A 71,764-nucleotide genomic window follows, 5' to 3' on the forward strand; every position below is an offset into this window, starting at 1 on the left:
GCTCTGTCCTTCTGTCCTGCGCTCTGTCCTTCTATCCTGCTCTGTCCTTCTGTCCTGCGCTCTGTCCTGCACTCTGTCCTTCTGTCCTGCGCTCTGTCCTGCACTCTCTCCTTCTGTCCTGCGCTGTCCTGCACTCTGTCCTGCGCTCTGTCCTGCGCTTTGTCCTTCTGTCCTGCGCTCTGTCCTTCTGTCCTGCGCTCTGTCCTTCTGTCCTGCATTCTGTCCTGCGCTCTGTCCTTCTGTCCTGCGCTCTGTCCTGCACTCTCTCCTTCTGTCCTGCACTCTGTCCTGCACTCTGTCCTTCTGTCCTGCGCTCTCTCCTTCTGTCCTGCGCTCTCTCCTTCTGTCCTGCGCTCTGTCCTTCTGTCCTGCGCTGTCCTTCTGTCCTGCACTCTGTCCTTCTGTCCTGCACTCTGTCCTGCACTCTCTCCTTCTGTCCTGCGCTCTGTCCTGCGCTCTGTCCTTCTGTCCTGCGCTCTGTCCTTCTGTCCTGCGCTCTGTCCTTCTGTCCTGCACTCTGTCCTGTGCTCTCTCCTTCTGTCCTGCGCTCTCTCCTTCTGTCCTGCGCTCTGTCCTTCTGTCCTGCGCTCTGTCCTTCTATCCTACTCTGTCCTTCTGTCCTGCGCTCTGTCCTGCACTCTCTCCTTCTGTCCTGCGCTGTCCTGCACTCTGTCCTGCGCTCTGTCCTGCGCTCTGTCCTGTGCTCTGTCCTTCTGTCCTGCGCTCTGTCCTTCTGTCCTGCATTCTGTCCTGCGCTCTGTCCTTCTGTCCTGCGCTCTGTCCTGCACTCTCTCCTTCTGTCCTGCACTCTGTCCTGCACTCTGTCCTTCTGTCCTGCGCTCTCTCCTTCTGTCCTGCGCTCTGTCCTTCTGTCCTGCGCTGTCCTTCTATCCTGCTCTCTGTCCTTCTGTCCTGCGCTCTGTCCTTCTGTCATGCGCTGTCCTTCTGTCCTGCACTCTGTCCTTCTGTCCTGCGCTCTGTCCTGCACTCTCTCCTTCTGTCCTGCGCTCTGTCCTGCACTCTGTCCTTCTGTCCTGCGCTCTGTCCTGCACTCCCTCCTTCTGTCCTGCGCTCTGTCCTTCTGTCCTGCGCTCTGTCCTTCTGCCCTGCGCTCTATCATGCACTCTGTCCTTCTGTCCTGCGCTCTATCCTGCACTCTGTCCTTCTGCCCTGCGCTGTCCTTCTGCCCTGCGCTCTGTCCTTCTGCCCTGCGCTCTATCCTGCACTCTGTCCTTCTGTCCTGCGCTCTATCCTGCACTCTGTCCTTCTGCCCTGCGCTGTCCTTCTGCCCTGTGCTCTGTCCTTCTGCCCTGCGCTCTGTCCTTCTGTCCTGCACTCTCTCCTTCTGTCCTGCGCTCTGTCCTTCTATCCTGCTCTGTCCTTCTGTCCTGCACTCTGTCCTGCACTCTCTCCTTCTGTCCTGCGCTCTGTCCTGCACTCTGTCCTTCGCTCTGTCCTTCTGTCCTGCGCTCTGTCCTTCTGTCCTGCGCTCTGTCCTTCTGTCCTGCACTCTGTCCTGTGCTCTCTCCTTCTGTCCTGTGCTCTCTCCTTCTGTCCTGCGCTCTGTCCTTCTGTCCTGCGCTCTGTCCTTCTATCCTGCTCTGTCCTTCTGTCCTGCGCTCTGTCCTGCACTCTGTCCTTCTGTCCTGCGCTCTGTCCTGCACTCTCTCCTTCTGTCCTGCGCTGTCCTGCACTCTGTCCTGCGCTCTGTCCTGCGCTTTGTCCTTCTGTCCTGCGCTCTGTCCTTCTGTCCTGCGCTCTGTCCTTCTGTCCTGCATTCTGTCCTGCGCTCTGTCCTTCTGTCCTGCGCTCTGTCCTGCACTCTCTCCTTCTGTCCTGCACTCTGTCCTGCACTCTGTCCTTCTGTCCTGCGCTCTCTCCTTCTGTCCTGCGCTCTCTCCTTCTGTCCTGCGCTCTGTCCTTCTGTCCTGCGCTGTCCTTCTGTCCTGCACTCTGTCCTTCTGTCCTGCACTCTGTCCTGCACTCTCTCCTTCTGTCCTGCGCTCTGTCCTGCGCTCTGTCCTTCTGTCCTGCGCTCTGTCCTTCTGTCCTGCGCTCTGTCCTTCTGTCCTGCACTCTGTCCTGTGCTCTCTCCTTCTGTCCTGCGCTCTCTCCTTCTGTCCTGCGCTCTGTCCTTCTGTCCTGCGCTCTGTCCTTCTATCCTACTCTGTCCTTCTGTCCTGCGCTCTGTCCTGCACTCTCTCCTTCTGTCCTGCGCTGTCCTGCACTCTGTCCTGCGCTCTGTCCTGCGCTCTGTCCTGTGCTCTGTCCTTCTGTCCTGCGCTCTGTCCTTCTGTCCTGCATTCTGTCCTGCGCTCTGTCCTTCTGTCCTGCGCTCTGTCCTGCACTCTCTCCTTCTGTCCTGCACTCTGTCCTGCACTCTGTCCTTCTGTCCTGCGCTGTCCTTCTATCCTGCTCTCTGTCCTTCTGTCCTGCGCTCTGTCCTTCTGTCATGCGCTGTCCTTCTGTCCTGCACTCTGTCCTTCTGTCCTGCGCTCTGTCCTGCACTCTCTCCTTCTGTCCTGCGCTCTGTCCTGCACTCTCTCCTTCTGTCCTGCGCTCTGTCCTTCTGTCCTGCGCTCTGTCCTTCTGCCCTGCGCTCTATCCTGCACTCTGTCCTTCTGCCCTGCGCTGTCCTTCTGCCCTGCGCTGTCCTTCTGTCCTTCTGCCCTGCGCTGTCCTTCTGCCCTGCGCTCTGTCCTTCTGCCCTGCGCTCTGTCCTGCACTCTGTCCTTCTGCCCTGCACTCTCTCCTTCTGTCCTGCGCTCTGTCCTGCACTCTGTCCTTCTGTCCTGCATTCTGTCCTGCACTCTGTCCTGCACTCTGTCCTTCTGTCCTGCACTCTGTCCTGCACTCTCTCCTTCTGTCCTGCGCTCTGTCCTGCACTTTGTCCTTCTGTCCTGCGCTCTGTCCTGCACTCTGTCCTTCTGTCCTGCGCTCTGTCCTTCTGCCCTGCGCTCTATCCTGCACTCTGTCCTTCTGCCCTGCGCTGTCCTTCTGCCCTGCGCTGTCCTTCTGTCCTTCTGCCCTGCGCTGTCCTTCTGCCCTGCGCTCTGTCCTTCTGCCCTGCGCTCTGTCCTGCACTCTGTCCTTCTGCCCTGCACTCTCTCCTTCTGTCCTGCGCTCTGTCCTGCACTCTGTCCTTCTGTCCTGCATTCTGTCCTGCACTCTGTCCTGCACTCTGTCCTTCTGTCCTGCACTCTGTCCTGCACTCTCTCCTTCTGTCCTGCGCTCTGTCCTGCACTTTGTCCTTCTGTCCTGCGCTCTGTCCTGCACTCTGTCCTTCTGTCCTGCGCTCTGTCCTTCTGTCCTGCACTCTGTCCTGCGCTCTCTCCTTCTGTCCTGCGCTCTGTCCTTCTGTCCTGCGCTCTGTCCTTCTGTCCTGCTCTGTCCTTCTGTCCTGCGCTCTGTCCTGCATTCTGTCCTTCTGTCCTGCGCTTTATCCTGCGCTCTGTCCTGCACTCTGTCCTTCTGTCCTGCGCTCTGTCCTTCTGTCCTGCGCTCTGTCCTGCACTCTCTCCTTCTGTCCTGCGCTGTCCTGCACTCTGTCCTGCTCTCTGTCCTGCGCTCTGTCCTTCTGTCCTGCGCTGTCCTTCTATCCTGCTCTCTGTCCTTCTGTCCTGCGCTGTCCTTCTATCCTGCTCTGTCCTTCTGTCCTGCGCTCTGTCCTTCTGTCATGCGCTCTGTCCTGTGCTAAGTCCTTCTGTCCTGCGCTCTGTCCTTCTGTCCTGCACTCTGTCCTTCTGTCCTGCGCTCTGTCCTGCGCTCTGTCCTTCTGTCCTGCACTCCGTCCTTCTGTCCTGCGCTCTGTCCTTCTGTCCTGCGCTCTGTGCTTCTGTCCACCCGTTAAGTGCAGCGGCTTGATCCGGGATGCCACGATGGAGCCACCCGGTCCTACTATGTTCCTGCGAGCGGACATCAGCCAGGTGCAGGCTGGGTAGTGGAGTAGTCTTAGGTCCTAGCTGGTTAGCTTAGCTTCCCTCTCGGCTCTCCTCCCTCTCCTCCTGGGGGTCACTCTGCCCTCGGTGGTGTTTGGTCTGGCTGGGTGGACGGAAGATGCCGCGGGCGGCGATCGTCTCACGGTCCGCTGCACTTCATCTAAACACCACGCTTCCTTCTCGGATGTTGATGAGTGTAACTCTGTCATACAGCATACAGGCTCCAGTACAGAAGGCAAAATGCAACGAAAAGACAACAGTTAAAACAAAAATGTAGTGAAGTTCACGAGCTACCGGCAACGCATGTAGAAGCAGCGGCCGAGCTCTTGTGAACTCCACAGAATATCTGCATATGGATGATGTGGGCGCATGTACAAATACAAATAGTGGTCCCAGGTTTAACCTGTGTACAATCCTAATAAGGATGTATTTTCAATAGATCTGAAACTACTGATGGAAACATAAGCTCCCTTACATCATCAGAGGCAGCTGTGAAGTCAAGCTGAACTAAAATACATAATGAGTCACTGCTGATCATTACTTTAATAAAGGAATGTTTCTGAGATCACAAACCTGATGCGAACACATAACTGTAGATGGAAACTAATGGTCCAATTGTTTAAATACAACTTTTTTCTTGCAAATTGAAAAATAAAGTTTAGATTAATCTGTACTAATTATTCATTAAAAGCAGATCTAGGCTTTATCTTCAGTAACTGAGATTTGTTTTCAAACTCATTTTCTTTTCTGTATATATAAATGAAAAAAGATTTAGATGACTCGGTTACATAGTATCCAATCAAGTGTTATTTGGCTAGCTAACAACACCCATTTTTAAAACCACACTTTACCACTAGTGGCTAGTGAGCAAAGAGATATATAGGTGTGTGTTTCTATTTGAGCTAAAAACAGACTCTTACCAAATTCTGTACACTGATTTTCTTGATACATAGTTTGTTCAGTCTCTTTATTGTCCAATTAAAGTGTTAGGGGAAAACACACTTCTAAGCAGAAACATTGGCATCATGGCTGGGCTCCATTCAATCCCACCAAATTGTAGATTTTTTATTAAGACTCACTGTAAAACATAACACCACAGAGGAGTGTTGAATCCAACGGATTATATAATGCGTCAACAGAATATGGAATATCAGTAAATCAGCTGTCGTATTGTGGTGACCTTCTCATACAGTCTTAAGAATCTAAATTGTGACGAACGTCCACTTCCTACACTGAGTAGAACAGAAGTGAAGGCAGAGCAAAGTCTGTTTGGACACACTGTATGGATCGATTAGCCCATGTTGTGGCGGTTTCCATAACCTCTGCGGTGAGTTTCTTTCCAGTCATCCCAGTTTCTGGCTTTCAGCAGTGACTCTTCATCATCATTTTCAGCCTTTTTCTCTTTATCTTCTTCTTCCCTCTCCTTGGCATCAGTGTCCTCCTCCCCATCGACCCTACTGGGTATCCCCTGGTCAGGCAGAGCTCCCTTTTTCCTGTGCTGATCATACCAGTCATCTACCGTCATGGTGGCGAGGCTGGGGTAACCAGCACCGAACACTTTTGCCTGTGAATGAAAACACATTCTATCACACACTGTTGCACAGCATGTTAAGGAAACTACAACAAATACTACTGATTGGTACCGTTTTAATGAACTCCTACCCACAGAGGTCCTGCTGTAGTGCTCTCTGCCCTCACCTGTTCACCACCTTGCCTGCTTCACCTTTCATTGGTGTTCAACTGTGATGCTGAGGAGTTCCTATCACTTGTTTTACTCTACACTATCAGTTCTGCCATTCTTTTAATGTGCACCAAGTGACAAGTTAGTTGCTCTTTGAGCAAAATTAACATTGCTGATTGTCAGTGACTCTTCTTTTACGTCAATAGCAACAGAGATGTCAAGCTTTCTAAAAGGCGTGTCAGCCTGAATCTGTGTGTTGCCTCTGAACTACCCATCGGCTGCTTTGCTCTTGGTTTAGAACCTGAATGATCTTTGGGACACTATTTGGACTGTAGACAATGTTGCTACTATCTATGTTGGACAGGTAGCTAATAACTCATTTGAACTAGTTAATCTAGTCAAGCAATGTTGGCTAGATTAATATAAATTAGGTTTACATTTAAATCTAAACATAAGTTTAAGTCAAAACAGTGCCTTCACAGTGGAGTAGTGTACACTCATTTAATTGCTGGGAGATTCTAATATACAGTGCAGATCTGTTCTTGCCTTAGTTTGACTATTTAATACTGAGTGGTGAAAACATTTACTTGTCAGTGCTCTATGGTGGCCAACTATGTAGAGGTGTAACAGGGATCTCTGCCCATCTTCCAGCAGCATGCAGCTGATTCAGGTGCCTCTCTGCTTGAGGACACTAATGTAACGGTTACACCGTTTCCAAATGACTTTAAACCAAGTTTGGCATTTCTGTAAAGCAAATTCTTGTTGCATATCGGCCGGCATGCACACTGATTCATATGAACATCAAGCCTATATCAGTTAACACATATGGCACTGGCCAATTTATGGGGTCTAACTCAGCATTATGCTACTTCTGCCATTGCAGCTCTTCTTGTTAGTTTGGTCAATGAGTCAGTCTCACCTGTACAGCGTCCTTGGTGAGAATGAAAGGTTTCATGGGAGGCCTGGCTGGGTGAGCTGGCTGCTTGGCAGCACCCTGCTTCAGACCATCCATCTTCTTCAGTATCTCCGCCTCCTGGTCAATGCTCTCTATTTCCTCCAGGCACACAGTGACCCATCTCTGAACATTCAGAAGGTAAAAATCTCTGCTGACTTCATCGTCGGCCTTTCCACTGTCCACAGCTCTCCGTACATCTGTCAGTCTGGCTTCCAGCTCCTTCCTCTGACGGTACCGCTGGATCTTAGCTTGTCTCTGTGCTGCCATAGAAACCAGGTCTGACTGGCAGGGGACAGACTGGAACAAGAAACAAACTTCACAATTTCACCAGATTCATTTTGAAACTATACTCCTATGCCTCATTTCCACTGCATGGTTCTGCTCGGCTCGATCACATTTGGCTGCCATTTAAAAATAAACCTGGGTCAAGTGAATTAAAAGTCGCTATTGATTGTTGCTTGGCCAATTACAAATTACGAGTTTCTGCAGGACGTCCTGTACACTTCCAGCAGTCATTCTGTCACTCAAACCATTGTCCTGCCAGGAAATCATTACTTTCTGTTCTGCTCTTCTCATAATCAGCTAGTGTTTGTATGTAAAGCTTATGTTGATGAGTTGAACATTTCCTGCATGTCCTTCACAATAAAATAGTTTTAATATGAAGGCAGTGACAGGCCATTAAGGTGAGTAACAGCAAAGTTAGCTCGTATAATAACAACAACACAACACAACACACAAACACACACACACACACACACACACACACACACACACACACACACACACACACACACCTTTACCTTGGCTGTAGAGTGTCCATTTTCTGATGCTTCGACAACACTTGTGTTTTCATTCGTCAACTTTGGTAGTTCAAACTGTGAAAGATTATACTCTTTGCTTCTCTTCAAGAAGTCCATAAAGTAAGCCCGGGATGTTTGGACTATCTCTAGTCGTTTGTCTCTGCCTGTCTGCTTCATGGTCAGAGCTCCTAGCAGAGCGGGCAGCAGCAGGTATCTCAGGTCTGCCGTGGCGATCTCCTCGAGCTCTTCATTGCGGCTGAACAGGTCGAGCTGAGCCACCATTCCAGACGCTTCTTCCAACATACTGATACCGCGTTTAACTCGGACCTGGATACTATTAGAGCCAAGTGGTTCGTTTGTACTGTCTACCTCATCAAAAATCTTCCACCCACGGTCTAATAGGTCACATAATTTAGAAGGTTCTGCGGCTGAAGCATCGTTGGTGTTTTCACATTCCGCCATCTTGTCATTTTTTCCGGGTTACGTCTTCTTCGTCTGTTTATTGTGACGCAGTGCTTTAAGGAATATTACTGCCCACCACCGGTCAAACATTCAAACAACCTTTTTATTTTATCAATTAACATGTTTAATATACGGTAGGCTATGTAAATGCTAAAATTGACCACAATTATGCGAGATTTCGGCACAATATAAGTGTTGAGCATCTTTCTTGAATGGAAACTAGTGAAAAGTGTTTTGGCTCATTGTGATTGCAGTGCCATTGTTGCATTCAACCACCTTTCTTTTATCAAACTCTTCTAAGCAGTGCTTATAACACTTTTTTTCATATTGTATTAGTATACTATTGTATAGGCGCATAATTGGTGCGGGGTCGGGGGTCACAACGAGATACATCCCATTTTCCTTTGCAAACCAAATGTGTGTCGTTTTAAGATTCTCCAAATAAAAGGTGAAGACATTTGTTAACCAGTAGCCCGTCACAGGTGGTGATGCACTGGTCAAGCAGCATTTCATCAGGATATTCATAACACACCTACAGGAATGTCACACATACACTCACCATACAGCAGGCATTTGGCTATCACCTCAGTGCTAGTAGTCAGACTAAAACACTACATTGAGAGGACGCATCAGATTCATGGAACACAGTCATGTTGAAATATTTATAGCAAATATATTTTATGCCATTGATAATAAATGACATATTATGTCTAGCCAAAAGCCACGCATCCCTTGTGCATCTTGGACAACAAATGAAAGGAAAAGATGAACACAGAGGAAGTTAAGGCACTTTAATATTAGAAGTCATCACCTCAGATCAAATATTCTCTCCTGGTACAACCTCATAAAGCAACCACAAACATTTAAATCACTTAGTTTTACACAACAGAAACAAATGTATACTTCTGATTAAGTATCTGAATGAGTTTGTCTCCATCACAATTCAAAATCTCAAATTTCTTTGGGGTGAAGGCCATTCTTGCTTCTTAATAAGGGACACAAATCATATTTTAACAGCAGGAAGAGTGAAGAGTTCACTTGCCATCTGCTACTACTCCTTTTTAACAAAACAATTCACTGCAGAACTTTAACAGTTGACAATTCATTGTGATTCACATGCATTTATTTTCCAAGTGACTTGATAATTCCGAACATGACTTAAATATAGTAGAGGTGATTTTTTTCCCCACATGTGTATCCACCTCGTGGTGGCCATTCATCTGAATCCTGTAACTTGTTACACCCTACACTGAGTGGACTAGTGATGAATAATTTAACTGGTTCCAGTTCAGACTGCCTTGAGATTTATACAAATCACTTGACGATCAATCACAATCCTCATCTTTCATTGTTCAGTCCATAAGACATGTCACACACCCCAGTGGCTCAGCAGTGTAAGGCACAGGACTTATACAGCAGCAGAGGGGGCAAAGCTGCAGGTTCTGCAAGGATGTTACCCAGTGAAAATCTGCCATGTTTATATTTGAGGCTCATTTATTCAGAGCACAGCAGCACAGCTCAGCTGATCATGAACCATGCTACATTTGGCTTTCCATATGGTTGTATAAATCACAGGCAAGCATATATTTAAACATATATGGAGAATAAAGTTTCCTGTAATGACATTTTTACTTGACTTAAAATGGATCTATGCAATTAACAATTGCGTTTACTTATAGGGGAACTATTTACATGTGTTGATTCTTTCTAAAACAAACTTGAATGAATGAGGCTACTGAGTATGTTTACTATCATGTGGAATTGTCACAATTTCCTCAACATTTAGTACCACAATGTTCTTTCCAGAAAACCTGTGTAGGATGTTACCAAAATGACTTACTTCCAGAAACCCTGGATGCCTGAAATAACGGCTCCAATGGCCGGTTAAAAAAACTAAAAGATACAGACTGAGATTTGTCTCCAGTAGGACAGAAGAAACTTCCCAAATTCTAATCTAGAAAACAGCTTTTGGCACGAGACAGTTTAGAATGCATAGTGGTGATGGCTCTGTGGTTGGCAAATTAATTGCTTTCTGAGTCTTTGTAAAGTCACAGTGTGTATGTATGCGTGTTGACACACACTCGCACACACTTTTGGCTCAACAGATTAGAAGACAAGTCATGGCTTAGCAAACAGAAATGTGGCGTGGCCATGGAGAGCACCATGCTTGTTGACAGCACTTTGGGGAACTTCCTGTTCATACTTGCTGTGAAGTTGGAGGACAATGGTCAGCTCTAAGTCATCAGGAAGCTGCCGCACAGACAAAAGGAAGTTTAGGAAACAGAGGACAAGGCATTACCTCGGCCAATGGAAGCACGACACAAGATTAACAGTTCAAAATGTGTCTCCGTCTCTACCTGTATGGGTATCCATGGTACTTTGCCCTGAATATGGACAACAGCCAGCTGAAGAACAGCATCACCAGACCAATACCTGCTACACACATAACTGACACACACACACAGTCAGTTTTGCTATATAGTACGATTATGTGGTTGTTCATTCTTATTCAGCAATGTCATCATCAGCTACTTTTCATTTCAACATCAGTGATATATGGTCAGAAGTCGCTACACAACTCAAACATTCACAGCTTTAATTCCCAATAAGTGAAATGTTCCATCATTAATGGCTAGATTTATCAAAATGAGCCACATCAATTATATGTGTACATTATTACACTTCATTTAGGCTATTTGATGCATTCACTGGCTGAAATATTCAAAATCAAGACATACAAATCAAATGGAACATTTCTACCAAATCTAGTATCTTTGGAACCTTTGGAGTCGTAGTTATGTGGTTGAACAATGCCACACGAGTTTATACTGATTATTGGAGGATTGACAAGGTCGTGCCCTGAACATCCACACTGAGGTCTACAGTTGGGATGGATGGTTATACTGATTGACAGGTCATTTGAAAGTACTGTAGACCTGTTAAGTAAAGCTATTCATTCGTCTGTTTTAGGTTATCACAGGGGATGTTTTTCTCTGTTCCCACATAAGAAAGGAAGAGAAGCCTTTAGTCTGTACAGCTCCCTAACAACAGGGCTTATTGTGTAGTTAAAGGACAGGTTCACATTTTGAAGTACCAACAATACCGTCGTCCCAGACTACACACAACACACTAGCCGGAGAGAGATCCTCACAACACAATTACAATGTATGTCAAAGCTTATATCAGGCTTCTTCAACCTGACTCCACACTAATGTTTACCCCGACACACTTTCCTTTCTGAGCTGTGCTCAGATAGTTGACCCGTGTGTGTGTGTGTGTGTGTGTGTGTGTGTGTGTGTGTGTGTGTGTGTGTGTGTGTGTGTGTGTGTGTGTGTGTGTGTGTGTCTGCGTGTGTCTGCGTGTGACGTAAAACCACCACACGGCACAAGTAAGTAAATTTGACAGGCAAAAAAAACGGATATGCGAGACACATACTCTTTCTCTTTCCAATGTCTATGTCAGAGGTAGCGGCCTCATGCAGCAGCACCATTCCCATGGTTACAGCAGCATCTGACAGTAAGGTCAAGGTTTAGACATCAAATAACAAAGAGGAGTGAGATGCCACAGGATCAAAGCTGTCGTTCTGTATCTGATTAGTAACGATTAGTTTTGTGTCTGTGCACTCAGAAGAGTTATTACAGATAGGAATGGTTGGTTAGGTGCTAAGTATTCGGTGTGTGCCGACTCTCAAAGTGTGAGTATGCATACAGCTGAAGGATACTGAAGAGGAGGACGATGTGCGTCTCAGCCACAAACTGGGCCTGACTGCTGCCGTGGATGTAACTCTGAAACGACACAGACAGTTAAATACTATTCTGATGGTTAGTTCACATATTAGATTGTGAATGAGGATGTGTTGTAAAGAGTGAGGTTCTGTCTTACAACTTGCCCGGTGCTGGGGTTCTTGTGTGCGTAAGGAGGTCCTCTGATGTGGTTCCACATCTGGCCTGAAGTCATGATCAGGACAAAGCACTGAAATACACAGAAGAACACGGCTTTAAACAATCCATCTTTCTGACAGCAATACAGTTCAAATTACGGGAATAAATGTTTAGGAAAGAGTGCTGACATTTTATATACAATGTAATATAGCAATGTCTCCTCTATTCAAATCCAATCATATGTAGAATGTTCAGCAGCGCAGAGCTGTCCAATTTTATCTTTGTCCTAAAACAATTAAAACATACCTTCTATTTTAAAGCTCAGTGACAGTTCTTACAGTCATGGTGGTGACGCTCATGTATACCTGGAGTTTCTAGTTACCTTGTGCCAAGTTTGACAATTTGATTCATATTTAGACATGAATAAAAATAACCAACATGTGATAATGTTGTGAATAATATACAGTACTGTGTAATGTGAGAATATAAAAGGAACTGGAAAGAACAGTTGGCACAACATGAAGTCTAATAAATCGCTTTTTGTACATGATGAAAAGATGGATGGGAGAAGCAAGATGATCCAACAAGCTGGGACACATTCAGCTGGGAGGCTTGATGGAGTATAACCACCATGTTTTCATCTACGTGTGGTGGTGGTTACCAGTGCAGAGAAGGCCCAGACATTCTTGTTAAAGAGAAACTCCAAATTGTGTCTTCGCAGATATGCCAGTCCTCCAATCACAGCCAAGAGGAAGCCCAGCAGGAGCGGCCCGGCGTAGTTGGGCGGACGAATGACACGGATCTGAAAAACAAACACGACTATAGTCACCAGAGGCTCCATCATCCTATTGTTGTGAGTGCAATTGTTTAATTCAGAGTGGAAGTGTGTTGGTATATTTCAACATAAACACAACGATGAATCACATAATAATATATTTTGCTATTACCTGCACATCAGTCCTGTCTGCCACCCACCTGGCCAGCTGCTCAGCTGCAAAGCCTCTGACCTGCAGCTCATAGGTGTCAGACTTGCGAGGTTTCCCTTTGGATGGGAAGTGGAGAAAGGTCGGCGCAGAATTCATACTAAGCTGCAACACAAACGCACAAATACGGTCAAAACATTCAATATGTGTAGCAGTGAGGTTCCATAAGAAGAAGAGGCATTACTTTAGTAATCTCTAGGGGGAGTAGTTGGGGTTAGGTGCCTTGCTTAAGGGCACCTCGGCAGTGACATGATTTGTAGTAAATAGGCCAAAACATACAAAATCACTTGTATGGGTCTTATACACAACTTAAAAGATAAAACTTCTATGGACCAAGTCTCTGTGACATCCCCCGTATGTTCCTGAAGAGCCTGTCTAACTCCTGGTTCATCCAAACGTGAGCATCGTTTGTGGAGTTGAGACTGGCCCGAGTCACACAGCAGAGCAGACAGCTAGCGGTCTGAGACGCCTCCACCTATCACTCAAAGCCGCCACTCCCCTAATAATGCGTAACTTAAAGCACATTAAAACGGATGAGTAGTATAAAAATTCCCCCCACGTACAGTTATGAAAAGGGAAGTTAGCTATATAAACAAAACAATTTATACCAGGCTGGAAACATGTTTATGTTCTGCTGTAAAGTTGGGCATCTTAACATGGGGGTCTATGGAGATTGCTCCCTTTTAGAGCCTCAAGTGGCCATTTGGCACTTAGGCATAGGCTTCACTGCTCACCTGAAGGAGGTTACCACTTGGTCTTAAACCATGTGCCATGTCTGTAGTTTTTCAGTCCAAATAAACACGTCAGTAGCTCAATTAGCTCCTCTTCTAATGCTGACAGTATGCTGATCAGCAAAATTACAGTCTCTCAGCTCTCACTGACACACTTTTTCAGTGATATTAAATGGATGGTAGACTGTAAGATATCCAGTCTTGGATAACAAGAAGTTGTCTCACCATCTGAAAGACGTCGGATCCTTCATCAAAGTCAACACACGCAAAGAAGACTTTGTTTGTAAAGGCAGAGGAATAACGCCAAGAGTTAGCCAGCACCTGGAACTCCTCATCAGCTTGTCTGAAATGAAAAGATGCATTTCAATTCACAGATAACAATCAAAATAACATCAGTGCCTCTTCCCATTGCTCCTACGTCTTACCTGCAGACCCCACATTGTCTCTGTGGCTGCAGTGCCGTAAACATGATGACCACCGAATAGTTTCTGGGAGGAGCCTTAACAAAGCGACGGAACTTATCTCCATTCATCCTGATCACTGAACGCTTGGAAGACCACTCCATCATCTGAGTCACCTTCTCTGACAGCAGAGTCTACACAGGACACAGACACAATGACACCTGCTAGTGTTAGACAAAACAACAGGAGCACTGAAGAGCAAAGCTAAGAGCCATCCTGATACTACTTAATGCCTGCACAATACATCCAAGACAGAAACAATACAAACTGAGATATGAGATAAAGAAATGTTATGTAAAATATAAACTATTACATTTAATTCAATTTGAAACAGCTAATTCATCCTTCAGGTAGCATTTGGAGGCAAGCTGGTTTGCAAATATGAATATGTATGAAACATAAAATCACAACAATCCACAGCTGATCAAGATGTTCTATCTATCTATATATCTATATATGATTTAGATAAATAAATAAAAAGAGATTCTATCAGTGTAAATGCATTTATTAATCTTGGCTACACATCTAGAACATGCGTCTCCCATTTGTGTCCCGGTCTAAGAGCCAGTTAATTGTCACACTGCATATGACAATTAAGAACTCTTGATGTCTTTACCTCAGATGTTCATTAAAACGTCTATTTGTTTTACATTCAGGACGTTGAAAATCTATTCCTGATGGCATTAGCTTAAAAAAAAGTTATTAAAGGACACGAGTAGAGTCAGTGATAATCATGTCTGGCAACTTGTGTATAAAATAATGTCAGGCCTGATTATCTTTTCAACAAAACATCCTTATTAACGAGTACCAATGAGAGAGAAGTGTTCCAGCTGTTGTAAATGTGTTTGTTATAGTAAAATAAACGTTTGGTAGACTAGTTAGTATGTCTGAATCATGTGATGATCCTCACGATTTGTTAAGTAAGAATAATTTCTGTAAGACAGACTGGCCTGACAACATTTCACTCCCTGACAGCTTTCCACAACCATTCACCTCTAAAACAAAGCCTCATAATGTAATGTGCGTGTTGGAATGGCAGTATAATTTAGAGGCTATTCCTATAGTTATATTCCACAGTGGATAACTATATTTTATCAATCTGACTTTTAGTTACTCAACTTAAGCAATAAATACAGCGATGGTTTGATTTCAAAATTGTTGCATAGTTTATTGAGAAAAATAAAAAGGTTAGCAGAGTGAAATTTCATGAAAGCAAGTGTTTACTAAAGCTCGTACTACCTGTAGCAGCGCTTTGCTGTGTTTAGATGGCTAACGCTGACGGAATGTGTCCTGAAAACAAGTGGAAGTAGGTCCACTTCCTGGATGCATGACTTGTGCGTTAATTATAGCCAACACCATGTTTACAACCACTAACGTTACTATAGATCAGTGTCTATGAATGAAGAGTAAATCAATGCAATGTGCTACATAGTTATTAGTTATTTACTTAGTGCCATTCAAAACTACACGTTAACGTTAGCTCATTGCTGGTTGCTGTTAGCTTAGCTTCTAAGATTGGCACGGACGATAGATAACTTTTGAAACGTCGCACAAAAATCACCAAAGTGTATGAACTTTCTTCGCTTTATGTTATTGAATGCATGTTACCTCTTTTTTCTTCTGTGCGTCAGCAGGGTCATGGTAGAAAATAGTGAGGAGGAACAAAGATATGAAAAGTTTTCTAAACATTCTGCTACACAGCTCGCTCTGCTGCCGTCCACACTATCCTGTCAGCTGCCTATTGGTCAGCAGCAGCTTCTTCTTCTTCTTTGGATTCGGCAGACTAGACGCTGCAATGGCGTATCTCTGCCCTCTAACGTCACTGTTTGTTAAATGATTATTTCTTTAAACCCAGGGTGTCACTGAGGGCCACATACAGAAAAATATACGGAGGGCTGGGCCACTCATACTTTTAAGGTATATTCCCTAAAAAGGCAAATGATGTTGTCGGTCATTTTGAGTAAACAGAAAATGTTTGCTCACATATATGAGCCGAACAGACTCATCATTATTTGTGCGTGACATCTCATCAGAGGAAACTTTTCCAAGCTCCGGTAGAACTCGGGGAGGGAGAGAAGCTGATGTTGATTCTTCAGGGAATTATCGTATATAATTATTATTATTATATAAGTTTATATAGTTGCAGACTCTCTTAAACTTCTTCTGCATTAATCAGCTCGATTTCTTTCTCAACGATAGAAAACTCTTGGAAGTGCTGACTGAATTCTGTGATGAGAGACGTGATCACATATTTCCCCTTGTTATCAGAAAGGTTGGCCTTTGGAAAAGTACATTTGATTTCGGACAGCGTGGAAAAGTGCGCAACATTGAAGTTGCTAGTAGTGTCTCAAAGAGACGGAGCTTCACACAGAATGCTTTCATGTGCGCAGTAGGCTCTTGTTCAGTGTTGAGATGACCAGTAAGATCAACTAAACAGGTCCGCCCAACATGGAGGGTCTCTCAGCTCATGAAGAGGTCGGTTCTTCTCTTTCAAAAACAGGTCGGTTTCTGATCTCAGGGAATGAAACCGCTGCAGCACGGAGCCGCGACTCAGCCAGCGCACATCAGAACGGTGGAGTGCGTCCCCGTATTCAGCATCGACATCAGACAGGAAAGCTTGAAATTCTCTGTGGTAAAGTCTTTGTGCTCGAATTATGTTGTTCCCTTTAGACTCGTAAGACCAAGCAGCTCTTCCGTAACGCAAAAGTTATCGTCAACTCCTCTTAAAAACAATGAACAGCTGGTGTCTGTCACATCTGTGCTCTCATCACATGCAATCAGTAAAAATCTAAAGCACAAGCTTTATCTGACACTTGATGTTTTAAGTTAGCTGACAAGTCAAAACTGTGTTTCTGTGTTAGAACTAAGATGTACAAAACATTCAAGCACAAGTTTCTATCTGGGCCATATTCCATTATACTTTTGGAATTTGCTGCAGGCCCATTTTTAATTGGCCTGCAGCAAGTTGCGGCCGCAGTTGGCCGCAGTTGGCCCGCGGCCGTAGTTTGGACACCCCTGCTTTAAACGGTCCAACACTGTGCAGATATTCCATTTATTTCTAAATTTTAGTGCAGTTATCCAGATTAATTCATTTGTGCAGAGTAAAAACAGTTACTCCAGTTGCTCCAGGTCTCTGAACAGCTTCCTCCTTTGAGGAGAGTAATTCTTGCACTGGATGAGACATGTCTTACTGTCTCAATTAGTATTTAGTCTCCACACTCACGATTGCCATCGGGGTGTTCTGTCTATATACGTCCATGGGTGTTTCCCAATCAAAGCCAACCTACTCATAAGCCCACAATGCCCAAGCCTCAACCTAATGACAAGTTTATCAAAGCTTCAAAGGCTTCATTGTCATATGACAATCTGCTGTGCATAGTTAAAATAAAAAAATAATATGTCAGAATTGGTTAGCTACTTTCCCACTATCTGGATCCTTTGACCCATATGTATACATTTGTAGATATGACCTCCATTTTTGTTGCAAATGGATCTTAACTTTCTTGACAACCAATTTCTTTCTCTTGTTGTTATTCAGTAGGAAAATGTCAACTTCAGTTTTTGGCTACCCCTACCTACCAACTCTTCCCCACAATGCCCAATCCTACTGCAATGAGTCCTGATGCCTACAAATCCAAAATCAATGTCCTTAAGTCAATCAGAAAATAAGGCCAAAACAAGTTAAAAAAGAAACAGCATAGCAACATACAATTCAAACTTTCCCTCCTCAGCAAGGTGACAGCCCTGTTTGACAGCTCTGACAACACAGTGGCTCCTCCTCAATATAATATGATGTTCCTATTGGTCACATCTCAGCCAATCATAGTTAACTGTGATTCGATTTTTCTTCTTCTTTTCTTCTTGTTTTACAGCAGTTGGCATCCAGCTAATTGGTGCCTTACCGCCACCTTCTGCTCTGGAGTGAGAATCAATATAAATCCTTTAAACATTTTTAAAAAATGATCTGTGCTCTCACCCATGCTCAGTTATCCTTTTAATGTGAATTCATGCACCCTTGATTCCCTAAGATCATTCCTCATCATGTCTCTATATCCCGTACCCCTACAACTACTACTTGTTCCTGACATTCCTCACACAAGCCCTCCGGTGTTTCCCTATCATTTCCTATTATTGTTTTGTTTAATTCACAGTGCCCCAACCTTAACCTTGTCAACACAGTTTCCTCTCTCCTGTGCCCACTACCTACCCTCGTAGCTTATATAGATATAGATACAGATACCCCCCTTTCCCCTCTCTGTCCCACCTTTCTTTCCATATTTGGTTGTTTTTTCTCAGATTAAACATTTGACTCTGCTCTACTGATATGTAGATTAGTTACATAGAATTTGCTTTTCAATATTTCAAATAACAAATCTAATCAAATGTATCTATATATCACAAAATCACAAATTAAACATTAGTCTCAGTGGGCTTTACAGACTGCACAGCATACAACATCATTTGTTCTCAGACCCTCTCACCGCACAAGGAAAAACTCCCCAAAAGAAATCACAATAGATGTTGTTGAGAATAAACAACTACTAAAAATACAACATAGACAATGTGACAGAAATTATGATCTGATCGTATATGAAAAAGATGGATCCCGGATGATGTCAAAAAAGCTTCCCGGTGGCTCGATTCATGATTCAGACATAACTTTTAACAGTAACAACCTGCCAGATGTGAGACACAGAAACTCCGGGGATGATGCACTGGATGCTGAGTTAGTAACATACAGTTAAGGGACATGAATGCATACAGATAGAGAGGGAGAGGAGAAGAGAGAGATGGGAAAGGAGGAGGAGAGAGGTGTAAGTCCCCCGGCAGTCTAAGCCTATAGCAGCATATCTAGGGGCTTGGTTCAAGGCAAGCCTGAGCCAGCCCTAACTATAAGCTTTATCAATAAGGAAAGTCTTTAACCTGCTCTTAAATGTGGAGAGTGTGTCTGCCTCCCGAACACAAACTGGAAGCTGGTTCCACTGGAGAGGAGCTTGATAGCTGAAGGCTCTGGCTCCCATTGTACTCTTAGAGACTCTAGGAACCACAAATAACTCTGCAGTCTGGGAGCACAATGCTCTAGTTGGTTTATAAGGTACTATGAGATCTTTAAGATATGCTGGAGCCTGACCGTTAATTGCTTTGTAGGTCAGGAGAAGGATTTTGAATCCTATTCTGTATTTTATCGGGAGCCAGTGCAGAGCAGCTAATACAGGAGTAATATGATCCCGTTTCCTTGTTCTTGTCAATACACGTGACGCTGCATTTTGGATCAACTGAAGAGTCTTAAGGGACTTTTTGGGACAACCTGATAACAATGAGTTATGGACTAATTTTTCTGCATCATTTTGAGACAGGATGTGTCTTATTTTGGCAATGTTGCGTAGATGAAATTGTTTTATGTGGAGGTTGAAGGACATATCCTGATCAAAGATGACGCCGAGATTCCTTACAGTAGTACTGTATGCTTGAAGTTTAGCTAATTGATTGGTTTCATCTGGTTTAATTGATAGATATAATTGGGTATCATCCGCATAACAATGAAAGTGAAATAGAGTGGTTCCTTATAATATTGCCCAAAGGAAGCATACAGTGCATCCGGAAAGTATTCCTACCCCTTCACTTTTTCCACCAGGAGGTCAAAGGAAGCCTGTGGAGCTCAGAGACAGGATTGTGTCGAGGCACAGAGCTGGGGAAAGCTACAAAACAATTTCTGCTGCATCAAAGGTTCCCAAGAACACCGTGGCCTCCATCATTCTGACATGGAAGAAGTTTGTAACAACTAAGACTCTTTCTAGAACTGGCTTCCTGTCCAAACTGAGCAATCGGGGAGAAGGGCCTTGGTAAGAGAGGTAACCAAGAACCCGATGGTCACTCTGACCGAGCTCCAGAGATCCTCTGTGGAGATGGGAGAACCTTCCAGAAGGACAACCATCACTACAGCGCTCCATGGATCTGGGCTGTATGGCAGAGTGGCCAGATGGAATCCACTGCTCAGTGTAGAACACATGAAAGCCGCTTGGAAGACTCAGGCTCTGAGAAATAAGATTCTCTGGTCTGATCAAACTAAGATTGAACTGTTTGGCCTCAATTCTAAACGTCACATCTGAAGGAAACCATGCACTGCTCATCACCTGTGCAATACCATCCCAAAGGTGAAGCATGGTGGTGGCAGCATCATGCTGTGTTTTTCTTTTTCAGTGGCAGGGACTGGGAGACTAGTCAGGGTCAATGGAAAGCTGAATGGAGCAAAGTACAGGGAGATCCAACTATTTTTTTATAAGAAATCGTTCAATGTTACGTCTGTAGTAGAAACACGCGCTAACTAGCATGTAATGGTGAAACGAGTCGACCGGAGCCAAGCTAATGCAGGTATGACGTGCCAGGCTGGTCGTAGTATCCTCCAATTTAAATGTTCGAATTTAGCAATATAAATGATTTTTTAGCAAATGTCCATATTCATAAGCATGCTTATGTTAACATATTTTTAATGAGCTTAAGTTTATTTATTTCTATACTAGCCCACCATGTATCTACCCGTCAAAGAGTACATTCACCATTGTAGTGCTGATAGACCGCCAAAACTGGCAACTCCGCAGTGAGTCAGTGTTCCGGCTGAGCAAGTTTAAATATCTTGTTTCCAGTCTATATTTACATCTTTTATCAATTATCTTTATTATTATTTGTAGGCTAATTGAGTAGACACTGTGTTTTAATGTGTTATATGTAATAGCCCTGCTTTTTTTTTTAGTGTTTTTATGAAATATCTGTATTGACTGCATAATCATATCTATCATCTCTTTATTTAGCCCACTGCTATGTGAGCCACCAATTAAAGCTTGGCGAGCCGCAGGAGGCTCGCTAGCCGCGCAATGAGTACCACCGGCATAGACGAAGAAATTGTTGAAGTTAGTTAAGGTCGATGGGAGAAAAGCAGTCTAAATATATATCAAGTGTGCTTTTTCAGGTGCTTTTTTAAAGATTCCGGTGGTTGAACATAAATCGGTATCGGTTGAGGGCAGGAGGTGATTAATTTAGTCTCTAATAATTATAATTTTATCATTAAAGAAGCTCATGGAGTCGTCACTGCTGAGCGTTAAGAAGAATAGAAGGCTCAATAGAGCTGGGGCTCTGTCAGCCTGGCTACAGTGCAGAAAAGAAACCTGGGGTTGTTCTTATTTTCTACTATTAATTATGAGTAATAAGCTGTTCTGGTATATTTAATTTCTTAAAAGCCCTCTTTGCCAAACTCGTCCGCCCTCTCATTCCCCCTCACCCCTGCACACGCTGGAACCCACAGAAATGTTACCTGACCTCCCTGAATTTGCTATTCCTTACAACAGACCAAAGGTTTTCATCTTGACGGCTATCTGAATGGAAATACCTTTAAATTATTCGTGCTGATTATGAGTCTGAGCATATCAATCAGCTAGCTTTAAAAATATTTTTTTAAATGTTTCTTTGCACCATCCATTTAAATCTGTGTAAAATCACAACACTCTTTCATTACATGATAGTCGAATGCACTTATCAAACTACACAAGCATCTATGGAGCCACCACCATATAATCTACTGACGGGCTTATCCAAAGATCAAACACTCCAATGTCATTCCCTCCAAAGTTATCCCTCTGATACCTCCCATTCTCCCAGCCCTCCTGCAACACCCCTTTTGTGGGGTGAGAATCATTGTGTCCCTGCAAATTGTCCCAGTAATTTGCCATCACTTGCATCCTTCTTAAATCCAACAACATTTCTCTCATTTCTACCTGATGGGCAGATAATGGAGGACCCCTGGTTAAGGAACCACTGGGCTACAGGTACAGTTTTGCTGGGTCTCTGCTCACATGGGTGTTAAAGGAAATTAACAAGCAGATGATTTATTAGAGAAGGTCCCAAAAGCACATCATAATGAAGTGATTGAAGTAGCTTCAGGGAGGGGCGATTTAACACTCCGATACAGTAGGAGGCGGCATGCACCTTTTATGTTGGTTTGCGATCCGCCAATTAGCACACAGAAGAAGAACAAGAAGAACAAGAAGTGATAGAGCGCAACTCTTTAGCATCTGCTGTACTCACAGGATGCCTGAAGACCAACATCATAGCGACTTTGATTGAAAAATGCTGGTAGGTTAGAATCATTGCCCTGACCGATGCCTTGTTAAAGGCGAAACAGTTTTAGCCAGTGTGCTTATTGTATTGTTTACTTTTGTGGTTTTGTCTTTGTGTACAATGTTAGCTACGGCTATGCTAACTAGTAAGCTAGCTTTGACAAAGACCAGGTTGAACTTTATAGCATGACAACGTTGAATGAGTGTGACAGGTGTGGGGTAATGGAGCTTCTTCAGTTTTAATGTTAGTTCTCACTTTGTAAGTAAACGTTTAACGGTCACTTACACGTAAACAGAAGTGCTGTCGTTTGTCAGTTAGCTAACACATATCTATACTGCTGTTTAGTGTTTTTGCTCAAAGCTTCATGGCAGAAGTGACATTCATTTACTACATACCTTGTCATTAGTGAGTTGTTAAATTTTACATTTCACCTATTGCCCTAAAACGAAGTAACGTGACTGACACTAGCTAAAAGCACACAACTTCCAAGTACTTGTGTTTACACAACTCTCGTTAATATGTGCAGCTGTTGTGACGTTCAGCCCTGACACTAAGTTACCTCTTGAATAAAAATAAATAAGGTAATCCATAAGAAAAACTTCTCAAATCCCTTCGTGTTTAATGATTTCTTAACACAAACTGCTGCACAATAGATATGACTAAATTTAAACAAGATAAAGTTACTGACTGAGCAGCTGGTAAACACAGTTGTGTGTCAGGCAACTGCTGAGATCTTGAGAGTGATGATAGAGACTGGCAGGCTGCAGCAGACAGTGGTCAGAAACCTGGATAATGTCATCATAATCACATATAAAGGGAGATGAAGACCCTATATTGCATGAACATCTTATCCTGAATATGTTCACAGACTTACGCAGCTTATTAACCGGGATACTAGTAAGTATGTAACCTACTCTGTGTGTGCTTCTCATTTGTCTTAAATGCCTTTGTTTTCTTCACTTGCATCTTTTTGTCACGTCTAAGTCTCTCCCATGTAAGATGTGACGTAGAGATGCAAGGGGAAAAAAAAGATAGAGGAATTGAGGAAACACATTTTTAGTGAAACAATGTCCACTGAAGCGAAGTGAGTTTCTGATTGTAACGGCAGAGCTGGATCAGCTGTCGGTCTGTAGGTGTTGCCAGCTCTCAAGCATATTTTGATGCCTTGCATTTTGTAATTGCACAGATAGTGTGATGTAATATCCAACTATTAATAAGCGTGCACAGTTATCACTGCCATCACTATAGTTATTATTTGATGTCCTTCCACATAAAGCCTCTTTATGTTTCCACCTCCAAAAATGAACTGTTTGAAAAATATCTTCACATGCATTAAAATCTGCATTCTGATCAGTCAGACCAGTTTGACCAGTAGATATCACTGCTCAGACACGGCATGGTGTTTATAATGTATCAAATATTTATAGATATTATGTTTGCAAATATATTTAATAATCCTGGTTATGATGAGTGTCTTATAATGTGTAGAAATCATTTAGTAACCAAAATGTTTTAGGGAAAGTAGAAATGATATAGCTCACATGTACAGTTCTACCCGACACACAGGGATTTTCAGCATCGCATGATGAAATGACTCAACTTTCAGGTCACCTGATGAGACAGGAAATAAGGCAAAATACTGTCTCTGTATCCTCTTCCCTCACTACCAATAACTTGTCTTCCTCTGTGATGTTTGTCCAGAACTAAGGTTCATGCTTAGGAAATAGCGCCTCCTGCAGGAGGGAGGAAGTGTGTGTGTATGTCTATAAGCCTGGGCAGTGACGCACACGTAATGGGTCCGAGGAGGAAGGCCTCTAAACTCCAGCCTGTAGTGGGCAGCGGTGGAGGGGAACTGCTCCTGAGACCTAGTGAGCCCAAAGACTACATCAATGAGCTGTCCCATGAAGTCCTCTGTCATATATTCAGGTACACTGCCCTCCACCTACACCTTTCATTGTCATCTATGACCATTGCCATGAGTAGGATGTCAGCACCATGGGTGAGACTGTGTACAAGTAAGGACACAGGTGATATCACAGTTGAAATTTTCCCCTTATTTAAATATAATTGTCTGATATACTTGAAAATCATATAAAAAAATCCAATCATGCTCTAAAGCAGTCCTGCTTACTGATTTGCAACATTGCCACAGTAGTCGAGTACACCCAGAGATATTAAAGGGACAGCTACTGAAACATTAACATTATTATAAAACATCTGACATAATCTCATGTTCTATATGATCCAACCCTACCATAGTTGACTTTACAGAAATAAGAGTTACACCTATGGTGCGAAAGGTTTTGAAAGTTCAAACATTGATTTGTTTGTAGGTACCTTCCCATGAAGGACATCATGTGTATGGAGTGTCTGTCCAGAAAGCTTCGGGAAGCTGTAACTCTGTATCTGCGAGTGGTCAAGGTGGTGGATCTATGTGCGGGTCGCTGGTGGGAGTACATGCCTTCAGGTAAGAGCTGCAGCATGACCACTGCATCTCTAACAAATGAATAAATAACTGAGTGTTCAGTGCTGCAGTACAACTGCAATGAGAAATGAGACATTAGTCAGTTGTGTGATGTGGCGGTGCAGTCTGAAGAGGAGTTCTTCAGCCTGTGGTGAAAGATGGGCAGTGACTGCTGTCCTGACTTCACGGGTTAGAGTATTTAGACCGATGTACTAATTATGTACCTTTTGTAAATGGCACAATTAATGTAAACATGTTTTATGCATGAGCAACCTTCAGCTGATTTGAACCTATATTGAGAAAAGGGTCTGAGTTTATTTAATTTGTCTGGTTTAGGCTTTACAGACGGCAGTTTTCTGCTCCTTTTGAAGAAGATGCCAGATCTGGAGCAGCTATATGGCCTCCACCCTCGATACCTGGAGAGGAGACGAGTCCGAGGCTACGAGGCTTTCAGTATACCTGGAGTCCTGGAGGCACTACAAGCCTGTCCCAATCTGTTGGTCAGTATGTTGTGTGAGGATGATATCCTACTGCAGCCGAGAGCAATCTATCCCCCAACTGTACCAAATGATCACACTGATGGTGTGGACAGTTGTGGTTGTTGGTGTTTTACCAGTGAAATTACCTTCTGTAGCGTTTGTTTGTATTACAAAGCTGCATACTCGCGGTGTCCTGTGGCTCAAGTCTGAAGAGCGTCAACATCGCTGAAGAGCATCACTCCCAAGTTTTATACTTTATTTGTTTTCTGATTTACCATCTATTTAAAAATGTGTTAATTGTAGATCTAAACAACAAAATGGACCAAAAACAACTTTTTTCTTGATCCCATTGACTTTTATTATGGATACAATTTAAATGAAGAGTCGAAGCGTCTGTCTCTCAGCGAGAAACACCTTTTTACATTTACATGTCGTAAGTCACTTACTACATTTTTCCAAACCTTTCAACTGTATGCGAGTGTCTTCCTCACTGGATGGAGATGTGAAGTAAGCTGTCGCCATTACAGCTAAGCACTGTACTTCTCTATCTCTACTCTACTCTACTTTCTATCTACTTAGGAGAACCGCAACATGTGTTGAATGAAAAAAGCTGGTAAGTGGACCTTGAATTATGATGTTTACAACCTTTTTGCTAATTGCAGGGTGTGGAGACGTCCCACCTAGAGCTGGTGGAAGCCATATGGAACTACATGCCCCAGGTTCATATACTTGGAAAGTTCCGCAACCGTAACGGGGCTTTTCCCATTCCTGCTGAGAACAAACTGACCATCCCCATCACTGCAAAGATCCAGACCCTACATCTAGTGGGTGAGTAGAATCACAACCAACTTAAAGTTCCTGTTACTGCCTCCACATGTCAGTAAACTAATCAGAAATACTGGATGTAAATCAGCTTCATCCTGTGGGTGTGTGATGAACAGGCCTGAAGAGTGTTCCTGTTGGCTCAGTTTGAAAATACTGTATTGAGGTACTTCACATAGTGTTTGTTTGTTTGTTCTAGGTGTGAATGTCCCAGAGATCCCCTGTGTGTCCATGCTGCGCCATCTTTACCTGAAGTGGGTCCGCCTCACCAAACCACAGCCGTTTAAGGACTTTCTGTGTGTGAGCCTGAGAACCTTTGTCATGCGGAACTGTGCAGGGCCAACCAACTCCCTCAAATACGTTCCCCTGGTTACTGGGTTAGCATCAGCCCGGAACCTGGAGCAGCTGGAGTTGGTGAGGGTTCCCTTCCTCGGAGGGCTGATCCAACATGTGGTGGAGGACAGCTGGAGGTCAGGTGAGGAGAGCACCTGTTAAAACAGACTCACTGCCCGAGCCACACCGCCCACCTGAGCAGCTTGTGTGCAAAAATGATGTGTTAATGGTCATATCTACATCATACCAGCAATATTACATAACTGACAACTTCACCTTCAATCTGTAGAAATAATTACTATTTTTTTACATTGCACACCCCCATACATATTCATATAATTTTATGACGATAATCACAACACATTATGCAGCATTTCATAATGACTTATAAGTTCAAATATCATAATACTTTTTTTAAATTAATAATAATAATAATAATAATATTTCTTTGCAGGGATCATAATGTATTATAATTCCCATAGTTTAAATACATTATAATCTTTTCATAGTGCATGATAATCATATAATGCATTATAAGTTTGTTATTTATAATCATTATAGAGATGGACTTGCAAAAAGAAATGTCACTGAGTGACTAGCAATTATGAGATATAAGTGATTATAAAACGTAACTATGGTTATAAAGCATGAATATTTAAGGGGAGAAAGTGTAACAATGTTTTATTTAATTCTCTAATTGATGGCCTTTATCAAAGACAAAATCATCATCAGTGTGTAAAGTTAGGACTGACTGTAGCAGCAACTCCTTTGGACTTGTGTGAGCTGCTGCTCTGCGAGGTGGTCAGCTAAGGGTCAGGGCTGAGGGGTCAGGGCTGAGGGGTCAGGGCTGAGGGGTCAGGGCTGAGGGGTCAGGGCTGAAGGGTCAGGGCTGAGGGGTCAGGGCTGAGTGGTCAGGGCTGAAGGGTCAGGGCTGAAGGGTCAGGGCTGAAGGGTCAGGGCTGAGGGGTCAGGGCTGAAGGGTCAGGGCTGAAGGGTCAGGGCTGAAGGGTCAGGGCTGAAGGGTCAGGGCTGAGGGGTCAGGCGGTGAGTCCGGGCCTAAGGTTTGTTTTACCACAGTAATATGTATTTTATAAAAGTATCAGTTACGTCCTGTACCCATGGAAGTTTTAACAGATTACTGCTTAAGTGGGCGGGTATGGTGACACACTGCATTGCTTTCATCTGTGTGGCACAAATAGTTCAGGTCCTTCTTTAGAAACACTGACATATTTATGTGGGTTAGGATTTTATACCCGAGGACTGTAGGGAATAAAAGGGGGCACACATTATGTCATACAAATAGTTTTTGCTCTGTTATTCAGAATGAAATAATTTCAGCTGTCATTTGTACTTGTTAGGACGGATGATTTGGGTCCTCTTAATACCATTTGGGATTTCAGATTTCAAACTAAAATGCTGGCAAATGAACTCAAAGCCAACACTTTTGATAGATTTTTAAAGTTTGAATATGTTTTGTTTGTTCTTGTGGTATTATGTATGTGTATCGCCAGGAGGATTTCGGAACCTCCACACCATTGTGTTTGGAGCCTGTAAGAACGCTCTGGAAGTGGACCTGGGCTACCTCATCATCACTGCTGCACGCAGGTGCTCAACCGATTCATTCAACTAACTGAAAGGACAACACGTGTCCATGTCCAGCTTATGTTTTTAAAGCAAAATGCAAATGTCATTGAACAGAGTAAAGAGTAAACGGACAACATATAGTAAGAAAGAAGTTCATACTACAGTATGTGGCAAGGCCACCCAGGTTACCATGGAAGTAGAAACTCACATTCACTCAGATGTTTCTAACTTCACAGCAGAATCAGTTGCAGAATGTAGTTTTAATGGCTTAATAGGGAGCGACATAAATGCATACATTTAATGACACGGTCTCTGTGTGTTTAACAGACTTCATGAGCTGCGTATCCAGCCGTCACTCACTAAAGATGGCGTCTTCTCAGCTCTCAAAATGGCTGAACTAGAGTTTCCTCAGTTTGAGACGCTTCATCTGGGATACGTGGATGAGTTCCTGCTGCAATGTGAGTTCCTTCTCTCAAATATCATCACCAGGCTCAGAACACTGATCATGTTTCCGTCCCTAAAATAAACTCTGTGCTTGTCCTGTACTTCATCCACTGTTTTTGGTAATGTGTTATTTATTATCTGAAATGCCAGACCACCAGGCTCTCCACACTGCGTTGTGATTATTGTGTCCCAAATGACTAAACTTGCCTCAGCTTTTCTTAAACATTGTGCACAAATTTGTGACAGTTTGTTTTGTTCTGACAATTTGCAACACATTGTGATCAATTAAACGTTTAGAAATCTCAAGTTCTTCGTATAAAGTTGCAAGTTCAATTTCGTGTGTGTGTGTGTGTGTGTGTGTGTGTGTGTGTGTGTGTGTGTGTGTGTGTAGGTAAGATGAGCCACTCGGAGCTGGTGAAGTATGGTCTGGCTGATGTCATCGAGAACCCCGGCATCATCACTGATATCGGCATAAAGGTGGTGAACGAGGTGTTCACTAATATTAAATACCTGCTCATCTACAATTGTCCTCACCTGCATAACCCTCACCACTGGATCACAGGTACGACACACTCACTTTCCTAAAGTATGTCACACACTGAATATTAATGTCAGCTTCTCTCATTTAATACATTTTGCTGCTGTCTTTCATCTTTGCTGTAGTGCTCTGTCGAGCTGTTATGTTCTGCCTGTTTGTCCTCAGATCAGTCCAGATGGAGTCGTCTTGTCGATCTCACTCTGGTTCGCTGTCATGCCATCAAACTGGAATCCTTCTCCCAGTTCATAGAGTTACTTCCCAGTCTGGAGTTTATCTGTCTGGACCAGATGTTCAGAGAACCACCCAAGGTATACAGTATGTGTATAAACACACCTTTTAACATGCATGTATCTCAGATATGCTCACAGCGTTTTCTGGAATATATGTCTCAGAATTCCACCTTTACCCTCCACCGCTTAACTATATACTGGCTCGTGCACTAACCATGGCAATTTGTAATGTTTCCAGTCAGGATGCTTTCTATTGTTGCTGTAAAGAACTTGCAAAGGGAGTTTTGCCTTATATTTTTTTAGGTTTAGAGTTTTGCCTTTTAGTTTACTGATTGCTCCACATCAGCTGCCTTTTTTTTCCTCCTGTCTAATTCTAAATTTAGAAAAAACACTTGTGGTTTTTCCATGTCATTGTCAACAATTACAGTGTCACCCCGACCACTTCACATCAAAAGGCATTAATAGTGACTAGCCCACCATGGCTGAGGGAATGTAATTAAAAGGGGAGGCACTGAATAGACTAAACAACAGATCTTATTTAAAGTGAATCGTTAATGTGATGCCTGATCTGCCCAATAACGTGAGTATATGTGCTGATGCATATTCTGCATTATGTGTGTGTGTGTGTGTGTGTGACAGGGCTGTGCCAGGGTGGGCCTGAGTGCAGGAACTGGTATTGGTGTTTCCTCTGCATTGGTCAGCAACCAGAACTCTAACAATGACAATGACAACAACAACAACCACCACCACCACAATAATGAGCCCAACCTGCCTCCTGGTCCTCCACCTGCCAACAACGTCAACAACGCCAACAACGTCAACAATGTGAACAACGTCAACAACATCAACAACAACAACCAAAGACGGCAGCAGCACATCGGTAAGTCCCAAATGCATTCTTAGTCAGTGGAGCAGCAGCAAGGATAACACAGCAGCTCATTACCATCATGGACTTTGGGTGTTAAGAACCCTTATTTGTTTACATTTAAATGTGCAATTGACTTAACTTTGATTCAACTTATAACCATTAATCTTTAGAAAACATTCCATAGAAACATAGCAAGGGCAAATATTGCAAACTTTGAAAGGGAAGAAGAGAAAGAAGCACACCATGTCTGGGATTATTGGATAAAGTGAGTCACTCAGGACTTACTCACTCAATTTAAATTTGACATGTTACTGTTGTGCCACCTAAAAGCCAGATGCATCACAACATCTGAAAGCAGTGTGCTTAGTAGATTGCTTTCCGATCGGTCAACAGATTTTGAGAGATCATGTAAATAACAATGTTTTCACAGCACCAGTAGAGGTAAATGGGATGGAGGATGAAGAGGAAGAGGATGAGGAGGTGATGTTGGAGGAGGAGAACGTGGAGGCTGAGCATCAAATGGAGCTGAAAGGAGCAGAAGGGAAGGTGAGAGCTGACGTAGCTCCAGGGCACAGTCGTCCAGATGGAACGCCACGACTTCCTGATGAAGAGCAAGCAGGTTTGGAGCTGCAGTTTTTTGACAAATTAGCAGAAGTCAAAAGAGAAATGTGCTGCATTTTATGTGGATGTACAATCAGTGTTGATGGTAAATGTAGTAGATAGAAGCAATACATTCCTCAGTGTGTGCATTATTGACGGAGAAGGCTACAAAATCTGTTCTACTTCATCCAGCGCCGTCACTTGTTGTAGTTTGATGCGAGGAAGAACTACAGGCTATTGCAGCTTGTATTTCTCTGGGTAACCAGGGGTGTGCAGGGTCTTGATGCTTTCTCAAACACAGAACTTCCCTGTTCTCTTTGCTTGTATTTCAAACTAGTTATGTTTCCAACACACATGCGATGCATCCTGGTACTTGTTGGCCTGGCTCTGAGCATGATGTATCAGCGTTCTCATTATACAGTAGCACCGGCTGAGAAATGAATTGATCAAATTACCATCAATACTAATTGGACACCCACATAAAAAGGGGGCGATTTTTCCTTTTAGGACAACAGCTGTCTCGACAAACGTAGTGTTCTTGCTCCTATACTTTTACTCTCCATTTTATAAATTAGAAAGCTGCTCTTCTTATTCATTTATTTGATGTCTACTGTCCTTCCCACTTCCAGGTCCCAGTGGTTTAGTCCAGCAGAGCAGACCAGCTGGTGTACCTGTACCAAAGCCCCCACTGGTCATCTCAGACTCTGACAGTGAGGAAGAGGAAGGTCTTGTTTCAAGGCTAATGCCAGCTTCCTGTACAGAAGGTGTCAGCACAACACAGATCACACCCAGCCGTCACAACAGTGTGTTTGCTGATCTTTCCATAACATGTCACATTGTGTTGTAGGTATAGACTGGGATCAGTAACCCAACAGCTACAGTATGTGAGGGTAAAAAGTCTGGCCTTCTTATTCAATAAAGAAGTAAATGAAAAATAAAATTCCAGTTTACAAATATGTGGCTAACAACAGAAGAAAATGGTTAAAAACACAAGAGCTTGGTTTACGCCACCTGTGTAACATAAATGTGTGTGTGTTTCCAGGTAAAGGAAAGACTCCTCTGAGGCGGAGCAACAATGTGGCTGTATCAGTGGCAGACTCTGGAGATCTGACAAAGGCTCAGTTGTTAGAAAGCAGCTGTGAAAAGAGCTGCCAGGTTACAAGTGAACAGATCAAAGCAGACATGAAGGCTGCTGCTGACAACAGCAGGAGGACTAGTGCTAAAGGAATTGCTACTGAGGCTATGGAGAATACTGCAAGACCTGTGGCTGACATCGGGACAGTACGGGGCACTGGGAGTGCTGCGGCAGCAGCAAGGACCGGTGTGAGGCCGCTGACTGGATCTGTGGGCAGGGTCGGACCTGGAGCAGCCACATCCAGGCAGGTGGGAGGATGTGGGAGGGTGGTGGTGGGCACCTCCCATAGAGCAACCACAACCACAACCACTGACAGAGCAACAGGAACTGGCAGGACTAGTGACAGCACAGAGGCACCCTCTGGAGCAGAGACTGGGGTGATGCAGAGCTCTGCTCCTGCCTGTGTGGACACTCTGGAGCCCAGGGGTGCTGCTGTAACCCATGCCTACAGGAGACCAACACTGCTGCCTGGACAGGGAGAGAGACAATCTGCTCCTGCTGGATCTGCTTCCGCTAACGGTTCAGCTTCACAGCAGGGTCATGCCGGAGACAAGGACTTTGTTCCTCGACGACCTATGACGCGATCTTGCACTCGTATGTCCTCTGTGTCGCTGATATCTGAGACAGGTAGGACTGAAAACGGAACACATTTAATATGTCCACTAACCATCACTTCAGGGGAGTTCAACCGATACAAGTACAGTAGTGTTTTTGTTTCTTTTCAAAGGCTTGGTTTGTATTTTCACCAAGCCATATCCCCCCTCTAAAGACAAAGAGACAAATATAGAAGATATAAATAACATATGTATAACTTACCCACACTTTAAAGATCTCTGTCTTACTTTGGTCATTGATGTTTAGATCAGGCTCGAACATAATAAAGAAAAAAGAAGTGTGGACAAGACAAAAAAAACAAAAAACACAAAGGTCAGTGACCTCTCATATTCACTCTGTAGAATACCCAAGAACTACTGCTGTGACATAATCCACAGAAAGAGGAAATATAACTACACAAGGGATTATGATCGCCAATAAGCAAGTGTTAATAAAAAATACATTCTTAGGTGAGGTGTTTAGTGAAGGAGGTGTACGCACATTTTTATTTTAAGATTTTGTTTTGGGCCATTATTTCCTTTTCATTTTGCAGAGGACAGTGTAGAAATGGGGTATGACATGCAACAAAGGTCACAAGGCTGGAATCGAACCTGGGACTTTGCGGTATATGGAATGCGCTTTATCCACTGTGCTATAAGGCGCTCCGTATAAGTACTAGTGTATACCAACTAGTGTTGAGGAGTTCTACAGCGTCTCCAGAGGGAGCTGTGTGAAGTCTGATCAATGTCCTCAAGTGATGTCCCGTGAGTGAGTGCTGGTTGTGTCTGAAGCTATTGTACCTCTGTAGCCCGCTCCTCAGCTCTGTGAGGCCACGACAATCATAACACCCACATGTACAACTGAACTGTCGACAATGTTATGGGAGTGAAATGCTAAATCGGTACGATTTTAACTTCTTTGCCTCCAGCTGTTCTAAATAGTTTACTTGTATCTGGCAGTTGGATACAGTTAAATATGAACTCTCTCCAAGTTTTGCTTTTTTTTGTGTTTACATTATATTTTTGTAATCTTTAAGATCTTTCAAGAGCCAGGCCTCGAGTAGCAGTGAGGAGGAAACGAATGGCTGACAAATCAACCAGCACATCGGACCCGGTCACTGAGGATGACCACATACAGGTACACACACTCCAACTTATAGACCTTTGCTTTCTCTGTGACATTAAAGTCTTATAGTAATTCTCGGTCATTCAAAGACCAAGAGGGATGAATACTGTGTGCACGTATATGTACTGTACATAGTGCGTGATAAGATTCACATAGTAAACTTGTTACAAAGTGATAATTAGTAGTATTGAAGTATAATTGAGGTTTTCGCCCCCTCGGGGGAGCCAAAGGGTTGCAGGTGGGCTCAGAGGGAGAGACTTAAGGTCATTGTCTAAACAATGGAATGGTCACACTGCTGCTTTTCCGTTGTAAATGTTTTTGATGGAAATGTGAGGTGAGCTCCATTGTGCCAGGATGCACATGTGAGGGGACGTTAACGTTGGCTTTAACAGTTGCATCCTGTGTATCCTGTGTATCCTGTGTACTGAGATGCTTTTGCTCCTACAGATTTTGTCTCTGAAGAGTAAGAACCTGGTGGGCATCACTCTGACCAACTGTGGAATCACTGACCTGGTCCTCAAAGACTGCCCCAAGATGATGTTCATTCATGGTAACGGACCGACAACGACAGGATATTTGATGACTCGTGTGGATGTTTTTCTCAGTTTTGTTTGTGCATTACTTTGACTAAAGCTGTACTAATAGTCCTCATATAAAACCTCTTGGAGGAAATGGAGTGTTTGCATAAGCTTTGCTCCGATTTTTATTTTCCCACAAATTACACAAGTGGCCCAAACTGTCCAAAGTACAGATGTGAAATTTGCAAGGTGTGTACTAGAGGACAAGGTCCAGGCAGCTCCAATACAAATGACCCATGTTGACCTTAAAGGGGTAAATATAATAAAGTCATACAAATATTAAAACCAACTCATTTGGTTTATAGAACACTAACTGTGCATCTCACATTCATATGTTTTATATGCACGCCGTCTTTATATCGAGCTGCATCAAATTGTATAGGCTACACCCGTTCACACCCGTTAGCCCTCTACTATTGAATTTTAGAATATTTGATAAGATGTTAGCTCCAGTGCAGTCAGTTCCTCGGTGCATGGGTCACATGGGTCACATGGGTAAACTTGCTTGTAATTCTAGTGATAATATTGGTCTGATGAATCGTCAGGGAAACATAAATAATCATAACAATTTTAATAAAATGGATACCGTGACTGAATCATTCTAGCAAGAATACAACAATCTCTTTGTTAGAGGTGCAGAGTGCATTCAGTCACAAAGGGCTCCGTCTCAGTTTGTGTCCTCCCTCTCTCTGCAGCCACCAGGTGTCGAGTGTTGAAGCAGCTGCGGGTAGAAAGTGCGCCCATAGTCAACAGGTTTGATTACGCTCAGTGTAAGAAGTTGGACATGGAACAGGTCCTGGATCAGATACTGAGAATGCCTCCTGAGAGGAACCGCATCATCTATATGCGCCCCATGCACCAGGTTAGTAATCTGTCAAGGCAACTCTGTTTCCTCACCATGGATGTATTAAGAGAGCTGGATACCTCACAGCCACTCAGTCCTGCTGACTATTTGTCTCAGTGGCCACTCAAGCAGTATTGCAACGAAAAAAATCCCTTGCAATTTAACAAGCATTTCCCCGTCGCCATCCCAATGTGAAGTATACGGGCGGAGCAAGAACGGGCGGACATGTCGGTATCTACTGTTTACTACACTCGGATCACATTATGCTGTATGTATGTACAGGCTTTGTTTTATAATATTCACACTGGCTATGACAAACACTGCTTTCAGCATCTGAATGAATTTTAATTCGGACAGGCTTTCTATTTGCATCATAGGAAAAAGAACTATGTTGCTACACATTTATTTTTAGAGTTTAGCTTGTACCAAACCAAATACTGCAGAGTCAACGGATTAATAGATTTACATTTGTATGCCGTTAAGACATGTTACACATGTCTGCATGTGGCACAAAGTTTTCCTGCAAGTGTCTTGAGTAACAATCAACAACAACATCGAGCTGAATTTAGTTTTTAACCCGTTGGAATGTTTTGCAGCTTTCAGTTGGTAGATCAGTTTTATGCAGTAAATTAAGATAACAAGCAAAGGTAAACCCTTCTCATGCTATCCATACAGTTGTAATTGTTCTACTTATCGCTGATGGTCTCTCCTCTTCCCTTTTTTAGTCTTTCACTCATTGGAACAATCCATCTCGTTACTTCTCTCTCTTCTCATCAGATTGACTCTGTAGCATTGGAGCGCCAGCTCTTCCAGGGGCCCTATCCCTATCACATCGCTATAGTGCACGAGTTCAGCAACCCTCCAAATATACGCAACAAGGTTCGCATTCGCAGCTGGATGGACACCATAGCCAACATCAGCCAGTGAGTAATATCTATCAGTTTATTAGTATTGCAAAACAAAACATACTGCGCATTGTGTTATCATGCTGGTAATATACTGGTATTGCTAACGAAGGCTAACAATGGCTAACGAAGCTAACAATGCCTAATCCAAAGCTAACGGTTTTCCCTGCAATAAATATTTTAAGATGCCTATAATGTTTTTATTGACTGTCACAGAGGTGGTAATTAAATATGTTTTAGCATTGAGTTCATGGTTAGTGATGGAGACTGGATTATATGGAGACATTGGATGTAGCAAAACAAAAAGAAAGCTCCAAAGAAGACAAATGACAGAAGAAGATTAAACTGCGATCAGCGCATTAATGGCAGGGTTGGCAAAAATGAGTTGCACTGATGTGAGTTCACAAAACAACTTGTCCAATCTAATGAAATGCAAAGTCAAGCTTTTCACATTGTCAATGATCAAGTATGAGGCCAAATGTTAGTTTGAACATGATCGTAAGTGATCTGTGTTCTTTCTCAGAGAGTTGATCAAGTACGAGTTCTTCCCCGAGGCCACAAGGACGGAAGAGGATGTGAAGAAGTATCCCAAATACCCCTGGGGTCGGGACATCTATACACTGGAGGGTAATACGCTCACACCTACATTAACCCTCACTGAAGGAACCATGCACATTCACATCCACGAAACATTTTTCTGCTTATAGCAGATTACACATTCAGGCCATTTAACGGTCGCAGGGCCGTATTGTTGGGTTTGAACTGGAACACTGGTGATTGACAGGTTTCGGGTGCTCTTTGTGTTTTCTTCTTACAGCTTCAACCCTTGCACAGTGGGTTTTCAGTTCATGAAAGTTAATTTTAACATTTTGATTTCCTAAAAATGTATTTTTCCGCATTTGATTGTACTGCTCCAGCCTCTTCTGTCGCTGATGGTTCCATAAAAGCAAAATAGCGCAGGCAAAATGCCAAACTTGAGGCTTCAAAACCATAGTCTACAAACCAATGGGTGACATCTTATATACAGTCCTACTGCTCACCTAATAAGAACACAATGTGAGTTCAGAGACTGGTGGCAGTGATGGTCAGGGACCTCGACGGACCAGACCCGGGCAGCAGAGGCTGGCTCTGGGCACGTGGAACGTCACCTCTCTGTGGGGGAAGGAGCCGGAGCTAGTGCGGGAGGTGGATCGCTACCAGTTGGATCTGGTGGGGCTTACCTCCACGCACAGTCTTGGCTCTGGAACCGTACTCCTGGATAGGGGTTGGACTCTATTCTTCTCCGGAGTTGCCCAAGGTGTGAGGCGTCGGGCCAGGGTGGGGATATTCACTAGCCCCCGGCTGAGCGCCGCTACGTTGGAGTTTATCCCGGTGGACGAGAGGGTCGCCTCCCTACGCCTTTGGGTTATGGGGGGGAAAACTCTGACTGTTGTTTGTGCCTATGCCCCAAAAGGCAGTTTTGAGTATTCGGCCTTCTTGGAGACCCTGAATGGAGCCCTGCAGGGGGCTCCAGTAGGGGACTCCGTAGTCTTGCTGGGAGACTTCAACGCACACGTGGGAAAAATATGGAGACACCTGGAGAGGCGTGATTGGGAGGAAGGGCCTCCCTGATCTAAACCCGAACGGTCGTTTGTTGTTGGACTTCTGTGCTAGTCATGGAATGGCCATAACAAACACCATGTTCGAACATAAGGATGCTCATAAGTGCACGTGGTACCAGAGCACCCTAGGCCAAAGGTCAATGATCGATTTCGTAATCGTATCATCTGATCTGAGGCCGCATGTTTTGGACACTCGGGTGAAGAGAGGGGCTGTCGACTGATCACCATCTGGTGGTGAGTTGGATCAAGGGGTGGGGGAAGACTCTGGACAGACCTGGTAAACCCAAACGGGTAGTGCGGGTGAACTGGGAACGTCTGGAGGAAGCCCCTGTCCTGGGGATCTTTAACTCACACATCCGGGGGAGCTTTTCAGCCATCCCTGTGGAGGTTGGGGGCATTGAACCTGAGTGGGCGATGTTCAAATCCTCTATTGCTGAAGCTGCGGTGATGAGCTGTGGTCTCAAGGTCTTAGGTGCCTCAAGGGGCGGTAACCCTCGAACACCGTGGTGGACCCCGGTGGTCAGGGAAGCCGTCCGACTGAAGGAGTCCTTCCGGGTTATGTTATCCGGGAGGACTCCGGAAACAGTTGCAGGGTATCGAAGGACTAGAAGGGCGGCAGCTTCTGCCGTGTCAGAGGCAAAGCAGCGGGTGTGGGAGAAGTTTAGAGAAGCTATGGAGAAGCTATGGAGAAGCTATGGAGAAGGACTTTCGGTCGGCACCAAGGTGCTTCTGGAAAACCATCCGGCACCTCAGGAGGGGGAAGCGAGGAACTATCCAAGCTGTGTACAGCAAGGGTGGGACCCTGCTGACTTCAACTGAGAAGGTTATCGGCCGCTGGAAGGAGCACTTTGAGGAACTCCTGAATCCGACTAACACGCCCTCTATGGTTGAGGCAGAGCTGGAAGCTGATGGGGGATCATCGTCAATTTCCCTGATGAAAGTCACTGAGGTAGTCAAACAACTCCACAGTGGCAAAGCCGCAGGGGTTGATGAAATGCTGAAGGCTTTGGGTGTTGAGAGGCTGTCTTAGTTGACACGCCTCGTCAACATTGCGTGGAAGTCTGGGACAATGCCTAGGGGTTGGCAGACCGGGGTGGTGGTTCCCCTATTTAAAAAGGGGGACCAGAGAGTGTGTGCCAATTACAGGGGTATCACACTTCTCAGCCTCCCTGGTAAAGTCTACTCCAAGGTACTGGAAAGGAGGGTTCGGCCGGTAGTCGAACCTCTGATTGAAGAGGAACAATGCGGATTCCGTCCTGGTCGTCGAACAACGGACCAACTCTTTACTCTTGCAAGGATCCTGGAGGGGGCCTGGTAGTACGCCCATCCGGTCTACATGTGTTTTGTGGATCTGGAGAAGGCGTATGACCGGGTCCCCCGGGTGATACTGTGGGAGGTGCTGCGGGAGTATGGGGTGAGGGGGTCACTTTTGAGGGCCATCCAATCCCTGTACGCCCAAAGCGAGAGTTGTGTCCGGATAATCGGCAGTAAGTCGGACTCGTTTCCCGTGAATGTTGGCCTCCGCCAGGGCTGCGCTTTATCACCAATCCTGTTCGTGATTTTCATGGATAGAATATCGAGGCGTAGTCGTGGAGGAGAGGGGTTGCAGTTCGGTGACCTGAGGATCTCATCGCTGCTCTTTGCAGATGATGTGGTCCTTATGGCATCATCGGTCTGTGACCTTCAACAGTCACTGGATCGGTTCGCAGCCGAGTGTGCAGCGGTTGGGATGAGGATCAGCACCTCCAAATCTGAGGCCATGGCTCTCAGCAGGAAACCGGTGGATTGCCTACTCCGGGTAGGGAATGAGCCATTACCCCAAGTGAAGGAGTTCAAGTACCTCGGGGTCTTGTTCGCGAGTGAGGGGACAATGGAGCGAGAGATTGGCCGGAGAATCGGAGCAGCGGGGGCGGTATTACAGTCACTTTACCGCACCGTTGTGACGAAAAGAGAGCTGAGCCAGAAGGCAAAGCTCTCAATATACCGGTCGATCTTCGTTCCTACCCTCACCTATGGTCATGAAGGCTGGGTCATGAACGAGATCACGGGTACAAGCGGCCGAAATGGGTTTTCTCAGTCGGGTGGCTGGCGTCTCCCTTAGAGATAGGGTGAGAAGCTCAGCCATCCGTGAGAGACTCGGAGTAGAGCCGCTGCTCCTTTACGTTGAAAGGAGCCAGTTGAGGTGGTTCGGGCATCTAGTAAGGATGCCACCTGGGCGCCTCCCTAGGGAGGTGTTCCAGGCACGTCCAGCTGGGAGGAGACCCCGGGGAAGACCCAGGACTCGGTGGAGAGATTATATCTCCTCACTGGCCTAGGAACACCTCAGGATCCCCCAGTCGGAGCTGGAGGATGTGGCCCGGAGAAGGGAAGATTAGGGTTCCTTACTGGAGCTGCTGCCCCCGCGACCCGATCCCGGATAAGCGGTAGACGATGGATGGATAATAAAATTAAAGTACCTGGTTGTAATCATGGTTTATTGATAAAAATAAATAAAAGGTTATTCAAGAAGTAAATTAGGTATTTTGACAAATAGTTTTGTTGTAAAATTATTTAAACATTTCTCTGTGTTCTCTAAACCATAACTTTAGTAAAGCCACAGTTCACCTTGTGGAAGAAGAGTCTCCTGTGCGTTAATGAATGACATGGAGAAACTGTGTGAAGCTTCAAATCTTCTGGATGCATAACTAAACTAAACAAGTTGCGTGTGATTACTAGACTGACGATCGTACCTGAAACAAACCAAGCAGCTGATGTGTGGTGCACAGTCCTCAAACCTTTTTCTTTAAAGCTAACCTTCTTCTGGGATGTTGTTGTTCAGGAGTGGTGGATGGCGCTCCCTACAGCATGATAACAGACTTCCCCTGGCTGAGGACTCTGAGAGCAGCTGACCCCAACAGCTACGCCCGCTATGACTTTGAGGACGATGAAAGCAGTGAGTGCAGTCAATACACACATCTGTCCTATCAGCAGTCACTCCCTGTGGTTGTTCCCTAAATGTACATGTTCATTATTTTTGAATTGTTCCTGTTACTGACAAAGATCATATAAGCACTTGAAATGTTTTCCTCTCTGTTGTGTCGTGTGTAAGCCACCATCTACGCACCCAGGCGTAAAGGCCAGCTGTCAGCTGACATCTGCATGGAGACCATCGGGGAGGAGATCTCAGAGCGCCGACAGAGCAAAAGAGGAGTGTTTCAGAGAGTGGTGGTGCTATTCCTCCATCACTGTGATACACCAGGAGAACCTGTGGACGATGACTACATCTAGACACCACAGAACACTCCTGTCCATCAAGAGGGGTCCCAACAGACGGCAGTCCTGCAGCACTGCCTGAGCTCCTCACTCAAAGAGACCTGTCTAGTCTGGATGAGCTTCACAACTTATATCTGATGCTGATTTTCTTATTATTTGAGCTCAATGTTAAATTCAGCATAAGCTACATTTTAATTTAGTAAATAACGTTAACTTCCAACATGACTTGGTTAGGAATAAAAGCCTGTCTCTAATCTAGTCCTGTTCTAAATAAGTCCATCATTGAGGCGCTTAAGCCCAGGGTTCTGCACAGCTCGTGTTTACAGCTGCTTCTCATGCAGAGAAGGATTGTGCTGTGGGTCTGATCTTTCATCTGTCCACCGCCACAGTCCGCCTACCTCTGTACCACACATGACCACACATGACCAATCACAGACAGAAATGGCCTTAGACAGAAATGTCATAGAAAATATGCTTTTAAATTCAAGTTGTCCTTCGGAGTTGTCGTTTTTCCTTCACATGCAGAAGGCTCTGGATGGTGGACGATATGTGTAATGGCTTTGCATTTCACCTCAGCAAGCATCAAATGGAGAAGACACAGATGTTCAGTATTCATATGGAGCTGGACAGAAATGGAGCAGTTGCTGATTAACTTTACCTACGGTTGATGTTCGTACTAAGTATCAGTCATCTTTGCATGTTAGGTCTATTGGAGAAAGACTGAAAGCCCCACTGCCAGGGAACAAACTCCTGCCCATCAAACTACTTTGTGCAGCTCACATTCTCACTCCACCAACCGGACCTGGACACAAATCACAACACTTCCATGCAAATGCAACGTGTCCGACATGGCTCTGTTATGTTGAGATGTCGTTACCCCGGAGTAAGCAGCATAAAGAGAGCGAACTGAACTGCTGCAAAGATCTACAACAGTTTGACTTTCCCTTGAGCTTTCCCAATGACAAGACAAAATGCTTTAGATTAGATGGTTCTGGTCAAACATAAGTATAAGAATGGACACATCTGAAGCTACGTTTAGCTGCTTTGCTCATCATCATAGAGAAATACACAATTGTGAGTTCATGTGCCCGCTTGCATTAATAGGGTGACCACATGAAACCACAGTGTTGTTAAAGTGCAATTTAAAGCTGTGATGTTGGATTTCAGCAACGTCCAGTCAGTCGGGATGCTTCACAGTGAACGTACAGTACATGTATGATGTTGCCACTAAACATATCTTCCTGGTTGGCTGGTCAACCAGGAAGATATGTAGCTTTCATTTGTTCTTGACACTTTTTTTCTTATGTTTGTTTTTGATCCATGGCAAGTTTTATTTCCTTTTTTTTTTTTTTTTTTTATAAACATGAGGATCAGGACAATTTAGGAACATTTGAGAAAGATTTAAGTGCTGAAACTTCAGGGGGTTTGAATAGATGCATAATTCTGACTGTGTTATGTACACCTTTTCCCCTCAGACTTCTGACTTTGTTCTCAGAGGTCTACATTCTGATTTTTCCTCCCAGTTTTCTCATTCCCATCTCCCTAGGAGGGATTGTGAAAGAAGGATGTGTTAGTGTTGTCATACATGCATTCATACAGAAAGTGTCACTAGTCTACAGCTGACTCTCTGACAAACATTTTTCAAGGTGGAGTAATTGCAACAATACAGCAAACGAAGTCATAACAAATTCAACTATTCTGTAATACACAAAATTGGAAGATGCAAATGTTTAAATTGAGTTTGATTCTGACTTTGTGCACAGCAGCGGAGTGCTCAGCCTGTGATGTACTGCTTCTTAAAGTCTCCTTATCCAAGTCTCTGCCCTTAATGGATAGAACTCAGACTGCTACATTGAAATGACGTATATCATGACGGGCGGAGAGGCTCCCAGTTCTAAAGTATTTTGGGTCTGCCCTTTGCCTTTCTTGACTAAGAGGAGATGTAACATGAACCATCAAACTGTTTCTGTTTTTCTTTTTCACAATTTACTTTCATAGCTAAGGATTACTTGAAGATTCCCCCTCAGCTTCCATTGGTCATGTACAGTAATAGTGGCCTGTAGGACTGTGAAGGAGTGGATAGAACTGATTATCTAAGTTCAGATGTGGGGGTTCCTCACATGTTCAGAAAGATGAGCGACGTCATTATGAACTAACGGTGAATGTTCACCATCATACGAACTGACGATTCTTTTTGCAGGTTGAATGGACAGAAGTGAGTCCAGCCTTCTGTTGTGTATTGACAGCTGTACAGATGTCATGGATGCCGATATGCTTCCATGGTGTTTATATGTTTATAACGAAAGAACAAGACTATTTCACATTGAAAAATAAAATAATGGAAAATAACTTTTGTTACATGTCCTTATTTCCGATCATTTTACTTTTGACCGTGTCATTTATTATTGGATTCTAATATTGGAATGAAAATAGTGCCCTGTTGGTGGTTTTGACGGAATAAACTAAACACTTACGTTATTTATCTCATTTATGTGCACGTTTGGGGGTCAAACTCAAGGCAATTATAGAAAATATCATATGTCTGTCATAACTGGCCCGCCGGTTTTGGTAATTACATCAATGCATGGCACAACCACGGGAAAATACATTTGAGGAAGTATCTAAATGTGTGAATGAAATGAAAGTTTTTGGAAAGCAAAGGGAAACACACCACAGATCTCTGGGACGATGTGAGCTGGACTGTTTATGCGACATAACGAAGCATCTCACTGTTAAACCTGCAGCTTCAGTGCCGTGTGATCACGGACATGTATGATGCAGTGAGAGCTTTCTAAACCGAGCTTTCTGTGGGAGACTCAGATGCAGAAGGAAACTTTGGTCACTGCGTGTTTCCAAACATTGACAAACCATCTCCACCGCTGTGTTCCCGACTGCATTCTGCTGATCAACTGAGAGACTTTGCAGCTCAGAAATTTAAATTGAACTGCTCAGCAATCCGTTTGCAGTTGACTTAAATATGTTCCATATCTTTTTGCACTTTATCCAATATGTGTATCCTGTTCAATAAATGTGGACCGTGTTTGGCCTTCCCTGTGATTGAGTTTGACCCCCCCCCGGTCTACTGCTTGCTTTGTTCAGTTTCTCCTCTGCTCGGTTTCGCGACGGGCGGGGCTCCGGCACCTACGCACACACGTGTGAACACACCTTCACCTACAGCATTTTACTTTAAAATGACACAATATAATTATTTATTACTTGTTAAAAAATGTTAAACGAGCCATATTGCATTATCGAAAGAGCCATAGGTTCCCGACCCCTGGTCTAATGACTTTAGATACGCACAGCAAACGTAGAAGTGTTTAAATCATTGTGTGTGGACATCTGGTGAACAAGGTCCAGGCCCTGGACTCCAGGGTATGGAGCCTTGAAAAGCTATGTTGAGTCTAAAGTTTAACTTATTACTTAAAAATAATAAATAATAGTTAAGAGAAGCTATACTTAAGCAAAAAGACCCAAAAATGCTTGGGCCAGCCTTTGTGTCTGCTGACAACACAGTGGCTGCTCAGTGCCACCACACAAGAAACATAACCCACCTGTCAATCATATCAGATAATTATCATTCTGTCAGCAGCTCTTCCTGCTCTCACTCTTCTCCACCACTGATCCATCCCTCAGCTCGGGGATATTTCATCACATCCCCTGTTTGGTCTCTGCTGTCATTGCACCTCGGGGATATCTCACCGGTTGCTATCGTTACGGTTATTTCACTTTAAATCAATATAATGATTCTTGAAATACGCAAAATACAACTTGATCCTTGTTACTTTGTGATTTCTTTCCTGATTTAAATGTGTTCCAACCTGCTGAAACATCCATGTTTTACCTTTCGCTTATTTATTTATTTTATTTAATACAGGCAAACAACCACACATAACAGACACGGCAGTGTGATGACGTGACAATACAACAAATAGAAAACACAATTAGAAAAAAGGCAAAGATCAACAGACAGAACAGAATAAATAGGATTCAGCAACACAGATAACTGGGCTGACAGAAACAGAAACACCCCGTGAGTGTATTCAGTATGTTTCCCATGTCATGTCGTGGTGTGCTACTTCGAATGGTAGAGAGCCAATTACTTTGGCTCTAGAAATTGGCTCTGGAATGTATTTTTGGAAACTTAAATTCAGAATATTCCTTGATTGAGTCCAGAGCAGAGTGGAGGTGACAGAAAGCAGATGCAAGCAGGAACAGAGCAGATCTACCTGCACACACACTTCTAATTCTGGCTCCACTAATCTCTGCTCTTCCTGCTTTGACAAGTTGTAGTGGAGTACAGCAAGATGGACTCATACTTAGTCTCTGAGACAGCACACACACACACACACACACACACACACACACACACACACACACACACACACACACACACACACACACACACAGTGTGTCAGTAAATGTATACAGAGTGAAACTGCCCACAGCCTCCTGCTGTTCCACTGGACTTCCTGTGACACTAAACAGCTTCTGTCAGGTCACACACTTCACTGTTTCTACACCACCTGGACTCTCATCTGATGTTTAGAAGGGATTAGTCATGGGATACTTTACATCAGAGTCCATGTCATATATTGATTGAAGGAAAGAGAGGGCACCGTTGGAGGTCAGAGGTCTGAATGAATGTGAGGTAAGAACACCACACTGCACGTTGCACCTCCATTTCTTCTTTTTGTTCTCTTCTCCATGTCTTGCCTCCTCTCTCTGGCTGAACTATTTCTTTCCTACAGCAACATTATTTTCCAAATTGATGAAACGGGAACATCAATGTGCTTAATCACATGGCTGCTTTTATTTGGGTCCCTTTGAGCTCAGACACGTTTCTTTAGTCTTATAAAATATCTGTTTTCTTTCAGTGTCATTACTTGTAGGAGGCATATTGTTGCTCTGTTCTTTTTCTGAACATCTTAAATTTGCAATAAATGATGACATCTACAAACTCAGCTTTATTGTTCTTTTCATTATTTGAGATGGTGTTGATCTGCTCTTTCTAGACTTCTGAACAGACAAGAAACACCTCTTCCAATAACATAGTTCACCATGTGGTCAACTGCACATAATAAACTTCAACTGTAACATCACAGAGTTGTTGTCTAAGACACCAGTACGATTGAGATGAATTCTAAATGAACCTATCTGTACCTGAGTGCACGTCATTGCACACAACCAAAGAGGAAGCTCAGCCTGGAAGCCCCAGCGCAGGGCCAACAACAAACTGTTTAACTGCTTTTTGTTCTCCTAAAAATAATACCGCAAACACTGTTGTCTGCCTTCCCCATCCCTCGCACATTTCAAAGGTTTAAGTCTTTTACTTTGCATGTAGCAGTACAGTTTAGTGGGCAGGACCTTTGTCCATATGAGGGAATAGACTGCGAGCACACTCTCTGGGAGATTTATATAAGATGTGCCTCTGATGTGTAAGAGTAATGTAAGTGTGTGTGTGTGTGTGTGTGTGTGTGTGTGTGTGTGTGTGTGTGTGTGTGTGTGTGTGTGTGTGTGTGTGTGTGTGTCCATGCTTGGTTGCCTTCACTAATAGCACAGTCTTGTCAGCTGCTGTAAACAGTGAACCATCTCCAAACATTACCTTATTAAGACACAAGAGACAGAAGAGACAGAGAGGAGAATTTAAATCTGCTCCATACCTGCCCCCTTCTCACACACACACACACACACACACACACACACACACACACACACACGCACACACATCGACTTTAACAAGGGGAAAATATTATTATTATATTATTAAAACAAATATTCGGAAATGTTGCTTTTCAGCAATGTTCTGTTTGACTGGGGAGTACTATTCTATTCTAACCTGGAAACATGTCATCTATTTTATAGGAGTATCCTGGGCAAGATAGTAGCAGCACATAAACAAATCATAACATGAATTATAATGAATAAGATGAAATATGAATATGATCATTAAAGCCTACAAAATGCATAATGCAAAAGTGATAAAAGAGCATCAATAAATATGCCTGATATGCAATAGACCTCTAAAAAACAATAAGAATAAAAATAAAATGAATACATGAAATCATAAAATAGACAGGACTGATGTGCGTAAACATTTGCATTGACAACATTTATCGCAGTAGCTCAGTCCGTAGGGACTTGGCTTGGGAACCGGTTGCCGGTTCAAGTCCCTGATCGGACCAGGAGAGGTGCCAGTTCTCCCGCCCTGCACTGCAGAAGTGAGCAAGGCTTCCTAATACTAGGATGAATTCAACCAAGAGTCTACATTTGAGGTGTCAGTTCGCCTCCTGGACACTCCTGAAGTGCCCTTGAGCAAGGCACCGAACCCCTGACTGCTCGGGTCGCCTGTCGGGGAGTCTCCTCGCTCTGACATCTCCCCATTAATGCATGTGTATAAGTCTGTTTGTGTGTATTTTTATCCTTAAGCGAATAATAAAGTATAAGAAAAGGAAATAAAATGTTAAAATCGGGATTAAAACTATTTGTGTTAATATTAATAAAAGTTTAAAAGCTTTTCTAAAAAGACAAGTTTGTGAGTGATAGGGGATTTAAAATATTTCACTGATTCTCCAGCCTGAGGATCTGAGGCTGCGCTCATAGGAGAGCAGCAATTCAGCAATATAACTTGGAGCTAAACCATGACATGCTTTAAAATGCTTTAAAGTCTTAAAATCAACTATATGTACTGGTAACCAGTGAAGAGAGGCTAAAACAGGGCTGATATAATCTGGTCCTCTAGTTTCTAGTACTGTTTCCCAGCAGCTGCATTGTGTACCAGCTGAAGGTGTGAGATACAATAACAGAATTGTGTTGTCCCATTGGCAGCATGTATACACAGAACAACAGGGGCCCCATGATGAAGCCTTGGGGAACACCAAGGTCTGATTAATAGGATAGAAAAAAGAAAAAAAGAAATTGAAATACATTTAAAAAAAAAGTTAGATGTTATAAAAATGGTCAATGTAATTCAGTTTCTTGAGCACAGCATGTGAGCAGAAAGATTTATAGAAAGGATAAAATAGTGGGAACAACACGGTTTTAAAAACTCAGGCAGACATAAAATCTGAAGGAAGACTTTAGTTTGACAGATGTGTCCTTTAAAGTGCACATTGAGAGACCTATGCTCAATAATTATTGAGCAAGGCAGGGTTACAGTGAAGAGAAGGGTCACATGACCAATGTGGAGTTTGATTTCCTTTATTTTATTTGTGAAGAAGGACACGATTTGCTCACAGATCAAGGGGAGGCTTGTTGACTAGGTCTGACGATTTGATAGTTTAGAAAATAACTCTGGTCTGGACGGTTTGTGGAGGACCTGGCTTCTTTTACTGCTTTTGGATAAATGGATATTCGTTCTTTCAGAATTTCCTTTCCATTTCCGTTAGGCTTGTCTACTTTTTCTCTTCATTTAGTGTTTTCATTTAGCCTTTGACTCGCCTGATTCTGACATGTGCATCACCTGATTGTATTTGGACTGTGGGAGGAAACCGGAGCACCCCACGCCGGCAAAGGGAGACCATGCTAACTCCACACACAGAGCCCCGCCGGACAGTCAGCTGAACCCAGAACTGACAGTGCTAATCACTTCAGCAGTGTTACCATACCAAAATATGAGCTACAGACATACGCCAAGTAGTTGTAAAGTCTGTCTCTCTGTCTGTCTGTGGGCCTGCCTGCCATTCTCCCTCCCTCGTTCTGCCTGTCTGTCCTCTCTCTCTGTCTCACCCTCTCAGCAGTGTAATGTTCCACATGGTATTTTAGTTTACCGTCCAGTCCAGAAAAAGCCCAAATTTAGAAGAAATATGAAAATTGTCAAATGCTTTTTTTCATTCACAGAGGAAAATATAGTCCGCCCACCCCCCCGCCATACCAACCTCCCCACCCCACACCCCACACCCCAAACACACACGCAAACACACACACACACACACACACACACACACACACACACTCACTCACACACTCACTCACACACTCACCCACACACTCACCCACTCCCCTCCTCCCTTCTCTTTCTCTGCACCCTCCTCTTCCCTTCACATCCCCTTAGTTTTTCAGCTTCTGTCTCCTTTTACTTCTACAACTCTCCCCCCTCCTTTCTCTCTCTATCCCTCTCCTTTCTCATTCCCTTCTCCTTTCTGTTTATCCCTCTCTTTCCCAGACACACTCTACAGGTCACTAATTGAGGCTTCTTGGTTCCTCTGACATCAGCCAATCAGTCATGTTTAGAGGGGGCATTCCCTGGTATATGGCCCGCCCCCAGTCACCATACAAGGTAACATGGAATGCATGGCTTGGCAGTCCATCTGCTTCTTAAGAGAGACACACACACAGAATAGAGGGTGTCCCACAGTGATGAGCAATCCTGTTTCAGTCTGATTTAAACTTTAGTTTGCAGAAGCTTTAAACCTGAAACTCACTAGTCCCTAATGCAAAGGCAGCCTGCTAACAGACAGACAAGTCAAAGAACAACCTTTAATTTCACCCTGGAAGACCAAGTAACCTGCCAGTGGAGACGACAAGCCTCAAATCCAGCAGTGAAGCAGCCGCCAGCTCCCAGCAGCACCTCCGCTCACAGGACTCTACCAGGTATGATGACTGCTCGACTATAAATCATGTACACATTTCATCTCTCACAGTCCTTTTTATTTCATTGGACATGTATTTGTCTATCATCCTGGCAGCAATTGTAAAGTTCCTTGACTTAGGTCATCCATCACAACTATCGCGTCATCATGTTTGGATGTTGTCAGTAAGGTTTTTGCAAATGAGTTTGAAACATCTGCACATCATTACAATGTAATGGAAGGTGCTCCACACTGATGTTGGCCAGTCCCTCATAAACGTTTACAATCATGAGCAAAACAGTGAAATACTTTGGTGTCAGTCCAAAGCATTGGTCCCAGATGTACATTTCAGAAGATGAGTTGAAACGCTCACAGTGTTACTCTGCTTCATCAGATACAGCATGAAATTATGCCAAGATGACCAACGGCAACATTTGAAGCAACCACATCTGAACCCGTTTTTGAAGAAGAACAAAGTTTTATTCTCTATTCTAAAATGGATGAAGTCTCAGAATGCTGTCATACTAACAGTATTCACTAGACATTCTTTGTACAATCTGACGTGCCTCAAAACTGACATCATATATGGACTGCACCCGGGTTTATTTTAAACCCATCTCACACGATGTGACACGCAGCAAACTGCAAACAAGCGGCCTTGAGATGAATGACCGCAAGCGTTTGAGTTGATGCAAGTTTTTTTAAGATCATATATTGAAAGCAAAGCAAAAGATTTGTGGAGAGTAAGAAAAATACATGAAAAAATGTAAAACACTTTGATATACTTTCATAAATGCTCAGTCGTCATGCAAAGTATATGTGAGTGTGGTGTGGTTCTTAAAAGTGATCAGTGTTCCTCCAGTCTGGGTCACTGAGCTAAACGAGCTGCTACACTGCTGTAACTGTGCAGCACTCAGATTACTTCATTAGTTCAGTGTCTTCACCCATCCAGCTAACACACATAGACCCACAAGCTTAAAGTATAAAAAAGACATTTCCACTATACGAAATGTGTTTTTTTCTTCTGAATGTGTTATATTTATAAGTTTTGCATTTTTGGTGTGAGTTTTTTACCCCTGAAATTATAATCGGAGTAGGAAAAACATCCTCTCTGCTTGAGCTGATCACAGAGACACATGCACCCTGTGACAAAGGGACAGTAGACATAACTTTGTTCTAAGGTGTCAAAAAAGGCCTCTGTTTTAGATTCTCCAAATTCAACTCACTTGGAGGGAGTGGGGTCATGTAAAAAACAAATCCAATCTATGCTTGCCTCATGGGGGAGGGGAGGGCAGTGCGGGGTGCGGTGCTGTCCTTAAATGGGAAAAACAGAGCAACAATCTGACGTGAAGACTTCCTACAGTGTGGCTGACATCTCACACATCGTCTCATGTCACACAGCATCAATGGCTGGCTCTAAATGTGCAACATGCACATACAGTAGGAGTTAAACGCAGAGGAAACTACTCATACATACTATACGTGTACACTTAACTCATGTCTGTTCCCTCAGAACACTACTGCTGTATTCAAGGAGAGGGACAGTCAGGAGGTATGCAAGAAACAGACCAGGTAGGAGCATCACACACACACACACACACACACACACACACACACACACACACACACACACACACACCACACACACACACACTTTTGTCTTTCATTATTTGGAGGACCCTCATTGAAATGCATTCCCGAGCCCCTCACACTTGCCTTAAAAGGGAACATCGCCTACATTAAGAATTCTAATGTGTTTTCATGGCATATCCCTGATGACATCACACATTTCAGTTTTCGCACTCTAGTGTTTGGAGTTGTTCATGTTAATATTTTTGGACTGTCTTATAGGAATAACATGTATGAATTTAGAAAATGGGCGTAGTTCACCTCTAACGATCACAACTTTCTAACAGTCGTTTGATGTAGTGCGGGCCAACATGTCATCAGAGTGCAGACATGTCCTCACTAATTCTCACAAACACAGCAATACAAGCCCACACACATGTGTATTTGTACAGGAAAAAAGTTTGGCTTTTGTAGTTGTTCCTCTGACTTGTAGTGAAAACTTTGAGAGTTCTGTTAATCACGGCCAGCTGAGGACGGCCACTGTTACATACTTTGAACAGCAGCTTTGTTTCTGTTACTGTAGTAGCTGATGGTACATTGTGTTACGCTCTTCAATCCTAATTTCCTCTTAAATGTCCTCTTACAGTAAGTATCATTAAAGTTACTTCTTGGCTGTTTGTACTGACAAGCTGGCTGGTGTCAAGTAGTCAGTGTGACATGGTGGGGGAGCTCAATGATCATGTAACAAAGTGTCATATTGAGCTTCCTGTTCCCAGATCTTGCTAATAACGTATGTGTTGTAAAGCAAGGAGCTGCTGTCCTGCTGCACTGGGATGGACATGAGAAAGTGTACGGAGGGTAGGGAGGAGGAAATGCTGTATTTATTTACTGAGAAGTCAAAAGTCATGGGGGCACTTGGTAAGGAACACTTTCACATAACCCCTTACACACACACACACACACACACAACACACACACACACACACACACACACACACACACACACACACACACACACACACACACACACACACACACACACACCAGTCCCCCTCTGGGTCCAAGAGAACGTGATTCCCAGGGTCAATTTCACATGGGAGACGGAGACGGAGACGGAGACGGAGACGGAGACGGAGGGGGAGGGGGAGCGGGGAAGGGGGAGGGGGGAGAGCGAGGAGGAGAGGCATATGGAAAGTGAAGGAGCGGGGAACAGATACACTTGAATTTTATCAAAAGAGCCAATCCACAGCCACTCTGACACACACATGCAGGGCTTTATAAAGCTTGAACACACACTTAACGTCCAGTGATGCAACTTCATCAGTTACAGTTCAGCTGACATTTCAACTGCTTTCAGTGCTCTGATCAGGCTCCAGTGTTTGACTCAGTGCAGTTCAGCATTGCCATTTTTGGTAATTGATTTTAAGACCCACTTTAAGGGACTTTTATGTGTAGTACAGCTGACTCTGTTTCACTTAGACTCTGCACATATCAGAGGTTTTCCTCAATCTTTTCATCTAAAACTAATTGATTTCACATTACACAGGCATCACTGTGTGTGTGTGTGTGTGTGTGTGTGTGTGTGTGTGTGTGTGTGTGTGTGTGTGTGTGTGTGTGTGTGTGTGTGTGTGAGAGATTCAGTGTGACAGACAGACAGACAGACAGTCACAGTAAAATGGAGAGAGGGCTTCCTGCGTGTGATTTAGAGCCAAGAGGAAAGAGAAAGAAGACCATATTAGGCAATGTTTGGCTCAACAGAAGAGATTGGCTTTGACTGTTATCACAGCCTGTCTAAACACACACATGCAGGCTCTCTCCCACACACACACATACACACACATACACACACACACACGCACACATACACACGCACACACACACACACACACACACACACACACACACACACACACACACACACGTTCCCACTCAGGGCCTGTAGTTGGGACAGAGAGTACAGCTTTATTGGTATGAAAACATGAAATTGAAGTGATTCAACATTTGGCTTTTTATTTATGTATTATGTAAGGGAGTTATTATATAGTGATTCTATATTATATCCTGTTGAGTCAATCAGGCAGTATTTATACAGTGGCTGTGCTGACTCCCATCATCCCGCATCATCACATCCTTTGTGGTACTCCATGTGTCAGAAGCATTGTTGATGTTGTGTTGTACTGTACGGTTTGTGTGGATAAAATACTCTCAACACCTTTATGTATTTTCTGACCATCGACTTCACTAGTCGATTAATCGTTGCAGCTCTATTGTCTTAAACATGTCAAAATGGAACAAATAAACAGCAAATACAAAAATCATCTGATGTGAAATACTATCATATCAGACAATGGTGAGCAACATCATAACACACATCCATGATATCACTTTTAGCTTGAAGGTGTGTGTGTGTGTGTGTGTGTGTGTGTGTGTGTGTGTGTGTGTGTGTGTGTGTGTGTGTGTGTGTGTGTGTCTGCACTCTGTATAGCTTTGGTATTGATATTAGGGGTGTTACCTGCAGTAACTCTGTATTGTGTGAGAGCAATGTACTTTCATTACCTCCACTAATTGAAAGAAAGCTTGATTTTAGCAGCAGCTGCTACATATCTGGGAGCCTTATAGCAGCTCACCAGCTGCTCTCACATGTTAACTCCTGGGGCCCCTCTCAGCTCTGGAGCCCTAGATGAACCAGGCTTTTGTCTTTGGTTACCAGCAGAAGGGAATTTTATGTGAATGTTTCCCTTATTGTGAAATCCAGAAATCTGAATTGTTTTATGGCACAGTAATGAAAGTGAGTAGCTCTACTGGCTCCTCCTGACCAAGTGTAGTGTGTAGGAACTGATTTCTCTGGATATCTGTGGTATGGTCTTTGCTTTTGTTTTTGGCCCAGTTATAGTTTATTGTTTGCAGATGGTGATGGATGTTGTCATGTTTTCTAGATAGATAAAGGTGTGTCAGGAGCCCCAGTCTGTGAAAGGTGACACAATAAAGGCAGGAAGTCATGTTTCTGTTTGTGATATGCTGTAATGTTGGACTTAAGGATAAGGTATTGCTGATATTCACTGTAACAGTACTGATGGAGGTGTGAACTGAACTTTTCCACAATCATATGTTCACATATTCCACACATAACAATTCATGTTTAAGTCTTTATTCAATACTATTATCAAAACCTTTGCATCTAAAACATTTACTCTGTACATTACACATCTTCATAAGAACAGAATACAGACTTGAAGCTTGAAGTCACACACACACACACACACACACACACACACACACACACACACACACACACACACACACACACACACACACACACACACTGCTTGGGAGAGGGTATATTTGTTTGTTGGTTTGGTTTAGTGAGGGCAACACTTCCTGAGGACAGGAGGCTTTCTGTGTGTGCGTGTGTTTGTGTGTGTTTGAGTGCATGTGTGTTTGTGTGTGCGAGAGAGAGAGAGAGAGAGAGAGAGAGAGAGAGAGAGAGAGAGAGGGGTTGTGCTTCTTAATATGGACTTGTTGGGCCCAGAGCAGAGTGAGAGGGACAGAGTGAGACGAAGGCCTCCTCTTCCTCTGCTGCCTTTTAAGTGAGTCTTTCCCCACTGTGACTAGAAAAGGGAATGAATGTAGCCAGCTGGAAGAGTGTGGGGGGGGGGGGGGTGGGGGAGCTATCGGTGGGAGCGATCACAGACTGGAAGAGGGAATGTTTATCCAAAGAAGCAATCCCATTTTCCATGATCCCAAAACTAAAAGGCTGGCTCAAGCCTTATATGGGAAGACTGGGAGTTTCCAGGAGGGCAGTCAGAGCATTCTTAGAAAACACTGCACTTCTCTGTCTGTCTTTACATGTCTCTCTCTCTCTGTTTGTCTTTACATGTCTCTCTCTCTCTGTCTGTCTTTACATGTCTCTCTCTCTCTGTTTGTCTTTACATGTCTCTCTCTCTCTGTCTGTCTTTACATGTCTCTCTCTCTCTGTCTGTCTTTACATGTCTCTCTCTCTCTGTCTGTCTTTACATGTCTCTCTCGCTCTCTGTTTGTCTTTACATGTCTCTCTCTCTCTGTCTGTCTTTACATGTCTCTCTCTCTCTGTCTGTCTTTACATGTCTCTCTCTCTGTGTCTGTCTTTACATGTCTCTCTCTCTCTGTGTCTGTCTTTACATGTCTCTCTCTCTCTGTCTGTCTTTACATGTCTCTCTCTCTCTGTGTCTGTCTTTACATGTCTCTCTCTCTCTGTCTGTCTTTATATGTCTCTCTCTCTCTCTGTGTCTGTCTTTACATGTCTCTCTCTCTCTGTGTCTGTCTTTACATGTCTCTCTCTCTCTGTGTCTGTCTTTACATGTCTCTCTCTCTCTGTCTGTCTTTACATGTCTCTCTCTCTCTGTGTCTGTCTTTACATGTCTCTCTCTGTCTTTACATGTCTCTCTCTGTCTTTACATGTCTCTCTCTCTCTCTGTGTCTGTCTTTACATGTCTATCTCTCTCTGTCTGTCTTTACAGGTCTCTCTCTCTCTGTCTGTCTTTACATGTCTCTCTCTCTGTGTCTGTCTTTACATGTCTCTCTCTCTCTCTCTGTCTGTCTTTACATGTCTCTCTCTCTCTGTCTGTCTTTACATGTCTCTCTCTCTCTCTGTCTGTCTTTACATGTCTCTCTCTCTGTCTGTCTTTACAGGTCTCTATCTCTCTCTGTCTGTCTTTAGAGGTCTCTCTCTCTGTGTCTGTCTTTACATGTCTCTCTCTCTCTCTGTCTGTCTTTACATGTCTCTCTCTCTGTGTCTGTCTTTACATGTCTCTCTATCTCTCTGTCTGTCTTTACATATCTCTCTCTCTCTGTCTGTCTTTACATCTCTCTCTCTCTCTCTCTCTCTCTCTCTCTCTCTCTCTCTCTCTCTCTCTCTCTCTTTCTCTCTCTCTCTGTGTCTGTCTTTACATGTCTCTCTCTCTCTATCTGTCTGTCTTACATGTCCTCTCTCTCTCTGTCTGTCTTTACAGGTCTCTCTCTCTCTGTGTCTGTCTTTACATGTCTCTCTCTCTCTCTGTCTGTCTTTACATGTCTCTCTCTCTCTCTCTGTCTGTCTTTACATGTCTCTCTCTCTCTGTCTGTCTTTACATGTCTCTCTCTCTGTGTCTGTCTTTACATGTCTCTCTCTCTGTCTGTCTTTACAGGTCTCTCTCTCTGTGTCTGTCTTTACAGGTCTCTATCTCTCTGTCTGTCTTTACATCTCTCTCTCTCTCTCTGTCTGTCTTTACATGTCTCTCTCTCTCTGTCTGTCTGTCTTTACATGTCTCTCTCTCTCTGTCTGTCTTTACAGGTCTCTCTCTCTCTGTGTCTGTCTTTACATGTCTCTCTCTCTCTCTGTCTTCTCTCTCTGTCTGTCTGTCGTTACATGTCTCTCTCTCTCTGTCTGTCTTTACAGGTCTCTCTCTCTCTGTGTCTGTCTTTACATGTCTCTCTCTCTCTGTCTGTCATTACATGTCTCTCTCTCTCTCTCTGTCTGTCTTTACAGGTCTCTCTCTCTCTGTCTGTCTTTACATGTCTCTCTCTGTGTGTCTGTCTTTACATGTCTCTCTCTCTCTGTGTCTGTCTTTACATGTCTCTCTCTCTGTGTCTGTCTTACAGATTTCTCTTTCTCTCTGTCTGTCTTACATGTCTCTCTCGCTCTCTGTCTGTCTTTACATGTCTCTCTCTCTCTCTGTCTGTCTTTACATGTCTCTCTCTCTCTCTCTCTCTCTCTGTCTGTCTTTACATGTCTCTCTCTCTGTGTCTGTCTTTACATGTCTCTCTCTCTGTCTGTCTTACATGTCTCTCTCTCTGTGTCTGTCTTTACATGTCTCTCTCTCTCTCTGTCTGTCTTTACATGTCTCTCTCTCTTCTCTACTCTCTCTCTCTCTGTCTGTCTTTACATGTCTCTCTCTCTCTCTGTCTGTCTTTACATGTCTCTCTCTCTCTCTGTCTGTCTTTACATGTCTCTCTCTCTCTCTCTTTCATGTCTCTACATGTCTCTCCTCTATGGGTCTGTCTCTCAGATTTATATTTCTCTCTGTCTGTCTTTACATGTCTCTTCTCGCTCCTCTGTGTCTGTCTTTACATGTCTATCTCTCTCTCTGTCTGTTCTTACATGTCCTCTCTCTGTGTCTGTCTAAATGTCTCTTCTCCTTTCTGTCTTTACATTGTCTCTCTATCGTGTTGTCTTTACATGTCTCTCCCTCTCTGTCTGTCTTTAAAGTTCTCTCTCTTCTCTCTCTGTCTGTCTTTCATGTCTCTCTCTCTCTCGTCTGTCTTTACATGTCCTCTCTCTGTGTCTGTCTTTACATGTCTCTCTCTCTGGTCTGTCTTTACAGGTCTCTCTCTCTGTGTCTGTCTTTACATGATCTCTCCTCTCTCTGGTCTGTCTTTACATGTCTCTCTCTCTGTCTGTCTTTACAGGGTCTCTATCTCTCTGTCTGTCTTTACATGTCTCTCTCTCTGTCTGTCTTTACATCTCTCTCTCTCTCTGTCTGTCTTTACATCTCTCTCTCTCTCTGTCCTTGATGTACTCAGTGATATTGAGGATAACTGTGTCTGATGGTGCTCAGAGGCCATTACAGTGACAGTCAATGAGAACATTGTGCCCTCACAGTTGGTTTGAACGTGTGTCTGTTCCATCAGGTGCTGCTGTTGAGATGATGCAGATGGAGATCCAACAGTCTGCACTGGGGTAAGAGAGAACAACGTCAAGACTCTGCACACTGTTTTCTGTTTTCCACTTAAGCTTTTGTAGGTTTCAGAAAAAGCAATGCCCATAAGGAGTTTAACAACAATACATGTGCATTTGATATGAAGCCAGCAAAGTTCCCATAGAGCAGGGGTGGGGAACCTTTTTCCTATCAAGGGCCATTTTTTTTACTACATTCTTAGAGGGCCGTACTAATTATTGAACTCATAACCTCTGCAAAATGTTTTTAAGACACAGCCCATTCATTTCACTTTTCTTTTATACTGTGCAACTTTTTATCCATGTATCTTTCTGTTTTATCATAAATCAGCAATCCTTTATTAGTCCCACAACGGGGAAATGTATCTTGTCACAGCAAAAGAACATATGATGTAAAAGACAGTACACAATAATTATAAAACTAATATAAGTACCAAGTGGTTGATAGAAAATCAAGTGAGTGAGTTTTACGAATTACCTCAAGGGCCGGATCAAATGGTCTCGTGGGCCGTATACGGCCCGGAGGCCGGAGGTTCCCCACCCCTGCCATAGAGGCTTCTTATCTTTCAGAACAACATTTGTATTGAGATCACAGGAAGCTATTTTCTCCGATGTCTTTGAAGTCCTGAGCTTTAAGAAAGTACAGGCACTCAAACCACCATCAAATGTGTTAGTGAGCACTATTTCCAACACAAGCCTCCTGAACAGATTCAGAGTCTCTGGAACTGTACTGCAGGGAAGAGCAGCGTTCTTCAGAAAGAAACTCCATCATATGGTGAAGAGCACTCATGTTTGTCACTACTTTGTTGCGAGGTTGCCAGGTTGTCTGCTCTCTTCCAACAATGTATGTGTGTTGTATTTCAGATGTCAGAGGTGAGCAGGAAGAGGTGAGTATCCTTTGCACACAGCGTGTGTGTGTGTGTCCGTGTGTGTGTGTTGTGTGTGGTGATGTGTTGTGGTGTGTGTGTTGTGTGGGGTGTTTGTGTGTGTGTGTGTGTAATGTCCAGAGAGGAAGGGCAGCATGACAGGAAGTTGCCGATTACAGTAGGTGCATACTGGGGGTTAAAGCCATTTCCTGTTTACCCCTCCACAACAAAATGCTTGAGCAGTGGCACTCCAGCTCGCTCTCTCTTCTAACGGCGCATGCTAGTCGATAAGGCGAGTCTTAGTTCTCGCTCTCTCTTTCTCTATCTCTCTCTTCTCTCTCTCGCCTCTCTCTCTCTCTCTCTCTCTTTTCTCTCTCTCATCCTCTCTCTCTCTCTCTCTCTAAACTCATTCATTGGACACATCGTTCAAAATTCATGAACTGTCTCATTGAAAACTCCCACCAAACCTCTGTGTATATACTGTAAATTATTCACATGTTCACATACTGTAAAAAACTGTTAGATTTACATTCGAAACATAACACAACATTTCTGTGAAATGTGTTACATTCTGCTACACTACATGTAAAAAGAAATAAAAAACTTATGTAATTGGTAGATAGTTCACTGAGAACATTTTCATCACTTTTCCTTCCTCCTTCCTCTTTATTCCTCGACCCCATAAAAGATTATTTCCCAGGTTTATTGCAAGAGAGGACATTAAGTGTGATGTGGATGAGGATTTGGAAAATGTAGCACTGTTGTATTTCTATATCTGTCGCTATCCTCTACATATATGTATAGGGAATATGTATAGTTTTGTATTGCATTATTGGGATTACGTATCTTTTTTTGTGCCAAACAAATGAAGAATAGATAGATCATGATGTAATGAGTAACAGGGTTACTGTTGACAGACAGATGTTCACTGTTCTTGGTTGCATTAGTGCATTTTGGATGTACGGTGACTGTTAACTTCATGTTGGATAGAGTATAGAGAAATGTTAACTTCCTGGTCCATCCCTGTGGCCCATGGTGCAGTGCTGCATCTCTGGTCAGTTGGTAGTCTGAGATGAAGCACTGTAGCTCGGGACAGAGGACAGAGACAGCAGTCTGAGCTCATCCACAGCCAGGTAACAGCATCCAGCAGTCAGCAGTTGTAGAAATCATTAATCATTATTATTATATATATAGTATTTATTTTTTACTTTTGTATTAGCTAATGTAAGAATGCTTATTGTCTCATTAATTTATTTTAAGAAATGACCATCACATTCAACATTAAACATTTCAGATGAAGTTGACCACATGGAATAAATGATATGACCTCTGTGGTTCTGGTGTTTAGACACGGCAGCATCAGGAGAAGGAAAGAACGATGCAACATGATGCTTTCAAATCTTCTCATGTGCAACCTGAAAGCTTCTGCATGTGAGGAACGGGATGCGTTGGTGTTGAAGATGGAAGGATGGTGTCAGAAAAGGAAGTTGTTGTTCTTCTCCTCTCTCCTGGGGTCCAGTTTTCCCAGGAATCCCTTGACCTATCAGAAAGGGGGATTCCTGGAAATACTGTTCTTGGGGGCGGGGCTTATCAGCAATTCCATATACAGTATGTTATACTATAATTATGTGTGCTGTGTGTAATAATGTTCTAAGTGTATATTGAATTAGTTTGACTATTTTAGTGTTTAGACATGAGAGAAATATTAGCTGGGGTTTCCTATCAACGTCTTCGCTCCTCCCTCAATGTTTGGGCTTCAATGTGAACATTCTGATTACTGCTCATGGTTAAATAAACATTTGCAACAAATAAATATTTGTATTTATTGTCATTTACTGTATATCAATACTGCAGTTTGGGATTTCAGAAGGGTTTTAAAAATCAATGAACGGGAAGTACTCAGATGCTTTACTTCAGTAAGAAAAAACAAAACACACTGTAAACAGAATCCATTACAGTAATCAAGTCATACAAGTACAAGGACAGAAGTATTATCAGCCAAATGTGGTACGGCTTCCAAATACAACACCAGAAGGTTGTGAGTTCAGTACCAGGGCTGCCACCATTGTACCCCTGAGCAAGGTACTTAACCCTGAGCTGCTCCAGGGAGACTAAATCTGAGCGGTAAAGAGATAATTAAAAGGGCAGGAGAGGAGATCTCTCTTTAGTGGAGCTGCAAACAACTCACTTGGTTGTTTTTGCCTCAGGCTAGGTGCAACAAAGAAAACAATACGATACAGTTACAGAACTAAACTATATTCAATTTGCATCCAAGCGCAACAAAACAAGGGATCATGTCAAACTTGGCGGAAACATTTTACAACGGTGAATGGTATGGAAAATAGTAACAATAATAATGAATGAAGTATAGATACACAGATAAAACTCTGTAATCCTACATCATAATGTACAGGAAATGAAGAGATAGTTGAGAAGTAAATAAACAAGGGCAAAGAAGGCTAGGGATGTGAAAAACTGTATTGCTGCCAATATAAACGACATTGTTTGAATTGTATTTCATTATCATCACTGGGAGTTTGTGAGTAACCTGAGAATAATTAAAAGGATAAGATTTAAATCAGATAAAATATTATAAATGAGTGAGTATGACAAAACATGTACAGAAGAGCTCCTATCAACAGATGAGTTGACTAGAAAGTATGTAAGATCGTAAAACCTCTGCGTCTCCAACAGCTGATGGTGGATGGTGGCCTCAAAATTAGCCATTAAAATCTTTAAAAAAATAAATAATTCACCATGTGGAGGGCTTCTCTTTCCTCACAGGCTGCAAGACTTGTTTAACTGCTGTCCAATCTCAATATGAATATGATTGGGGGGGGAATAAATATGACGGAAAAAAACGATATGGCCGGCATAAAAACAAATATAAAGTGCATATAAAAGTCACCATTACGCTGAATTAGTGGGAGCCCTGAGCTTGTGTCTCTGCAACGAGCCGGTTCAATATAGGGGGATAAATCCTTCACCAATGGTAAAAGGTTTCTTCTCTTAGCGATACAGTTAGTCACTAAGTATGACGCTCTCAGTGCACTCGCATGTGTTGATGTGGTGACCATCAGTAATTGTTTATGTCTTTCTTGTTCATGTTTTTTTCTTTCAAAAAACTCTAAGGGCTCGTTTTATGAAGGCTTCGTTGCCTCATGTGCGAGCCTGTATAGGTAGTGTGCAAACACGTGACAAAACTGTGTGACGTAAGCGTGCGACTCCATGTTGGTTGGTATACAAATCAACAATGGCGTCTAAAGTGAACAACAACAGCAATACAACTCCGACTTCTTCAAAGTATTGTGACTCTCTGGAGTCCTCTGCAAAGGCAAGATTCAGAGAAAAAGTCAAAATTTGCGGCGGTGACCCGTACACGCTAAAGCCGTCGGATTATATTGAGGATTTAGATTCATTACCGCCGATTGAATATCCGGATATTGTGAACTACCTTGTGCTACAAACGTTGTGGGCAACCAACGCACAAATGAAGGCATACAAGCGCTTAGATGCTTATAATGTCTTTGTTTCTGGCTGGGTTGGTAATCTTCTTACCAAACCAGTGAAAGATGACAGGGTGCTCCGTCCATGCCCGTGTAAGTCACTCTCAAAGAGCTCGAGATACACCGCTCAAGCCGTGGTTTGTGATGTTATCCTCTCACACTGTGATTGTATGGCTGTATTAAGCGAAGCATGTTCTCACATTGGTGCTTTGCTTTTCACAAGTGAAGTAGTCTCAAGAATAAGCCAAACAAAAACATGCACAGAAGAAAAGAGCAAATGGCATCACATGTAAAGAAAGTGCCTCATTACCAGTCAGCAATATGGAGAAGTAAGGTCTTACAGTGTCCGGGTATATCATAAGCACAAATGTTTAACGTAAACGTAAAACATTGCTTTAGCATGAGCTCTTAGCAGATATAAAGTGGACGCCACACACACGGGTGAATTGTGCTTTTTCTTCTGTTAAATCCTCACGAGTTATGTTGCTAAACTGCAGCTTACAGCGTTCGGTAGACAGCAATTCATCCCTCTTTTGTGGATCGTTGTTTTTGATGATTGTAGGAAATCTAAAGAACCGTTTCTCTGGGTCACGAGTAGCGTTATTACCACAATTATACACTGCGCACACGATTGGCATTTTCTTTCAATCTTAGACGTTTAAATACAAAGAAAATTACGAAGCGTTGCAGCAACTCACACGTGAACGACCGCAGTTTTGGTTGTGTATATCATCCAACATGGCTGACTTACGGGTTGGGAAATAAGCGTGACGTCACATGCACACGATCTATATTATGCAGAGCGGCGCATGAGAATCACCTGTAGCGATAAACATGTATTTTAAGTAGGACTCCTGACATCGTCTTTTAAATGTCTCCTCATCGGGTCTTTTCCCTTTTCCAAAAAAGCTTTTTAAAGACGTTTGTTTTCCACTCATTGTTGCTTGTGGGCTTAATTCTTTAAAATAAAGTATGAAGTGACAGACGAGCGTCTTGACATGACTACTGGATGTAAATTCTTTGTTTTCTTTTCATAAAAAGTAAGGAGTAAGGAAAAGACGTGAATGCCATGAAAATTCTACATTTTGGTTGCATGTGTCAGACATGGACTGAGCAAACTGAGCAATGACAGTTGTGAGATTAACAGACGAGACAGTGAGTCAGCAGAAACATCTCAACCAAGCTGCCAGCAGGACAGAGGCAAGAGACCCAACTGGACTAACAGGGAGCATGTTTCTTCCACTACACACACTGATACACACCCCACTGTCAAAAAACAGTTGAGTCTATTCTTGTTTTGAGAAAACAAAGTAAAATAAACAATGGTTTCATTGTAGTTTATTTTCATTAGTCTTAATTGATTAGTTAATAAAAAAGATTCAAAAGATTCACACCCAGCTTGAAGTTACCATCTCCCTCCATACGTGACCTGTGTGAACTCACCACCGTGCTGGATAATCACATGAGGCTTAGTGGTAACACATGTTAAACACTGCCTTTGTATGTACCATGAAGCCATGAAAACACAACATACTAGGTACTTGTAAACTTCTAAGTGCAGAGGCTCCTCCTGCCCACAAAACATGACAGAAGTATGATGTGTGACCACAGGGGGGCGCAGTGGTAGTGTGTAGCTTCCTCTTCCTCAATGACTTCCTCAATGATCCCCAGATTCATGAAGAAGGTTACAGGATGTTCTTTATCCACCTGATGAGTGTGTCCCATGCTTTCATGTCATGAGCGGACTTGTTTTCTCCATCTAACAGCAGTGAAGAGACACAGAACTCCTCCCCTGCTGCTGTCTCATGTACAGGTATGACACAGGTCCTTCCTGTTCTGGCAGTCACACACACGCGCACACACACACACGCACACACACACACACACACGCACACACACACGCACACACACACACACACACACACACGCACACACCTTTACTGTGCATCTGAACTTTGTGCTTGCTGGTTCTTGGACATATTGAAGTTTAAAGCCTTCCTGGCTGTGGTGCCTCTCTGTGGACTTGGTTTACACATGTCATGTATGATTGGATTTCAAACACCTGTCCTGTCCTAGACTCTCACATGTCAGTCAGACGGCTGTTTGATTTAATCCCAAAGAAGGCATTCAGCTAAAATGTTGATTATCAGCATTTTAAATAATAACGAGTGTGTTGCCTTTTCCTCACCGATTCAAACAGTCTAACGTATCTGATACTGGCAGCTTCGTGTAAAGAAATGACAAGAAAACATGATCAGGTGAAACAGAAAAGATTTGGAACCCAGTCAAGCTGTAGGCTACACTGAAGGAGAAATGCACAAATGGAATGGGAGAGCCCATTACATAAGACCGAGAGGAACAAGATGAGGCAGGCTGATGGGAGTTTTGCCCCAGAGCTTCAAAAGTTCTGTACTGTGAATAAAAGCCCTGTGCTTTGAGCAGTAGCAGGTGTAGCAGTTGTACTACTGTATGTGCAGTATAGGTGCCACTCCAGGTCATAGACACCACCTGCTTTCTGTAAAACACACAAGAGCTGAGTCTTCAATAGCATCCTGATGCTGGGTGGAAAATACTCCATTATAAGGAGCCTCTTGTAACCAGAAACACTCAAGTACCCAAAAGAAAAGTCTGAAGAAGTTTAACTTTCAAGTAAAACCTTTCTAACCTTTAATTATTCAGGTAAGTGTCACTGAGAGGAATGCAGGAACGCCCTGAACACACTCGCACAAACGTTATCGTTACAAACATGCTGCTCAGTACAACCCGTCTGACCAGATCACTGCAGCTGGAGGGCCTTGCTCAAGGGCCTCTCAGTGCTGGTGATGAGGGTGGGGCAACGGCTGCTTTCAAAGGTTAGCTTCCAGTCTGCCCTCCTCCCTAGTTACCACGATCACACCACCACACGTGGGGATTTCAGCCTGACAAGGAAGGAGGAGGACAGAAGGTAGAGGAGGAAGAAGCAAAGACAGCATAAAGAAGAATGATATCAGTGATGTTTTGTAAGCTGTTAAGCAACATAACCCGTCAGACAAATGTGATGCAGTGAATGAACTGTAGTGGAGATAAAGTCTGTGAAACAGAAACTCTGTACTTTAGGGCACTGCTCCTGTAAATGAAACATTTCTCTTGTTTGTGACTCCATGTGTATCTTTGTGGTTGTGCTTTTATGATTTGTCTTGATGATCACTATATATTATTATTATCATATCCAAATGCAAGGCAGATATTTCAGAAATGAAAGGCTAAGCACAACAGCCAGACTTTAAAACATATTTCTCCCTGATTGTGTTAAACAAAGAGTTGAGTGATGAGCTGCCTTACACAAATCCCAGACAACAGAGACAACAGGACTGCTGCTCCCTGTGTGCACACCCTGTACTAACTTTAATTCACATTTATGTAATTATAAACACTTTGTAAAAGAAACATATATTGTATCAATATATACAACCGCTCCACAGCAACAGCTTAGCTTTAATAATCAGCACCTTGACCAGCGACTTTATCTAGTTCAACTCTGGCTGATCAAACAGTTTGCAGCCTTCTGTTTCCTCACGTCTTTCACCCGCTGGGTTTTACACTGCTCACATGTCCCTGTCTGCATTCCATACAATTGTTCTTCATGATGCACATGTACTGTATGTAAATACAAGAGAATGAACCAGACAGAACAGAGCACAAAGAGAGGAAATAACCTTTTATATTTCAAAAACAAGTAAACAAAGATATGTAATTACATTACAGTTCATTTAGCAGACACTCTTATCCAGATATATATTATATTGAACTAACTACAGGGACAGTCCTCCTGGAGCAACTCAGGGGTACAATGGTGGCAGCCTGGTATTGAACTCCAAACCTTTTTTTTGTTTTGTTTGGAAGGGCGTACCACTAGACCACTAGGCCATCACCACCACCATCAATTACATTACCTGATGTGGGGTGCCAACTAGAAGGGCTTCGGTTTTAGAGCTGTTTAATTGGAGGAAATTGTGCTTCATCCATGCCTCTATATCCTCCAGGCAGGTGGTTAATGTGGATGATGGCAGAGGTGCAGAGGGGGTTGGGTTAGTTCTGATGTAGAGTTGTGTGTCATCAGCATAGCAATGGAACGATATTCCATGCCGGTTGATGACATGACCAAGGGGGGACATGTAGATGGTGAAAAGAGTGGGGCCCAGGACAGATCCTTGAGGGACACCACAGGTGACAGAGTGTGTTTGTGATTTTGACACTCTCAAGGTGACATGCTCAGTCCTCCCAGTGAGATATGATGTGAACCAGTTTAGGGCTGAGTGAGAGAGTCCGATTGTGGAGTGAAGACGGTTGAGGAGGATGTCATGATCAACGGTATCAAATGCTGCAGTTAGATCAAGGATGATGAGGAGAGATGGAGATCCGGCGTCAGTTGTCATCAGCAGATCGTTGGTGACCCTAACCAGGGCAGTTTCTGTACTGTGGCCAGGGCGACATTACCATTCACTACATTACATTACAGTTCATTACATTACATTACAGTTCATTACTTTACATTACAATTCCAGTTCATTACATTACATTCCAGTTCATTCCAGTTCATTACATTACAGTTAATTACATTACAGTTTATTACATTACATTACACTACAGTTAATTACATTACAGTTCATTACATTACTGTTCATTACATTATCATTCACTACATTACATTACATTACAGTTCATTACATTACATTACAGTTCATTACATTACATTACAATTACAGTTCATTACATTACAGTTCACTACATTACATTACAGTTCATTACATTACATTACATTACATTACAGTTCATTACATTACATTACAATTCACTACATTACATTACAGCTCATTACATTACAGTTCATTACATTACATTACAGTTAATTACACTACAGTTAATTACATTACATTACAGTTCATCACATTACATTACAGTTCATTGCATTACATTATATTACAAGTACAGTTCATTACATTACAGTTCATTACATTACATTACAGTTCATTACATTACACTACAGTTCATTACATTACAGTTCACTACATTACAGTTCATTACATCACATTACACTACATTACAGTTCATTACATTACAGTTCATTACATCACATTACATTACATTACAGTTCATCACATTACAGTTAATTAAATGAACTGTAATGTAGTGTAATTAACTGTAATTGTAATGTAATGTAATGAACTGTAGTGTAATGAACTGTAATGAAATGTAATGAACTGTAATTGCAATGTAATGTAATGTAATGTAATGAACTGTAGTGTAATGTACTGTAATGTAATGTAATGAACTGTAGTGTAATGAACTGTAATGTAATGTAATTTAATGTAATGAACTGTAATGTAATAAAGTGAACTGTAATGTGATGTAATGAACTGTAATGTAATGTAATTTAATGTAATGAACTGTAATGTAATAAAGTGAACTGTAATGTGATGTTATGAACTGTAATGTAATGTAACTGTAATGTAATGAACTGTAATGTAATGTAGTGAACTGTAATGTAATGAACTGTAATGTAATGAACTGTAATGTAATGTAGTGAACTGTAATGTAATGAACTGTAATGTAATGTAACTGTAATGTAACTGTAATGTCATGTAATGTCATGTAATGTAGTGAACTGTAATGTAATAAACTTTAATGTAATGTAACTGTAATGTAACTTTCATTTAATTAACTGTAATGTAACTGTAATGTCATGTAATGTAGTGAACTGTAATGTAATAAACTGTAACGTAATGTAACTGTAATGTAACTGTAATGTAACTGTAATGTAATTTTCATTTAATTAACTGTAATGTAATGAACTGTAATGTAATGTAGTGAACTGTAATGTAATGAACTGTAATGTAATGAACTGTAATGTCCGGACTTTCAAAAACATCTGTAACTCCTGAAATATATCTAGACTGTTTTACTCCAATCAAACTAACTTCAACAATCTCATCGTCTAAGCCAGGGGTGGGGAACCTCCAGCACATAATTGTGCAATTATCACTGCAATGTGCAATATTAACTTTATTTTCTATCAACCACTTGGTACTTATATTATTTTTTATTCTATTTAATTATTGTGTACTGCCTTTTAATGAAGTTAAATGTTCTTTTGCTGTTACAAGATAAATGTCCCCATTGTGGGACTAATAAAGGATCGTTTTCTGATAAAACAGAAAGATACATGGATAAAAATGTTGCTTTTTTTGCATTTAGCATATAAGAAAAGTGAAATGAATGGGCTGTGTCTTAAAATGTTTTTGCAGAGGTTATGAGTTCGATAATTAGTATGGCCCTCGAAGGATGTTGTAAAAACAAAATGACCCTTGACATGAAAAAGATTCCCCACCCCTGGTCTAAGCCATCAACCTGTCTTTTAGACCCGATTCCAACTAAACTGTTTAAAGAAGTTTTACCCTTAATTAACACCTCGTTATTAAATATGATCAACCTGTCTCTATTATCTGGCTACGTACCACAATCCTTTAAAGTAGCTGTAATAAAACCACTTCTTAAAAAGCCTAGTCTTGATCCAGAGGTTTTAGCCAACTATAGGCCAATATCTAACCTACCCTTTCTCGCTAAGATCCTTGAGAAAGCAGTAGCAAGACAGTTGTGTGATTTTTTACATAATAATAATATTTTTCAATCTGGATTTAGAGTTCATCATAGCACAGACGGCACTGGTGAAAGTTACCAATGACCTTCTATTGGCATCAGACAAAGGACTTGTCTCTGTTCTTGTCTTGTTAGACCTCAGTGCTGCTTTCGACACTGTTGATCATGACATTCTACTACAGAGACTGGAACATTGTGTTGGCATAAAAGGAACCGCACTAAGCTGGTTCAAGTCCTATTTATCTGAGCGATCTCAATTTGTACTTGTTAACGATAAATCCTCCATGACAGCCAAAGTCAGACTTGGAGTTCTGCAGGCTTCTGTACTTGGACCGATTCTATTCACCTTATATATGCTTCCTTTGGGCAATATTATAAGGAACCACTCTATAAACTTTCATTGCTATGCGGATGATACCCAATTATATCTATCAATTAAACCAGATGAAACCAATCAATTGGCTACACTTCAAGCATGCCTTAAGGACATAAAAAAAAAGTCTAGCAACTTTTTGATGTTAAACACAGAAGAACTGAAGTTATTATACTTGGCCCTAAACGCCTCCGAAACGCATTTTCTAATGACATAGTAAGCTCTGGATGGCATTAATTTGGCCTCCAGCACCACCGTAAGGAATCTTGCCGTCATCTTTGATCAGGATCTGTCTTTTAACTCCCACATAAAACAAATCTCAAGGACTGCCTTCTTTCATCTATGCAACATTGCAAAAATAAGACACATCCTGTCTCAAAATGATGCAGAAAAACTAGTCCATGTATTTGTTACTTCAAGGTTGGATTACTGCAACTCATTGTTATCAGGTTGTCCCAAAAAGTTGCTTAAGACTCTTCAGTTGATCCAAAATGCAGCGGCACGTGTATTGACAAGAACTAGGAAACGGGATTATATTACTCCTGTTGCTGCTCTGCACTGGCTCCCGGTAAAATACAGAATATAATTCAAAATCCTTCTCCTGATTTACAAAGCAATTAATGGTCATGCTCCAGCATATCTTAAAGATCTCCTAGTACCTTATAAATTATCACCAGAGTTTCTGTGTCTCTCATGTGACAGGTTGCCACTGATAAAGTTTACGTCAGGATCATGAATCGTGGCTGCGCCTGCTGCCCTGGTCCTGCCGGACACCGGGAAGCCTTTTTGACATTTTCCTGGATTCATCCATACTTTCTGTAATGTAATGAACTGTAATGTAATGTAGTGAACTGTAATGTAATGAACTGAAATGTAATTGTAATGTAATGAACTGTAATGTAATGAACTGTAATGTAATGTAAGTGTAATGTAACTGTAATTTAATGAACTGTAATGTAATGAACTGTAATGTAATGTAGTGAACTGTAATGTAATGAACTGAAATGTAATTGTAATGTAATGAACTGTAATGTAATGTAGTGAACTGTAATGTAATGAACTGTAATGTAATGTAACTGTAATATAATGAACTGTAATGTAATGAACTGTAATGTAATGTAGTGAACTGTAATGTAATGAACTGTAATGTAATTGTAATGTAACTGTAATGTAATGAACTGTCATGTGATGTAGTGAACTGTAATGTAATGAACTGTAATGTAATGTAACTGTAATGTAACTGTAATTTAATGAACTGTAATGTAATGTAATGAACTGTAATGTAATGTAACTGTAATGTAATTAACTGTAATGGGATGTAGTGAACTGTAATGTAATGAACTGTAATGTAACTGTAATTTAATGAACTGTAATGTAATGAACTGTAATGTAATGTAGTGAACTGTAATGTAATGAACTGTAATGTAATTGTAATGTAACTGTAAAGTAATGAACTGTAATGTAATGTAGTGAACTGTAATGTAATGAACTGTAATGTAATTGTAATGTAACTGTAAAGTAATGAACTGTAATGTAATTGTAATGTAACTGTAATGTAATTAACTAATGTGATGTAGTGAACTGTAATGTAATGTAGTGAACTGTAATGTAACTGTAATTTAATGAACTGTAATGTAATGTAGTGAACTGTAATGTAACTGTAATTTAATGAACTGTAATGTAATGTAATGCACTGTAATGTAATGTATTGAACTGTAATGTAACTGTAATGTAATGAACTGTAATGTAATGTAGTGAACTGTAATGTAATGAACTGTAATGTAATGAACTGTAATGTAATGTAATAATGTAATGAACTTTAATGTAATGTAATAATGTAATGAACTTTAATTTAATATAGTGAACTGTAATGTAATGGACTGTAATGTAATGTAGTGAACTGTAATGTAATGTAATATAATGTAATGTAGTGAACTGTAATGTATTGAACTGTAATGTAGTGAACTGTAATGTTTGATGTTTTATCCATTCACTTTGTTGTGGGCCTAAATAGAGAGTATGCAGAGTATGAAGTAGTGTGTTGACGACAGTTAACATTTCCTCTTCTGATGATTAATATTCAGTAGTGTAAGCTGCACATAGTAAGTATATTCCTATTGTTGACAAACTGCTATGGCTGCTGTTGTCTCCTGCAGCACATTGGAGACATCATGGTTCAGTTTCACCAACACAGTTTGGGTTCCAGCTCCAAACCAATCTGTTGCATTCATTTAAAAACTATTAATATGATTATCTGGCAGTGCTACTGGTGCTCCTTCTACATAAGGGATGTAGAACTAGTCCACGTAATGCTATGTGTACTTTAGTTGAAGGACGTGAGGGAGTCTCCTTCTGTGCTGACTAACACTGAGTTAACAGTGAGAGTCTCCTGGAACTACTGTAGCTTGGATTGTTCCTCACCTGGCTTTGAACAAATGAATGCATGTAACTGTGGACATGTGTAGACATGTGTCGCAGTCTGTCCTACAGACACGGAGCATCAGTTTTCAGATATGTTACTGATGTAACTTCATAAAGCTGATGCGATAAGTTTATGCATGGGATGGTTTCAGAATGCAAAATGTGTGTGCGTCACTGGAGGAGGTGTCTACAGGTAAAAGCATGCCCACAGTTCACACACCTGAGGCCAAGAGTCTGTTGAAATTGAAGTATGGAGATGTGTCAGAAAGGAGTGGCCACACACACACACACACACACACACACACACACACACACACACACACACACACACACACACACACACACACACATACACACACACACACACACACACACACACTAATCTATCCTTCCCCATTTGTGTGTGTTTAAGCCAACAGAAACACAGCCTGCTGGGTGTGGCTCTGCCTCTTGTAAAGCAGCATGGTGGTGGAGGACATGAGTCACAGGGAGCTCTCTCTCCCCACGTCACCTCACAGCTTCAGATCCAGTGTGATGAAGTACTTTTTTGACTCATTTACAGATACACTCTATGAAATGTCAACAATGATGACAGTATTATCTTTTGTAATGTCAAGAAGTGCATTTTAATTATACTGCATTGTATTTATTTTGCAATTTGCAAAGATCCACAGAAACGTGAAGTTTTTTTTTCTTTTGCTGTAATGCAGTCAGACCTTTTGACATTTTTCT

General features: G+C 42.7%; 3 protein-coding genes across 6 annotated transcripts; 1 reads left to right on the forward strand and 2 right to left on the reverse strand.

The window, feature by feature from the left end:
• Positions 1 to 4,862: 4,862 nt before the first annotated feature.
• Positions 4,863 to 7,884, reverse strand: igbp1 (immunoglobulin (CD79A) binding protein 1). Its single transcript, XM_029442429.1, has 3 exons — positions 7,375 to 7,884; positions 6,539 to 6,871; positions 4,863 to 5,502 (listed from the first exon to the last, which is right to left on the reverse strand). Exons 1-3 carry the CDS (start codon positions 7,834 to 7,836, stop codon positions 5,230 to 5,232), a joined length of 1,068 nt encoding a protein of 355 aa, XP_029298289.1. The 5' UTR covers positions 7,837 to 7,884; the 3' UTR covers positions 4,863 to 5,229.
• Positions 7,885 to 8,612: 728 nt separating this feature from the next.
• LOC115015103 (magnesium transporter protein 1) lies at positions 8,613 to 15,692 on the reverse strand. 2 transcript variants are annotated; one of them, XM_029442266.1, is made up of 10 exons: positions 15,501 to 15,692; positions 13,857 to 14,026; positions 13,657 to 13,774; positions 12,665 to 12,805; positions 12,379 to 12,519; positions 11,719 to 11,808; positions 11,558 to 11,621; positions 11,272 to 11,346; positions 10,194 to 10,284; positions 8,613 to 10,086 (listed from the first exon to the last, which is right to left on the reverse strand). In XM_029442266.1, the coding sequence occupies exons 1-10, from the start codon at positions 15,579 to 15,581 to the stop codon at positions 10,071 to 10,073; spliced, it is 987 nt and encodes a 328-aa protein (XP_029298126.1). In that variant the 5' UTR covers positions 15,582 to 15,692; the 3' UTR covers positions 8,613 to 10,070. The 2 variants fall into 2 exon arrangements, with proteins under 2 accessions (XP_029298126.1, XP_029298127.1); XM_029442267.1 differs by having other exon boundaries at positions 13,857 to 14,053; positions 15,501 to 15,624.
• A 6,200-nt stretch (positions 15,693 to 21,892) lies between these two features.
• fbxo38 (F-box protein 38) lies at positions 21,893 to 42,749 on the forward strand. 3 transcript variants are annotated; one of them, XM_029441755.1, is made up of 21 exons: positions 21,893 to 22,019; positions 23,706 to 23,930; positions 24,338 to 24,471; positions 24,805 to 24,968; positions 25,610 to 25,775; positions 25,969 to 26,244; positions 27,614 to 27,707; positions 28,014 to 28,144; positions 28,522 to 28,692; positions 28,834 to 28,976; positions 29,538 to 29,778; positions 30,197 to 30,385; positions 30,996 to 31,169; positions 31,409 to 32,128; positions 33,132 to 33,232; positions 33,668 to 33,770; positions 34,494 to 34,660; positions 35,420 to 35,565; positions 36,071 to 36,174; positions 39,967 to 40,080; positions 40,237 to 42,749. In XM_029441755.1, exons 2-21 carry the CDS (start codon positions 23,764 to 23,766, stop codon positions 40,413 to 40,415), a joined length of 3,684 nt encoding a protein of 1,227 aa, XP_029297615.1. In that variant the 5' UTR covers positions 21,893 to 22,019; positions 23,706 to 23,763; the 3' UTR covers positions 40,416 to 42,749. The 3 variants fall into 3 exon arrangements, with proteins under 3 accessions (XP_029297615.1, XP_029297616.1, XP_029297617.1); XM_029441756.1 differs by having other exon boundaries at positions 30,996 to 31,130; XM_029441757.1 differs by having other exon boundaries at positions 40,224 to 40,401.
• Positions 42,750 to 71,764: the final 29,015 nt, after the last annotated feature.

The sequence above is a fragment of the Cottoperca gobio genome, chromosome 10 (genome assembly GCF_900634415.1).
Source record: "Cottoperca gobio chromosome 10, fCotGob3.1, whole genome shotgun sequence".
NCBI lineage: Eukaryota > Metazoa > Chordata > Actinopteri > Perciformes > Bovichtidae > Cottoperca > Cottoperca gobio.

Coding starts and splice junctions, on each gene's coding strand:
- igbp1 (XM_029442429.1), bottom strand. CDS start 7,836: ATGGCGGAATGTGAAAACACCAACGATGCTTCAGCCGCAGAACCTTCT. Junction 6,872..7,374: donor ATGGACACTCTACAGCCAAG/GTAAAGGTGTGT, acceptor TTCTTGTTCCAG/TCTGTCCCCTGCCAGTCAGA. Junction 5,503..6,538: donor TCACCAAGGACGCTGTACAG/GTGAGACTGACT, acceptor TTTCATTCACAG/GCAAAAGTGTTCGGTGCTGG.
- LOC115015103 (XM_029442266.1), bottom strand. CDS start 15,581: ATGTTTAGAAAACTTTTCATATCTTTGTTCCTCCTCACTATTTTCTAC. Junction 14,027..15,500: donor ACGCACAGAAGAAAAAAGAG/GTAACATGCATT, acceptor TGTCCTGTGTAG/ACTCTGCTGTCAGAGAAGGT. Junction 12,806..13,656: donor GATCCGACGTCTTTCAGATG/GTGAGACAACTT, acceptor TTTGTGTTGCAG/CTTAGTATGAATTCTGCGCC.
- fbxo38 (XM_029441755.1), top strand. CDS start 23,764: ATGTCTATAAGCCTGGGCAGTGACGCACACGTAATGGGTCCGAGGAGG. Junction 33,233..33,667: donor CTGAGGATGACCACATACAG/GTACACACACTC, acceptor TTGCTCCTACAG/ATTTTGTCTCTGAAGAGTAA. Junction 36,175..39,966: donor GGACATCTATACACTGGAGG/GTAATACGCTCA, acceptor GTTGTTGTTCAG/GAGTGGTGGATGGCGCTCCC.